The sequence below is a fragment of the Prunus persica genome, chromosome G4 (genome assembly GCF_000346465.2).
Source record: "Prunus persica cultivar Lovell chromosome G4, Prunus_persica_NCBIv2, whole genome shotgun sequence".
Lineage (NCBI taxonomy): Eukaryota > Viridiplantae > Streptophyta > Magnoliopsida > Rosales > Rosaceae > Prunus > Prunus persica.
In genome coordinates this window covers 15,811,785-15,883,162 of record NC_034012.1, presented here as the reverse complement: position 1 = coordinate 15,883,162, position 71,378 = coordinate 15,811,785, and the positions used below count along the sequence as shown (strand labels likewise).

General features: G+C 38.6%; 5 protein-coding genes and 2 pseudogenes across 7 annotated transcripts; 4 read left to right on the top strand and 3 right to left on the bottom strand.

Annotated features, from left to right (window-relative positions):
• LOC109948646 lies at positions 4,298 to 5,254 on the bottom strand. The gene is made up of 2 exons (XM_020562331.1): positions 4,798 to 5,254; positions 4,298 to 4,677 (listed from the first exon to the last, which is right to left on the bottom strand). The coding sequence occupies exons 1-2, from the start codon at positions 5,252 to 5,254 to the stop codon at positions 4,298 to 4,300; spliced, it is 837 nt and encodes a 278-aa protein (XP_020417920.1).
• On the top strand, positions 24,177 to 25,695 carry LOC18778377 (annotated as a pseudogene).
• On the top strand, positions 28,001 to 30,523 carry LOC18780077 (zinc transporter 11). The gene is made up of 3 exons (XM_020561380.1): positions 28,001 to 28,817; positions 29,363 to 29,403; positions 29,530 to 30,523. Exons 1-3 carry the CDS (start codon positions 28,331 to 28,333, stop codon positions 30,043 to 30,045), a joined length of 1,044 nt encoding a protein of 347 aa, XP_020416969.1. The 5' UTR covers positions 28,001 to 28,330; the 3' UTR covers positions 30,046 to 30,523.
• On the top strand, positions 35,704 to 41,683 carry LOC18779716 ((+)-neomenthol dehydrogenase). 2 transcript variants are annotated; one of them, XM_007214000.2, is made up of 10 exons: positions 35,704 to 35,782; positions 35,912 to 36,158; positions 36,256 to 36,333; positions 36,473 to 36,649; positions 36,850 to 37,212; positions 39,250 to 39,271; positions 39,770 to 40,110; positions 40,294 to 40,362; positions 40,683 to 40,862; positions 41,005 to 41,382. In XM_007214000.2, the coding sequence occupies exons 1-10, from the start codon at positions 35,763 to 35,765 to the stop codon at positions 41,380 to 41,382; spliced, it is 1,875 nt and encodes a 624-aa protein (XP_007214062.2). In that variant the 5' UTR covers positions 35,704 to 35,762. The 2 variants fall into 2 exon arrangements, with proteins under 2 accessions (XP_007214062.2, XP_007212966.2); XM_007212904.2 differs by lacking the exons at positions 35,704 to 35,782; positions 35,912 to 36,158; positions 36,256 to 36,333; ... (1 more) ...; positions 36,850 to 37,212; positions 39,250 to 39,271 and adding an exon at positions 39,736 to 39,769 and having other exon boundaries at positions 39,864 to 40,110; positions 41,005 to 41,683.
• On the bottom strand, positions 45,925 to 47,297 carry LOC18781453 (zinc transporter 11). Its single transcript, XM_020562793.1, has 3 exons — positions 46,956 to 47,297; positions 46,726 to 46,742; positions 45,925 to 46,474 (listed from the first exon to the last, which is right to left on the bottom strand). Exons 1-3 carry the CDS (start codon positions 47,206 to 47,208, stop codon positions 45,959 to 45,961), a joined length of 786 nt encoding a protein of 261 aa, XP_020418382.1. The 5' UTR covers positions 47,209 to 47,297; the 3' UTR covers positions 45,925 to 45,958.
• LOC18780542 lies at positions 58,292 to 60,140 on the bottom strand (annotated as a pseudogene).
• On the top strand, positions 63,402 to 65,947 carry LOC18778373 (sorbitol dehydrogenase). Of its 2 annotated transcripts, none has more exons than XM_020561204.1 (6): positions 63,402 to 63,604; positions 63,730 to 63,797; positions 64,004 to 64,243; positions 64,784 to 65,074; positions 65,160 to 65,344; positions 65,488 to 65,947. In XM_020561204.1, the coding sequence occupies exons 1-6, from the start codon at positions 63,466 to 63,468 to the stop codon at positions 65,678 to 65,680; spliced, it is 1,116 nt and encodes a 371-aa protein (XP_020416793.1). In that variant the 5' UTR covers positions 63,402 to 63,465; the 3' UTR covers positions 65,681 to 65,947. The 2 variants fall into 2 exon arrangements, with proteins under 2 accessions (XP_020416793.1, XP_007213803.1); XM_007213741.2 differs by having other exon boundaries at positions 65,157 to 65,344.

The following is a 71,378-nucleotide window of genomic DNA, read 5'->3' as shown; positions in this document are numbered from 1 at the left end:
CCAGCGTGTTTTCTTTTTCAAATGACGGTTTTTATTTCTTTATAGTCTTTTGCATAGTCATTCCATGTCAGGAATGACACCACCTCTTGAGGATCAAAGTGAGATTCTAGATAATGTTTGAGGTGATGATCATTCACTTTGAATTGGGTCCCAGTTGACATGTTTTGAATCTCTACATCACCATGAGGAGAAATTTCAGTGACGAGGAAGGGGCTTATCCATTTTGAACGCAATTTGCCCAGAAAGAGTCAAAGTTCGGAATTATAAAGCAACATTTTTTCTCTCCTGTCACAAATGTTTTCCTAGAAATAGCTTGATCATGCAACGTTTTGGTCTTTTCTTTATATATCCTTGCATTCTCATAAGCCTTATATCTGAGCTCCTCCAGTTCATAAAGCTATAGCTTCCTTTTAACACCAGCAGCCTGTAGGTCAAAATTGAGCTTTTTGATAGCTCAATATGCTTTATGTTCCAACTCCATAGGCAAATGACATGCTTTCCCATACACCAATCAAAATGGTGACATGCCTATAGATGTTTTGTAAGCTGTCCGATAAGCCCACAATGCATCGTTTAGCTATAAAGACCAATCCTTCCTTGAAGCACTGACTCTTTTCTCTAAGATTCTCTTGATCTCTCTATTAGAAACCTCAACTTGGCCACTGGTCTGAGGATGGTAAGGTGTAGCAACTCTATGATGGACATGATATTTAGCCACAAGCTTGTCAAATGCTTTGTTGATGAAGTGCATCCCTCCATCACTGATGATCACTCTTAGAATGCCAAACTGTGATAAGATGGATCCTTTTAGAAAACGCATTACAACAGCAACATCAGCAGTGGGACACGCCAACCCATTTTGACACATAATCGACAACCACTAATATATATTTGTTGCTTCAAGATGACGAAAAAGGACCCATAAAGTCAATACCCCAGACATCAAAGAGTTCAACCACAAGAATACTTTGAAGTGGGATCTCATTCTTTTTGGAAATATTACCAACTCTTTGACATCGATCGCAAGCTGCAATACTTATAGGTATCCTTAAACAAAGATGGCCAAAAGAAGCCACTTTGCAAAATTTTATTAGCTTTGCATTTGGGACCAAAATGTCCACTACATGCATAACAATGAGAGAAATTTAGAATGCTTTGTTGCTCATTCTCCGGTAAACATCATTGGATAATTTGATCAGGGCAATGCTTGTACAAGTATGGGAGTTAGAATCAGCTGAAATAATTCCACTAACTAGACAATTCACAATGTCCGCATACCATGGGACTCCATGTTGTACAGAAAATAGTTGTTCATCTGGAAATGACTCATTCAGGGGAAACACACTTACTTCCTCTTCGTGGCTAGGTGTGAGTTTTTTCGGAGCCTTTCTTGTCTCGAATCTCTAACTTAAACTCTTGTAGCATCAAAATCCATATAATGAGTCTAGATTTGGCATCCTTCTTTGTCATTAGGTATTTTAGAGCAGCACGGTCAGAATACACTATGACTTTAGATCCAACGAGAAAAAAATCTAAACTTCTCCAAAGCAAAGATTATGGTAAGCAATTCCTTCTTAGTGGTTGAGTAATTGAGTTGTGCATCATTCAATGTTCTGCTTGCATAATGAATCACATGTAAAAGCTTTTCCTTTCGTTGACCAAGAACGGCACCTTTGCATAGTCAGAAGCATCACACATCAATTCAAACTCCAATCTAGAGCTTTGATAATAGGAGCAGAAGTAAGAAGCTTTTTTAAATTGTTAAAAGCAATTAAACATGAATCATCAAACACAAAAATGGCATCTTTGGCTAGCAGGTTGCACAAGGGATGACTGATTTTGGAGAAGTCTTTCATGAAACGCCTGTAGAACCCGCATGGCCTAGAAAAGATCTCACATCCTTCACTGAGGTTGGTGGCGGCAATTTAGCAATAATGTCTACGTTTGCTTTATCAACAACAATGCTTTTACCAGAGACTGTGAAACATCCCGACCCAATTTTAATTATTCGTTAATTTATTTAATTATGAAATAACAATTTTTCCTTTTGGTCACTTTTTAATCAGGTAGGATTTTGGAAAATTGAAGGGCACCATGATGTAGATCGCATCGATACAAGTTCGTAGACATATAGTGGGCTTAAATTATAGTTGTAACAAAGAAGTTACGATCTACGGAAGTCCAGCGGCACAACCATAAGTATTTCGAAGTCCAGTTTTTAAAACTCAAATTTTTTCCCCTCTCTCTCTCTCTCTCTCTCTCTCTCTCTCTCTCTCTCTCTCTCTCTCCTGCATAGCCTCTCTTCCTTTCGCGACAGCAACCTCAGTTGGCCATATTTTGGCCAACAGTTCTCTCATCCAACCACAAAATCTGGCAGTGCCAATACCAAAACTACAAACTTAGCCCCTTCTTCCCACCCCACCTCTCTGCCGCACCGCCAGCCCAGTTGTCGGAAAAAGCATAAAACAGGCCGAATTTTATGCAAGCATTTCATCGTTCTTTTCAACAATTTCGGCCACCATTTTTGTCGATTCAAGTGTGCTTTCTCATGCTCTCAACATGTTCTAGCTGATGGTTTGGTTGATTAGGACCGATTTTTGAGTTTTGGAACTCGATTTAAACCTTAAAGTTTGGCCGATTTTCAGCTCGAGTTTCTGGAAAGTTCCGTTCACTTTTTGGCCATGGTCCAAGAACAAAAGTTACTCCACTTGTTGTCCTGCTCAAATAGGTATAGGTATTGATGGGTGTTTTTGAGAATTTTTCAGTCACCAGAATTTCTCAAGACATCCACGTGCTGCTAGAGTGTGTGGCGGGGCATGGGCCATGTCTAGGTGGCCAATTTAGCCCTAAAATGATCCCCATGTTGTCCCAAGCATGACGATATGATAGATTTGAATTTGGTTATCGTTTGGCGGTCGATTGAATTTAAGCATATTAAGCGTTATCTAGGTTCGATATGTTCGGACTGTTGGATCAACTTCATTTTCAAATATGGTGATCTAAGTACCTCTAAGATTGTGTAGGAATTCACAAATCATGAATCGGAGCCTCGGATGCTCCGAATTCAATGACTTAAAGTTTGCGTAAAATGGTAACCGTCCGATCGTGCGATTCGACTGCTCGATCTGGACCAAACTTGCAGGACGTATTTAGTAAACTTTGTTGAACCAGTAGGAACGTTCGGATCGAAAATCTAAAGTTGTGGGACCCATAGGCCCCGTTGACCAAAAATGGAAAGTTTGACCAAACCATTTACCACGGGTCTTTTGAGACCGTCCCCTTTTTTTGGTATAGATTTCAAGTTCGAATCCCCAAATCTCCATTGCTAAACTAGAAAGAAAGAATTTAAAGTCCCTTGATGCAAGATGTATTTGTGCCTTTGATCTGCTAGGAAAAGTTGAGTATATATCGACAAACAATGCGTTTAAGCAAAATGTGAATAAAATGGAACGGAAAGTAGGTGGCAAGAGGCTCACTAAAATTCTATGATAAACTAGAAAGAAAGAGATTTCTATGCATTAGCTTGAACGCATCAAGGATTTAGTAGTAGTTGTTGTTGTTGTTAAAGGCATCCTCCTATAAGCAAACGTCCCAAAGGGGGCAGTAAACGTCGTCTTCTCTTGATCCTCAGAGGCTATGGGAATCTGATTATAACATGATGAATAGCCATCAAGAAAACAGTAATGTGAGTGACCAGCTAAATCTTTCTAACATTTGATCAATAAAAGGCAAGGGAAAATGATCATTTCTAGTAGATGAATTCAACTTCCTGTAGTCTCTACAGACTCTCCATCCAGTGGTCATTCTTGTAGGCATGAGTTCATTATTTTCATTCTGAACCACTGTGATTCCAGACTTCTTGGGGATGACTTAGGCTAATCCACTTGCTATCAAAGATGGGATAGATCCCACCTACATCAAGAAGTTTTGAAAATTCAACTCGGACTACCTCCTACATTTTAGGATTCAATCTTCTTTGCGCCTCAATGGCAGGCATAGAACCATCTTCCAGTAAAATTCAATGCATGTACATGGATGGACTAATGTTGTTAATGTCAGCTATGGTCCATCCTAAAGCTGTTTTGTACTCTCTCAAAACACACAAAAGCTTTTCTTCCTCGATGACAGTCAAATCAGAAGCAATGATCATAGGAAGTGTACCTGATTCTCTTATAAAGGCATATTTCAAGTGTTTAGGCAATGGCTTGAGCTCTAGCTTTGGAGGTTTCTCAACAAAAGGCAAAATAGGGGCGCTAGGTGTCCCTAGTGACTAATATGGGTGACGCCACCTTAGGAACTAAATAGGTGCCGAATCCAAAGTTGCTACAAGGTGTTGGGCCTCATTGGAATATGATCTTAGCTTCGGGTTGGCTAGGCATGTGAGAAGTTCATCCTCATTTACATTAGCTAGGAAAGTGGTGTGGGCAATAGTATCAATGACATCTACATAGAAACACACGTCCATGTCCATGGGCTTCTTAATGGCCTCAAACACCTTGAACTCAATAGTTTGGCTTTGCACAGTCATGGACAATAAACCTTTCTTCACATCAATGATGGTGACAGCAGTAGCCAAAAAAGGACGTCCCATAATGATGGGAATTTCTCTATCTTCCTCCACGTCAAGGATGATAAAATTCGCTGGAAGCACAAATTGATCCACTTTGATTAGTATATCTTCAACGATTCCAAGTGGATATTTGATAGACCTAACAGTTAGTTGCAAGCTCACAGAAGTTAGTTTGATCTCTCCAATGCCAAGTTGCTAAAATACAGAATAAGGCCCTAAGTTAATACGTGCACCCAAATCAATTAAAGCCTTTTCAATATGTAAATTTTCAATACTGCAAGAAATTGTAAAACTCCCTGGATCCTTAGGTTTTGATGGCAATTTCTTATGGAGAACTGCACTGCATTCCTTAGACAACATCACTTTCTCATGTGTAGCAAACTTTCGCTTGTTTGTGCAAACATCCTTGAGGAACATAGCATAAGTTGGGATTTGCTTCACTTCATCAAACAATGGAATGTTTATTTGAATATTTCTAAACAATTCCAGAATATCCATTGTTTGTTGATCTCTCTTGTGCTTTTGTAGTCTTTGCGGAAAAGGAATTTGAGGCACATATATTCGCTCCTTGGAAGGGGCAGCTGTTGTAGGTTCTTTGGTAAGCTCAATAGCTAATGTAGGGACTTCTCTAACATTCGTTGTGGCACGGATACGGTGTGGCTGAAGTGTGGCGATGTCCTCCATGTCTAAATCAATTTCAGTAGCTTGTTTTCCCTATGTTTCAACTTAGAAATATCTTCAGGTCTAGCCTCATAAGTTCTGCCACTCCTCAATGTTTTTATGCCCTTAATGTGCTCCTGGCCTCTTGGATTTACTTCAGGCTGGCTAGGTAACTTGCCTTTCTCCCTCCCATTGACTATATTTGCAATTTGGCTTGGACTTCCAATTTTTGAATTGCAGCATGATAATTTTGATAACCAGCTTGAAGGTTATTATTTGTTTGTTGTTGAGTCTAAATAAATTGAGTCATAATCTCCTTCAAAGTTGGTTCTTTTAGTTCATTCGGATTGGTAGGTTTCTGCTAAGGATATATAAGTTGCTTAGATGGATTTTTGTTGCTTCATGAGAAATTGGGGTGGTTCTTCCATCTTGAGTTATATGTGTTGGAGTAGGGATCATGTCGTGGCCTTTGAAATGAATTTATTTGATTAGCCTACTCCTACATAAGGTCACTCAAAACGCAACAATTAGTTGGATGAAAATTATTAGAGCAAATAGCACAAACAGAGGAAGGAGAAACTAATCTGGTCATTGACTGCATGAAATTTTCAAGCTTCTTTTCCAAATTAGATACTTGAGATGCTGAAGCAACTCCAGGATTTGTATTGACTCTATACACACTTGTCTTCCTTGTGAATCTATCATCTCCCCACTGCGTAGAGTTGGCAGCAACTCTATCAAAAGTTTTGAAACACTCCCCAGGATCTTTCTCACATAGAGCCCCTCCACACGCAGCATCGACACTATTTCTACTAGTTGAGGTTAGTCCTTGGTGAAAGATATGCATTTGCATCCCACTTTCCACTCCATGATGAGGACATTGTTGTAGTAGATCAGAAAGTCGCTCCCAGCACTCATGAAAAAATTCTTGAGGCTTTTGTTTGAAGTTTATGACTTCCTTCCTAAGTAGCAATGTTTTTTAGGCAGGGAAAAATTTCAACATGAATTTTTGAGCAAGTTCTTCCCATGATGTGATGGCTCCAGCAGGAAGAGAGGAGAACCATGACTTGGCCTTGTCTTTGAGAGAGAAGGGGAACAATTTCAGGTGCACTATTTTTTGTGAAACTCCCTTGATCTGAACTGTACCACAAGCTACGTAAAAATCCTTAATATGAATGTTGGGATCTTCATTTGATTTACCGTAGAATGAAGGAAGAAGACCAATGGTGCCTGATTTCAGCTCAAACGAAACATCATCGATTTCAGGAAATGTGATACATGAAGGCTCTTCTAAGATTGTGGGCGGTGAATACTCCTTCAAGGGCTTAGTGCTGTCTGCCATTGATTTTGTGTCAGCCTCTAGATCAGTAGCAAACACTCGCTGGTCGATGCAATAGAGCTCTTGGAACGTTTTTTCTATCTCAGGTTTAAAGGGTACTGATTCTTGACCATGGGATCTTGTGCTAACCATCAACGAACACACACACAACACACAAATATTAGAGAGCAACCTACAGACAACAAACCAAAAGAGATAGTTAATAATAGTTGGTGCTGGAAAACAAAGAAACAAATAATAAAAGAGAATAGATCAAACAAATACAATAAGGTAAAACAATAACACAAATATTAAAGGGAAGACAAGCAACTGAAATAAAGATCAAAGTAAAGCTAAAATCACACAACACAAAGAATTAAACTCAGTCTCAAGCAACGGCGCCAAAAACTTGATGTATAATTTTACTATCTGAAAATTAGATAGTTAAATTCAAGAAATAAATTTGCAAGCGCACAAGGTTAATGCAACCAAGGCAAATACAAGGTCGTTCCCACAGAGACTATAGAAATTCTCAAGTTGTTGTGAATTATAAACTAATTTAAATTCTAAATCACTCTAGACACCCAAACTAATAAACTTAAAACTAATGACTCAACAAAAACTTAATAAAGGAGTTTTGAAAGTTGGCTTTGAAAGATTTTCTTTAAAAGAACGTTGAAAATAAGAAAATTAAAAGACAAGATAACGAAGAAAAACGTGAACTTAAATAAGTCTGTGAAAGAGTTTAAAGAACCTTACCAAGACAACAATTTCATCACAATTCCTCTTATCCAAACCTTAGCATGCATACTATCAAAATTCCCAAGTTATGATGATAAATATAAACATATAAATAACCACTTCTTCTTACATGCAATTTATCCTTGACGTGAGGCAGAAATATAAACTGAAATTACTTGTAGGATGACAAAAAAAGCCTAGAGGAGAGTGAATAGACCAATTTAAGATTATAATCAAATGAATAAAAATAAACTTCGGTAGCAGGATTGATATGGCTTATCAATCCTAAAACGTGCCGAACATAAAATAAAGAAACACGCAGAGAATTATTTTACGTGGTAAAACCCCACCTTTGGGAAAAATCCACCGGGCTCCTCAGTCCAACACAAATCCACTATAGAACGATGATTACAAGAAGTACTCACACTTCTTATGTTGAACGCAATACTGGCCACGATGGTCTCAAACTCGCTGGAGGAAAACCGCCACCACGGTCTTGGTGTCCTCAACTGTATGAGTCACCGACATGCATATGAATGCAATATGAATGATGAAAGTATATGATAAATCACCAAGTAAACAAGGAACACTCGATGACTTATCTCAAAGATATGCACAACAGGCTTTTCTTAAGAATTCTAAAATGCTCAACCAAAATATATGAAAGCTGTAAAAAAAAAAAAAAAAGAATGGCACATAGTCTTTTATACAAGACTTGCTCTCTCTAGTTAGAGAGAAGCACAGTAGGCCACGAATGCTTATGTAGCACCACAACACATGAAACACTTGTTCTATCCTATCATGAATATGAGATTTGATTCACTTTGGGTACAAAGAGATGACGCCAACTTCCACTCTTTTTGGGAGAACAATATCTCCTAAAACAAATTAACCAGGAGATGAGCAACGCGCAAGTCACAATAGGAAAAGATAATATTTTAACTTAAATTAAAATAGAGTCCAATTAGGAAAGTAATTTTAAGAGATAAAATCTAATTCTATTAAAAATATTACTAATATAAATGTATTTGATTGAAAATAACTCCAACTAGGAATCCTATAATGAATGCATGATTATGTCATGATTTACCTGAAATCAAGTTCCTTATATCGATCAAGTCATACTTCAAAAATCCGGGATTGAATGTGTTGTGCCAAAACTTCCAATAAAACCTATGCTAAAGTCTAGGAAATGACAACACAATTTTCATACTAACATAAACATATAAAAGGACTTGAGGTTCAATGAGAACTTCACACAATCACACAAACCCCTAAGAGTATGGTGTTTACCTTAGGCACATTCATGAATTTAATCACAAGAAGCAAAACTCATATTAGGCATGGTGTATAGCCTAACATGCATCAAATTACTTAACCAAAAACCTAGATGGTAGCTAAGCATCAAGATCATTAGTTGAAAAAAACAGTGATTAAATTTCAACAACATGGAAATTCTAATAGCATGACATAACTAAGCTTTTGAATAATTATAAAATGGTTACATTGTGTCTTAGTAAAAGAAAATTAGTTACTCATAATCATGGTAACAAAGCAAAAATAAAACATGGAGAAAGAGAAGAAAAACCCTTAGAGTTTCGAGGCACGGTCACTCTTCCTTGCTCTCCAGTTGAATTCTGAAATTTCTGGTATATACCCTTTGAGGCCCCCGACCTCCACTCTAAACAGAACCTAAAACCTAGTTAGAATGGGCCTAAAAAAGTGGGCTTACATGAAGATTTGATTTCCAAAATAGTTCCTAACTAGAAAAGGTAATTAAAACTAAGTTTCCTAAAACTTCAAGGAAACTGCACATGATCCTTTTTACGAATGCCATTTGAACACCTTCTTGACCTCCGAAAATTGCGTACGACCACTCTTGGACAGCTTTGGATGTCTTCTTTTCAGCCATATGTGATGTGCCTCAATTCGATGTCGTATGAGTTGGGTTATGGCCAAAATACCCCTGCTGACTTAGTATTCTCCGGGAATTAGTTTAGGCTGAGTTGTCTAATTAAAATGGGCACCTTAGCAGTCTTCAAAAATTATGAAAATATTTACGGACAAACTTCAAAATGCTATCTTCCATCTCTAATTGGAATCATGTTAAACTTTATTATGAGGAATATTTGGCGAATTTATAAATTTTGGGACTCATAAGCTGAAAAACCAGAAAATAACTAAAATCACCATCTTTAGTCCAAATTAATTCACAAATCTAAGTAAAAAGGATATAAAATCATGTGAAATTATGAACATATTAGTAACATTTAGTTATCTCAATTGTTTGTTAATAGTTCTGTAAATGTTTGTGTTTTCAGACCTGTAACAACTTTTAATACCTTGTATATATTGAATGCTGAGATGCATTGAGAGTGGTTCAAATATGATGCATTGAGGAAAGAAATACAAAACATTAGTCACATAAATTTTTCAAGCATGATTCTCCTATTAGTGTAGTGGCTTCAATGTTGAAAAATACTTAAAGTTTGAATATCTGTTAAGCATGTTGTTTTCCCACAGGTTCACATACATATAAAGAAATATATAAAAAAATAATTATTTATTATCATTGTAAGAACTACGAAAAAATGAAGTATGGGATAAAATATAATTTTATTAATATGGTGGTTGTATAACTATCTATATCTTCATATTTACAGAAAAAAAAGAAAAAAGAACTATGAAGTTATGAACAAAGAAAGAAATGGAGACATAAACATATAGATAAATGTAAATAGAGAACTATGAAAAAATTTGAAAATATAAAAACACACTAAAACATAGAACAAAAAATAAAGAATTGACAAAAATAAAGTAGGCCTATTTCTGCCTGTCCCGACCAGATTGACTTTTCAAGCCCAGCCCATGGGATGAGGCCTAGCTGGGAGGTGGGCTTTTCCTTTTGTAGTGAAAGGTGAGGCAAGTTGCCTTACCTCCATGCTAGGTGTGGGAACCATTCTAAATGGGGAGCACGTGCAACTAGCTAAGAGAAGGCATGGGCTTGCCCTCTTGGTACTTGTGGCTAGGGGTGGGCACTCAAACCGGCGAACTGGAAATCCAAACCAAACCGCACCGAACCAAACCGGAAAAAAACCGAGTTGACCAAAAAGTCAAAAACCGGTCAAAAACCGAACCGGACCGGTTTGGACCGGATCCGGATCCGGTTCCATGTCTTCAAAAACCGAACCGGGCCGAACCGAACCGGTGAAACTAACAATATATATAATTTCAATATATATTTATATTTAATGCTATATTTTTAATTTCACTAAAAAAAAACTTAATATTTATCCAAGTTCAATGTCAAAATATCTCTCTTTTCTCACTTTAATATTTATTTATATGAAATTGAATAATTTGTTAATTTTCAAGTAAAAAAATAATATTTCAGTTGAGAATTGTATTAAAAAATAATTTAAAAAAATAATTTTTATAATCCGGTTCAAAACCGAACCGAAACCGGAACCGGACCGAAACCGGTTCAAACCGAACCGGACAGTTTTTGAAATTTTTTTTATTAAAACCGAACCGAACCAAACCGGATGAATAGTATCGGATCGGTTCTAATTTGAGGCAAAAACCGGTCCAAACCGAACCGTGCCCACCCCTACTTGTGGCTTGTGGGGGATCAACATGAGTGGTCCACTTGTTTGGGCATGCGAGGCCAGATGGTGCTGACCAGTTATGGTATTATTGTTCAAATTTTTAGTACAATTAATAATCAACAGAGTTTTCTGTACATGTGTTCCATAATCTCGTTAAGTTTATGCTTTATCCATATATTATGTGTTGGGATGTTAAAAGTAGGGGTCATCATTAGGCTCGCGAGCCCATGGGCCGATAATGGCCCGCTTGGCCCATGGAGAAAAAGCCCACCCCATTCCGTTATGGGCCATGGGCCGGCCCAGCCCTTCATTGAGTGGGTCACCCTTGGACTTGAGTGTCTAAAGCTCGGCCCTGCCCATTTAAGCCCAAGAAAACCCGGCTCGGCCCTGCCCATTTAAGCCCAAGAAAACCCGGCTCGGCCTGCCCATAAAAGCCCGACCCGCGAGCTCACATACATATAAATAAATATATAAAAAAACCAAGTTAAATGAAAGATGGAGAAAATCATTATCTATTATCATTGTAAGAACTAAAAAAAAAAATGAAGGGATAAAATAATATTTTATTAATATGGCGATTGTATAACTATATCTTCATATTTATGAAAAATAAAAATAAAAAGAATTATGAAGTTATAAACAAAGAAAAAAATGGAGACATAAACATATAGACAATTGTAAATATAGAACTAAGAAAAAACAAAGAAACATAGAAGAAAAAAAATAAAGAATTGACCAAAAAAATAAGACAAAATAAAGTAGGCCCATTTCAGCTCAGCCCGACTCGATGGGCTTTCTCAAGCCTAGCCCATGGACTGGGCTTGAGCTTCGAATTTTCTAAAAAAGTTTGGCCCAATTTGGCCCGTTATTTTTTCTCTCCTCTTTAAAGCCCGACCAGACCCGGCCCATTGACATGGCCTAGTTAAAAGTAAGCAAAAAGTCATAGCAAAATGCAAGATATTAAACTCCCCACTTTTCTATGTTTTAATTAAAAATTAATTTCAGTATTATGCATTTAATTTGGATGAATTAAATTCTAATTTTTCTTATTTTTCAAACATTTTTCTTCTTAACTGAAGCTCACACAAGTTGAAAGGAGAAGGGTAGGAAACAATGAAGCTCCAATAAATATAGAAAATCCCTATATTTTATTGGTAGCTTCCATTAGATAGATGTTGGACACATCTGTCTCGAAAGAAGGACATTGCATCTATAGAGTTCTTGTCTATCTACCATGCAAAAGCAAAGATGTCTACATGCCTTTAGTAATATCTATAGGCCCACTCCATCATGGCAACAGAGACTTAGAACCAATGGAAGAACTCAAAAGAAGCTACTTGAAAAAGTTCATGCATCAACCTATGCTTGGAGGTCTACATGAGGAAGATAAAAGATCAAGAAAAAAAGTTGCATGCTTGCTATGCTAATGTCATTGAGTTCAGTAGCAAGGACTTCATACAAATCATGATGGTTGATGCCGCCTTCATGATAGAGATTTTGTTGAAGTTATGTGGTAACCGTTTCAACACATTTGGAGTGCAAGAGCACAATAGCATCTCCAGCAAGTCCTAGAAAATAAATTATATTATGCCAGACATGCTCAAGCTAGAAAATCAAGTACGATTTGGCATCCTTGAGGATCTTCTTGAACTACATAGAACTACAGCCGCTGCCAACAATAACAGTACTTTTGTCATTCCATTGATGATGGACCTTACCTTTGAGTTCATCAATATGACTTTTGGTTTGACGAGATTCATACATAATATGGGGATGCTAGGTTCTTCAAGTTTGAAAGTAGAGGACTTTATTGCGTTTCTAAGACTTTTTTATCACCCCAAGGACTCACATATTACTAATATAGGAGGGGAAGTGAAAGTTGTAAGTGCATCGAGCATCACCGAACTATAGATGGTTGGAGTGAAAATTGTGTGGGGATCAAGCATAAGCTTATCTGCCATACGATTCGTGGACGAAGTTCTAGAAATTCCAAAATTACTGATTCACAACGGCAGTGAGCTTTTGTTTAGAAATATTGTTGCCTTTGAGCAATGTCATGGCTTCTCTTCTTAAGTAAAAAGTTATCTTTCCATCTTGGATGATTTTGTGAATGTACCGATGGGTGTGGAGTTGCTTGCTAGGAAAGGAATTTTTATAAATAAGCGACCACAATGAGGTGTCTATTCTGATTAACGACCTTGGCAAAGGGGTTATCATCTCAGACTTCTATTTTGGAAGTGTTCGTGAGGAGTTGGACCACTACTTGAAAAGCCCGTGGATCAAATGGAAATCCACTTTGAGGACACATTTTTCCAATTCACTTAGGGCAACAAAGGAGATGATAACATTCACTATCGTTTTGATGTTGACTATCATCCAAACGGTCTACTCAATCATTAAATAGTAAGTGTAACTAATAATATCCATAAATATTCTTTAATGATTGTTGATGCTCAAAATGGCCCGGCCAATATTGAGTCCAACTTAGTGATTAGATGTGCTAAGTCTTCAGCAGAGAAGAGGGCTGAGGCCCTTGGTGAAATGGGTTGGTGAGAGACCTGTAGAAGGTAAAAAGAGGAAAAGCAATCGTTAAGCTTCGGACACCGGTGTGGTGCCGGCCGAAGGCTCTCCGATGCCTAAGTCAGTTACAAGTAGTAATTCTGGCAGAGTAACAGTAAAAGTGGGAGAGTAGTTCCTCTTTTTACCTGGGTACTGTTCCCTATTTATAGGGAAGTGAAAGTGGGAGCTTTGCACAAAGTTCCAATGTGGGACTTTGTGCAAGCCGTTGTGGTGACGACACGTGTCCTGGAGATTAGGTTTGGTAGCTGAGAGCTTCGGCAGGTGTCTGGCACCTCGGAAGTGTGTCTTCCTTCGGCATGGGAGAAGGCGTGGCTGCCTTGGTGCTAGTCGCTTTGATGCTGGGTCTGCTCGGTTCATTATGGTGTAAACAATGATTTTAGTAATATAATATTATTAACTTAATATTTCCAATTGAATTTGCATGCACAAAAGATTATGGAATTGGAGCTAACCTTTCATCCATCCAATGGAAATGGGTCACTAGGCAAGCCAATAAAGCAGCTCATGATCAATTTGAAAGGAGGTCTTCATGTAGGGTCATCATTTGGCCAGCCAGTTTATGGCAAAGGTTCTTCCTCTTGGCAACCTCAAGGGGAACCCTTCTCCTTCCACGAAAAACCTAACTCCTTTCAGCTTTCAGTATTCCCCAGAACCCTCTATTTCTTCTACTCAGCCTTCAATTTTTCTCTAACTTAGCTCTGAAATTGGGAATTTCTTCTCCTAAGATTCATGCCAAAGGTTCTTCCTCTTCGCAGCCTCAAGCTTCGATCAACATGCGATCAAGATTCGTAGTAAGCTTCATCCGTATACTCAAAGGAACCTGGATGAGAATGTTCTCCACATGTTTGAGAACACTCTTGTTCTGGGTCCCCACTGGTTTGGCAACGTCCCTGAAGAAATGGCTAAGCTGTTTAAGGAAGACGCTAGCATTTATGATGTCATACTTCTGTCCAAGCAGTCTGTGAATAGGGACGAGAATCTGCTGGCTGATGTTCTCTGTTTCTGGAATTCTACCAATAATACTTTTGACTTCAATGTGGGCCCCATGATTCCAACTATGACGGATATGACTCAAATCTTCGGGTTCAGGCCTCATGAAAGCCTTGCTGATGCAGTTGGTGCTTACCATAGAGGGAAGAATTATGACCGGCTGGCTAAGAAGTTCACTGTATCTCCTGCCACCCTCAACCAGAACTGCTCATTCTCCAACTACTTGAAGACGTTTAGTGTTGAGAGGGATATGGATCAACAACACATGTTGTTCCTTCTTGTTGAGGCCCAAAAAATCCATGGTTGGGCCCGAATAAATTCTTGGCCCAAAGCGGCACATGGTTGAGAAAAATCCCAATTTGGAGCACGCGAAGATCCGCCATGCATGAGTCACACTCCGCGTGCCATGCCAAATAAATAATCTGTCATGCTAGGAATCGAGATTAAGATTATAAAATGCGTTAGCCCTACAAATCCATGCTAATTATCCAATCAAACATCATAATTTAAAAAAAAACATGCCAAGCAACATGCCATGCCAAGCGAGAAATCATTATTTCACACCTAACCACGCTACAGGCCTAAGTGGGCCCAAGCCACTCAAATGCCCAGGGCTTGCTTGAGTGGGTTATGGTATGGATGGTAATAAGTTGTCCTGAGGCCCATTGATGGGCCGAGAAATGGAGGTTCTAGGTTACTTGGGAGCCTCGAAAATCAAGCCAATTTCTTAAGCCCAAACATGTAGGTGAACACAAAGGAGGAAATAGCTCATTAGCTTAACCAAATTAGCCAAACACCTCAACAAAAATAGGCCAACACTTGTTGGAAATGGATAGCTTCTAGCAGCTATAAAAGAGGCCTCTTCTACCCAACAAGCAACAACCACATCCGGAGAGCAAGCTTCCTCTCTTACCTCCAAAACCCAGCAATTTTGTGCTTAGTTCATCCTTTGCCTCCTTGTTTTTCCTCTTTGCAGATCGTTCTGATATTTGATAGAACCTCTGTCAAGCTGCCATAAAGATACTTAAGACACCCATTGCCTAGCCTCTCTCCTCTTCTCAGCCAAAACATCTGATAATCCTTTTCTTAGAACCCCTGTTTTCATTATAAAAAAACCACAGCTCTTTTCCTTGAAAGCTAAACTCATGACAACTTTGCTTCCATGCCATAAGCCTTTCATGGCAAGCTAAGATTCTGCTTGTAAGCACTAAGAATTCATCTGTAAGCAGCCATTATTTTCGTTGGTGAAGGTAACCAAGGTGTTTCTTAAAGCCCTACTGTCCTTTCGAAGCATTCTTGGGGCTTGATTTCTGAACTCAGGCACAGGGGATAATTCTATCAATTTGCTCCTTACGGTAGCCAACCTAATTGTAGCTGCCAGAGGAAAAAGGTCCCTACACTTTTACACTGGCTAAACAGGTTTGTCTTCCTAAACCATTCTTCAGCAGTTCTGCTTGATTACAGGCACCTGGCTGAAGCTATCCATAACTATACTGATGTGGGGCTTGGTCCTACAATTCTGGCACATCTCTACAAGAATCTCCACAGCGCCACTCTGGACAATCCTTTGAAAATTTCTGCTCCTGGTGCGTTTTGGATGATCCAGATCTGGCTGCAAGTGTACTTTCAAGAATTGAGGTTTCCAGACATAGTTCTGCTTGAAGATCAAGTCATGGCGCTTCCTTTGATGTCTACAGAAGTGCCCAAGAGGTCTATTGAGGAATATCTGACGTTCTTCAGGCACTGCACCAAGAGGTCTACTGCCCAGTGACAGGTGGTGCTCAGAAGAAGCTAAAGCTATCCCTGGTTCCAGCTTGGCTATAGGTTGTTTGAGAAGGAGCCTGAAGATGAAATGGCCAGAGTTGATTACAAGAAGAAGTTCCTGAGTGTGGTGTTATTCGGGACCTACCCTTTGGTGGAGGTAAGCCTCCCAATTATCACATGGGTGGAGAAGTCTATCATCCTAACTTCTGTCCCAGGCAACTTCGTTGCCCTCAGCTCATTTCGCTAAAATCCTGCAGAAGCTGCAATCGGGGAAACTTCTGGAGAAATGCAGATGATCTAGATGTGCATAAAGACTGAAGATGTACAGTGAACAAGATCAACAATAGGGCAGATGCTCTCTATCTATCCTGTGAGCTAAATTCCTGCAGTTCTGGCGAGTTTGACTCCTGTTGGAAGGCTAGATTTGCTGGCCTGGCTGATGCAAGTTCTGTCGTGAAGGTGTTCTTTGCCAACTGGGAAGCCGTAATTGTTCATGCAGAATCGGATGCTAAGAAGTTCATTGTGCAAATGTCAAAGGTATAAATGCCCAAGTGATCGAAGGTAAATTGTCAGTTCTACCTTTTTTGTTGGGTTCTTACATTTCGGGAGTTGACTTTATTCTATTATGTTTGTTTTGTTTGAGATCCCTCCACGATCAACCTTGGTGGTCAAGATGTCCAGGCTAGTCAAGTGATTGGTGAGCTCGAAATTCTCTCTCTATGCTTGTTCCTGGCTAGATTCAACTATCTAACTTATGTTTCTTGTGCAGTCAACTCTATTATTGCTGCTGGAGATTTAAAGGTATTCTTTGGAGATGAGGAAGATAAACACAAATCAGAAAAAGGAAGAGAAAAAAGACCTCCTAGGCTCAGGATAGTGTTGTCCAACCTGAACCACCAGGCAACTCCTTTGGCACAGACTTTTGTTGTTATCTTTTCTGAGTTGAATTTTGACCCTGTCACTTGTGCATTTTGCAGCTCAGAGGCCTTCCTCTCCTCTTACTAAGTCGAAAAGGCTCATAAGAGGGGCTGCAAATGAGCCCAAAGTAATGGAAGAGTCTGTAGCTGCTCGCACCACAACTACAGAAACTGATGATGAGTTGCAAGAGGCTTTTGAATCTGTGGAGAAGAAGAAGAAAGTGTCGAAGGAAGACAAGGAGAAGTCAAAAGGAGCAGAAGAAAAAGTGAGATTATCCTCAACCATTTATGACAGAATTAGTATGTTTTCATGTTGCATTTCTTCTGACCGGAATTCTGTTTCTTTGTACGAAGAGAAGAGATACCTACTGAAGTGATAGCAGAAAGTATCAAACTGGCCAAGAAACCCAAGGGAAGAGCTCACGGTCTCAAAATTAGCCCTTTTTGAAGACGTGGAGGCAGAGAATTCTGCTACCGTTCCTCCAGTTGAAGTAGTTCTCCTTCCTTCTCTCAATTCAGTTTGGTCTTGTGTGGTATTTTAACCAATGTCCCTGGTTTTCAAATTGAGACGGAAAGAATTGCAGAAGAACTTGCCGTGACCAGTCCTCTCAAACCTATGATTGTGGCTGTAAGTATTTCTATGCCTCAGAATTTTTCCTATTTAGTCTATCACAGAACTAATTGAGACTGGTTTCTGCAGAAGCCTCTACATTCTGTCCTAGGCTTATCAACCACGGCTTTCTTTGCTGATCCATAATTGGCAGAGTTTGAAGCTATGGACCTGGAGCCCCAACTTCATAAACTTGAGAAACTTGGAGCCACTCCAAGCAAAGTCAAATCCAAACCAGTGGATGAGGCGGTCGACAAAATAAGAATCTAGCAGTCGAATGAGCTTCATTTGGATGAGAACAAAGAAGTTGTTGACCAGCTGATGAAGGATTTAGACCTGTGGTATAGGAAAAATATGGCTCTACAACCTATCCATGAGATCAGCCTCGGCCTGGCCAGAGATGTGCTTAATCTCCAGAATCGCAATAGAGATCTCAAACCTTCCTTCAGTGCTTCTGAATTTTGCAAAATTATGCATGAAGCCAACTTGGTGGATAACGAAAAACAGAAGGTAGAACTAGATGCACTAGTTGCAGACTACAAAGAAACAAAACTGCTACTGATAAGCTGGAGAAACACATTAAGGACCTCCAGAGGTAACTGGATGCACTGAGGGAGAGGCAAAAAGATCTTGGAGCTAGATTGAGTGCGAATACCAAATCTACTTTCCTTGTGCAGGGCATGGTCTCAGCCTCAAGGCCTGCACTGGATATTGCAGAGGCCTCCATTCATCAAGGAGTGCCTTATCCAAAGGGAGATTTCTATCAAGAAGGCGGGATTGCAAGAGACTCTCAAGAAACTAGGCCTTTAGTCTTTGCTTATTTTTGTAATAAGAACTCAGTCATTTATTAATAACATTTATGAAATGAAAAGAGGTTCTACTTATTTACTTCTGCCAATCTTACATTTTCACTTTTCTCCTCATTTAAACATCAAAGCGGGGCAGAATAGATAAAAAGGGACCAATGTATTTACATTAACTAACTCAAAAGTCAAGTAGTGGTTCTACCCATTTCTTCCTTGATCCCAAGATCGGTTTATACTGCCTGTGAATCCCACATAGTTGGATAGAACTTTTTTAACCATTTGCCATTAATTGGCACAGCATGGGTTTCTCTGTCTAGATCTTGTAATATGTATGCTCCTAGTCCTAGGATTTGTTTAATTAAAAAAGGACCTTCCCATGTGGGTGACCATTTTCCATAACCAGCCATGTGGGTTCCAAGGGGTAGACCTGCTCTCCAGACAATCTTTCCTTCTTCTAAGCTCTTGTTCTTTACTATCTTATTATAAGCCCTTGCCACAGGACTTTGTTGAAGGTGTCAATTCTGCTTGCATCCAATCCATCCAATTCTAGCAGCATTACTTGTGAATAGTCTACTCTAACCAAGTTATGTTGCTGGGCAATTCTGCTGGACTGGACTGTGATTTCCATGGGTAGAATTGTGTCATGTCCATAGGTTAGAGCATAGGGGTCATACCAGTTGCCTCTTTTTTTGAAGTTCTATAGGCCCATAAGGTTTCTGACAATTTCTCATGCCATTGCTTTGGCTTTTCTTCAAGCATTTTTGGATGATATTAATGATCACCTTATTGCTTGATTCTGCCTGAGCATAGTAAGGAGTGGACTGGAGTAACTTGAACTTGAGCCTACTTGCCATATCTTGCATTTCCCTAGATATGAAATAAGTCCCTCTATCAGTCGTGATCGATTTTGGTATGCCAAACCTATGCACAATCTGCTCGTCAATAAAATTGATGATCTCTTGAGATGTGGTGGATTTGATTGGCTTAGCCTCTACCCATTTAGTGAAGTAATATGTAGCCACAATGATAAAACAGTGTTGCTTGCTATTGGCTGGGTAGATCTTTCCAATGAGGTCCATTGCTCATCCTCTAAATAGCCACGGCTTGACGATTGGATTCATAGGGATTGTGGGAGCTTGCAGGATTGGTCCATGTCTCTGGCAAGCCTCACATCCTTTGAAATATTTTATGCATTCCTTCATCATGGTAGGCCAGAAATAACCGTACCTTTTGATCAGCCAACACATTTTTCTTCCACCTTGGTATGCTCCATAGATTCTTTCGTGGACTTCCCTCATAACTTTCATGTATTCTTCCATTTCTAGGCATCTGATGAGTACCTCATCTTTGCTTTTTCGGACCAAATCTCCATTCCACATAAGGTAGTTTAAAGCCATGATTCTTATGGCAGAATTGAGATCTGTCTCCATTCCCCTGGTCAGAACAGAAGGTAGACTCCTCTTGCCAACTTTAATGATCATCTGGACGCAATCTTTAGGAATCTGCACCCCTATTGCTAACTGAGCCATTTCATAGGCTGCCAAATTTTCTTCTCCTAGAATATGTTCCCAAGCAGCTTCCCTGAATTCTGCCAGGAGATTTCTGGCTGCCACTAAATAAACAGCTAAGGAAGGATTAAAACACTTATATTCTCCAGCAATCTGTTTCAGAACAAGCATGTAGTCTTCCAGGATTTCTACAGACTGGATTCCTAGTTCTACCAGCATCCCCAGACCGATAATCAAGGCTTCGTACTCTGCTCTGTTGTTAGTGCATTGGAAATCTAGTTGGAATGAGTAATAGTGTCTGATCCCAAATGGATCTTCTAAAACAATTCCTGCTCTATAGGCAAGGTCAGTTTTAGATCCATCAAAATACAACTTCCAGAGGGTGAGATGGACTGAGTATATGGGATTATTGAGACAGATGTGAGCTCTGTTTAGTAGATATGCATTAGCTGTATCCATGGAATCCATGTTCTTAATTTCTTCTCTTGATGATCTGCCAAGAAATCTACAACAGCTTGCCCTTTGATAGCCTTTCGAAGGACATATCTGAAGGCAAATTCTAATAAGGCCAGAGTCCATTTACCTATTATGCCTCTCAACATTGGTCTTGTTAGCGTGTACTTAATCAAAGGGTAGCATGTAATGTCTGAGTTTTATGGCAGTGAAGTACAAAGCCAAGCATAACCTTTCAATTCCAGAGTACTTTCTTTCCACTTCTGTCAGAGTTCTACTAAGGTAGTAGACTGGCTGCTCTGTCCCTTCCTTGTTGTCTTGAACCAAAAGGCTCCCAATATATACTTTCGATGTAGAGACATAATTTGAGTGTTCTGCCCCTCTTGGGGTGGAAACAAAACTGGCGGACTAGATAGGTAATGTTTGATTTCCTCAAAAGCTTGCTGGTGTTGTTCTTCCCATCTAAATACATGTTCTTGTTTCAACCTTAACAAGGAGGAGAAAGGCTGGATTTTCCATGTAGAATTGGATATGAACCTTCTGAGAAAGTTGATCTTCTCCAAGAGACTTATAGTTCTTTCTTGTTCCAAGGTGGCAATGCTTCTATGATATATTTTGCTTTGTTCATGTCAATCTCTATACCCCTTTGATGAACCAAGAATCCCAAGAAATTGCTAGCTTGAACCCCAAAGACGCACTTCTTGGGGTTCATCTTCAACTTGTGTTATCTCATTCTTAGGAAAGCTGCCTTCAAATTAGACACATGATTTTCCTTTTCTGAAGACTTAATCACCATATCATCTATGTATACTTCTAGGGAATGACCTATCATGTCATGGAACACATAATTCATCCCTCTTTAATAGGTAGCCCCGGAATTTCTCAAGCCAAAAGGCATTACAACGTATTCAAAAGCGCCTACATGTCTCAGACACATGAAAGCAATTTTGTGGATGTCCTCTTCTGCCACCATTATTTGATTGTAGCCAGCATTGCCATCAATGAATGATAGCATTTGGTTATGAGTGGCTCCATCTACTAGCATATCTGCCATTGGCATGAGGTATTCATCGTTGGGAAATGCCTCGTTCAGGTTCCTATAGTCCACGCAGACCTTGACGGCTCCTGTCTTTCTTTTAAGAACTAGTACAACATTGGATAGCCAATCAGTATAAATGGCTGGTCTGATAAAGCCTGCTTTAACCGGCCTTTATATTTCTTCTTTAACCTTCAATTCTGTCTCCATGGACATCTTTCTTCTGGCATGCTTGACTGGTAGGTATCCTTCCTTTATCGGCAATTTGTGCTCCACCAGCATTTCATGGTAGTGCCATGCGAAACAGTCTCTGAAATCGTGCAGAAGTGTAATGATTTCACCCTTCAACGATTCTGCTAGCAATGCACTGATGAACGTAGGTCTGGGATCATCTTCTGTTCCTAGGTTTATTTCCTATAAAGGGTCCTCCACTTCTGGCAAGGAGTCATCCAATGTTGCTGGTGCAAATTCCAATTCTTCCTCGTGTAAATTTTCCTCATGTTCTTCTGCACTTTCATGCATGAATTCTGCCATATTAAAGGCTGAACTCTGCATAGAGATCTTTTTTCTTCCAAATATACCAACAATCTATTTGTAATTGATCAGATTGTCACAGCTCGATCCTTCCCTTGTTGGTTTGAGCTAAACATCAGAACTTTGGAGGTTTAGAACAAAAGGTCTATTCCAGTCAGCTAGAGAACTAGCCAGACCTTCTTTAATGAGCCTCTAGGCTGTGATACCGTGGGGGAGGCCGTTCTGGTTTACTCCAAAGAATGTAAAAGGACCAAGATCATCATGATAGTGCCTGGCCTCGAAACATAAGGCAAATGGTAGAAATGGTCGTGGATCGGCTACTCCATAAAACCCTATTCAGGCCAGAGGGCCAATTGTTGGTGTAGAGTGAAAGGAACACATAAGCTTTGATGGATCAAATCCCTGCCAAGCAATGCATTGTAAGTGGTAGAAGTGGTGTCTACCACAAAGAAGGCAATCTTCAGCTTATTGATTCCTACTATGACATTTACATCTAGTATCCCATGGATCTTGGTGATGCCCTCAGAGAAATTGGTGACTGTTAAACGTGTTGGGATCAGGTTTTTTGCTATTCTGCCCATTTTAGTGAAGAGTATGTGAGGTAGCAAATTGATGGCTGCGCCTCCATCTACCATTACTTTAGGGATAGGAGTCATCCCAAAGTTTGTGGTGATAAACAGATGCCCGAGATAATTAGCCACCTCCTTGGTAAGTTTGGAAAAGCACAGCTGCTATGCAGCCAATTTCATGCTAGTTCTATCTGTTTTGACAGCAACATTTTGCTATTCTGGTACCTCTTCCACTTCGGTCAATCTGCATTCTAAACTTTCTTAGGAGAGTATATCTCCTTCCATGGTGCTTTCTTGTCCTTCTGTTGCTCTGAACTTTTCTGATAGGAGAAACACCATGTTGATGCCTAAATCATCTTCCAATAAGCCTTCCAGTTTTGCATTGAAAGCCTGGGTTTCTTCATCTACTTCTCCATCGTATTCCACTTGTTCTTCTCCATATTCCTCAATCGAGTCATCTTGACCTTCTGTTTCGAGGAGTCCAGTCTGGTCGTTTGCAAATGGTTCATAGTCCACCTGTTCTTCTTCGTATTCTTCAGTCCAGTTCTCTTGATCCTCCGTTAGAAGGGCTCCGGACTAATCATGTAGTTGTGAGAGTTCTAACTGATTATTTGAAGATGAACCTTGGTGGAAATAGGATCTAGTTAGTCCCTCCGGCTGGTACACTGCTTGTTCTGTTTGAAGATCCTCTTCTGGATCGTTCTCACTTCTGGTCGAATTGACATCTATAAATACCTGTGTGTTATCCCTGTTCTTGAGGAAAGTGCAATATTGCCTCTGGATCCTCCTTCTCTGTGTTCTACTCAGCTCTAGGGTTGGTCTGTCATTGTTCCCGACAGAATACCATCTGCCCTCTATGATAGTTGCTAGAGGCATAGCATCTCCGGGTATTTTAATTGGTATTTCCTTTCTTGGTTGCTCAGTCATTTTTCTGATGTGTTGGTCAGGTCTCCAATAGGATTTCTATCTGGCCGTGTCCTTGGGGAGAGCTGGAATTGATGTCTATCGGTGGGGTGCTCCAATTCTGTCAAAAATGCTTGCGGTAGGCTACTTCTGCTCATCCAGCGTTATCTCTAGCTCACTTTCACATTTGCACCTACTGCAAGGAACCACCCCAACTAAAATGGTTGTCTTCGACCCATGTTGGGGCTTACTTCTACTATCAGTTTTCCTTTCTCCTGTTCTGGCCAGTTTAAATTGACCATGTTGACTTGAGGTTGGGGAAAAGGGTCTGTTGTCACTGTAGGAGGTTTCTCAGCTAGCTTTATCCTTCCTGCTGTTATCCCTTCTTGTATGACATCTCTGAAAACAACACAACTATTGGTGGAATGATTCCAAGAGTTATGCCATCTGCAATACTGTCATCCCTTGAGTTCTTCTGGCTTGGGCAACTTGTGAGGTGTTTATATTGCTTTCTGCAGGAGCATCTCGTCAAACAAAGCTTCAACCTTGGTCAAATCAAAGGAATAAACCATGTTCTGTGCTGTTTGTTTGGGCCAAATCCTCCCGTAAATGGTGGTGGCTTATGATCCTTTGGTGATTTGATCAAAGCCTTCCTGTTGATAGGGTGCTTTAGTTTGTCATTTCTGCCACTGCAATCTCCATTCCATCTGAACTCTCTTGGCCTTCTTCTGATTCCACTTTAACTAGATGGACTGAGGAAGATGGTGTTTTGTAGTACATACCTTCGGAAGAATTTCTCTTCTGATGTTTTTCCTTTAGCAGTTCCTCATACTTGGAGGCCTTGTCTACCAGTTCTACCAAGTCTCCAAACATCATTCCATCAAATCTCTTTCTCAGAGAAATCATGAGGGTGGTCTAGGCCATCTGGATGACATGCCTTTCTTCCATGGGTATTCTGCACTTCATTTTGAGCTTCCTAAACCTAGTGATGAAATCCTGGGCAAGTTCATCTTCACTTTGTTGGGTATTGATAGGGTAAGTTTTTCTTCAAGATCTTAATTGTTCCAAATTATATGTGGATTTGATTCAAACTTCTCATATATAAAATTTCAAATACAAATATTTAATTTGAAAAATGCACTAGCTAGATGCAATATTTCTTTTCTTTGATGCATGATGGTGTAGGAGTCAATTGGAGTGAAATAATGACTCAAACGTATGAGTTAGCCGAAGTATGTGTGAAAACAAACTAAGTATGTGTGAAAACAAACTACTATGGTGCCAAGAAAATGACCAAAGCACTCCTTCCTCTCCTTCAGCTATCTGATTCACCAAGAGTTGTCAGTCTTTCTTCCGGCATGGGATCGTTAAAGGTACGAAGAGTTTTCATATTTTCGGCATCTCATCAGGTTGTTGTTTCAATTTTCACCTCTTGAGCCCTTTGTTTCTTGTTCTATTAAAGTCCTGCTGTAGTCAAGAGGTTTCCCATTTCAAATGAAAATGTTTTTCCTACGCATTTCTCATAATGAGAAAACTTTAAAAAATTCTGCTGTTATGCATGTTTGTTTCAGCACATACCAAATGAATGGGCCAAAGGGGTGTTAAGTGATGCCGAGAAACTTACAGAAGAGAGAATAGATGATGTTTTGAATGAGTTTCTCAAAGACTTCAAAGAAGATATTCTAGAAACCAAAGGTTGGCCTACGTCCCTCTCTACCTATATACTCTCGAAAGCAGCCGTGAACGCGTTCACTAGAATGATGGCCAGGAAGTACCCAAACATCTGCATCAATAGTGTTGTCAAAACAAATATGAACTTCATCAATACTGGCATGTTAACCATTGATGAAGGTGCTGAGAGTGTTGTGAGGTTAGCTATGGTTTCCAAATGGCAGCCATTTTGGCCTCTACTTCTTTTTACAAGAAGTCTCACCCTTTTGGGCGTAACAAACCCTTTTCAATTTCATGAAATAATGATCCTCTTTTCTTTATTTTTTTTATTTTTTATTTAACCTGGCTCCAACCTGGCTCGTCATTTGCTTGCCGTAGTTAACAAGATTTAGGAGCTAAACACCCAAAATTTTACTCTTCAGAGAATGCTTCAGAATTCTTAGCAAGAGGTTGAAAACCTTAAATAGAAGAATAAGGCCTTGTCAAAACTAGTGGGATCATACTCTTAGGATATGCAGACAAAGCTTGACATACTGCAGAGTTCCAATGAAAAGACTCTGGAAGACCAATAGAGGGTCATGGTTAGGTTAAGAGGCATCGTTCTCCTTCTCCCAAAACTTCTAAACCATACTGGGACTTGATAGATTTTACAGAGCCTACTTATTTCTTGCTGGTGAAAATAACCTATCTGTTGTATGCTCTTTTTCTGTTATAACAATTGGGCAAATTCTTAAACTGCATTTATGGTTTTTATGTCCTTTCAAAATGACGATTTGTAACCTTTTGCCTTATAGGTTCAACTAATTAAATCTCTTGAATTATATATTTCAAAGCATGTGCGTCCGAAACTTCTAGCCCGAGTTAAACACAACCTCATAATTTTAATTGTCATTTTCAAAATGAACATGAAATATAAATTGAGGAAGAACTATAATAATACTGCTATATAGTAGTGAAGAACATTAATTAATATATACTAAAAACTTCAAGTTCATGATTTATGATATATTGAGATCCATGGGCTTCCAGCTCAGATCATATTATATAACAAAATATGAGGAGCCTAAATTCATCCTTTAAGGATTGTCCACTTAATGTTTGAACTTCAAGTTCTCAATACTATTTAGATTTTTATCTCCAAGCCAAAATTATATGTTCTTATGATTCATGTTCATATTTGGGACTTCAGGGCCTAACATAATTGTCCATGTTCTGAGGGACTTCTGACCTCTCATTTTATTGTTCATCCATGAGTTTAGGGAACTGCAAGTCCCTTGAGGCACATAGCAACGGTGCACCAAAATGTTATTATTCATGTATACAACAGTATTCACGTGTACAGTATAGTTCAAGTATACAAGTACTATTCATTAATTCATGAATATGGTGCTATTCATCTATGGAGTACATTTGCCGGTACAGTTACTATTCATGTGTACAATACTATTCATCTAGACAATATTGTTATAAGGAACTTCAGGTCTAATCATTTTTTCACAAATTAGTATCGTAAGCGTCTACCAGCTCTCATGTTATTTTCATCATCAGGGATCTCCAGGCCCTGATGTAATTGTATAATGAGGTTTAAGGAACTTTAGGTCCTGATCTCTTGCATGATAAAAAATTCATCATAATAAAGTTGTATGACTAGAGATTTTTTTTTCCTACTGAATTATGAATGCAATTCCAAAATTTCTCAACCCATCTTCTATACGTGCCTATAAAAAAGTAATTATTTTTATTAATTTATTTTGGTTTGCAATTAATTGGTTTGTCATTTTCTCAAAACTTGCTACTGAATGTTATATTAATATAACTGGATACAATTCAATAATGCCAATTTCAGATTTATTAAACCCTAACCAACATCACAATACCCTCCCTCTTCCCCTTTTCCCCTTATCCTCTAGCCACATGACAAAACATCCAAGTTGATAGATAGTGGACGAAGTTGGGTTGTAAACAATATATGATTTAGGTAGAGTTAGTTGCGGTGGGGTTTGGTCTTAAAAAATTCCCAAAGGGAAGGGAATTAGCTTTGCCGTCAAGGATGAAGCTGCCCAGCAGGAGAGGGGGAGACTGGATTTGGATGGTTAATTCGACCAGAAAAAAGACAACTTATTGAGACCCACCTCACACTTGTGCCGTTGAGCCAACCACCAATTGCCACCATCCATGGTTTTCAGCCTCATAACAAAAGGTCTTGTTGTTTGTATAAAAACGAAAAGTCTTTTCACAATACAAGACATTCACAACTTGGCAAGTTACCCACCCGTTTCCTTTGTTTCATGTTTGACCTCTTCAAAGGACATAAATAATAAACAATTTCAACAAATTTACCATTACGTTTTCCAAAAGTTCATATATTGCTTAAATACTAAGCGAGTTCAAAAGTTCTTGGATACTATAACGTTAGCGTTAATTTTATGAAAATGAAGAACCTTCGAAGATTATCAAAGATTCTTTGTAATTTTCTAAATACAAATTCTCAAATACAATATTAACTAACTACTCTTAATTTCTTGAACAACAACTCTTTGCAATGACACTTTTAACTTGTAAAGAGGCAATAGAAAAATTTTGTCATGAAAGTGAGGGTAAATTTCTAACATTAAATCTATTAATTAATCATAAAAGATATTTGATAATTTCATTAGGAATTTGGATCTTTTGCTTTGATTTTCTTCGTTAGAATTTACATGACCTTTGTCTTAAACGGAGAATGTGGAATTTTCCTCCCAAATATACAGCCAAAGAGACAGCTACTACGTTTATCCAGCTCCCAAGTCTTGTCTTCCCAAGTCAATTATTCGACAAAAAAAAAGAAAAAAAGAAAAAAAGAAAACTCAAAACCACCACCCATTTCTCAAAATCAAAGTCTTTGTCACAACAAAATTGTAGTACAAAACTTTCTTCCCAAAAATTCCTATTTCGTCTTCTTCGTACTACTCTGTTTCTCTTTCACCCAAGCTCTGTACTACACAAACAACCAAACCCCACCCTCCCAATTTATAACCACACTCTCAAACAAACCCATTAAATCCAATGCCTCTCTCTCCCTTCCTCTCAAACCCACGACAAAAACAACAATAATGGCTCCTCCTCCTCTGCCTCGCCCACTTCTCCTCTGTTTTCTCATCCTCCTCTGCCTCACCATCCCCGCCTTAGCCCACAGCGGCCACCCCGACGACGAAAACAACAACGAACCCGCCACAGACGACATCGAACCAGGTCCAGACCTTCGTTCAAAGCCTCTGATACTGGCCAAGATTTGGTGCCTGATTATAATCTTTGTTGCGACCTTCATACCTGGAGTTTCGCCTTACTTTTTCAAGTGGTCTGAATGGTTCTTGGTTTTGGGTACGCAGTTTGCTGGGGGTGTGTTTCTGGGTACGGCTCTGATGCACTTTCTGAGTGATGCCGACGAGACTTTCAAGGACTTGACTGAAAAAGAGTACCCTTTTGCGTTTATGTTGGCTTGTGGGGGGTTCTTGCTCACCATGCTTGCTGATTGTGTGATTTCGTATGTTTTTGAGAAGAACAAAGGTGTTGGGTCTGCTCCCGATCTTGAGCTGCGAGGTAAGTGTTTGGTTATCAGATTTTTTTTTCTGTGGAATTTAATTCTATTTGGTTGTTCATTGAGTGGATTTTGTTGAATATACAACTGTTTGATGTTTGGAAAAAATAAAACCAACAACTGTCGTGCTACAACTTAGCATTAACTGTCGATGAGATTTGAACTCGCGACCTAGTACAACTTAACATTAACATAGTGGAAAGTGGAGACCGGGTGCTGTTAGACTTTAGACCAAATGCTCATTGGCTTGGATGTGGGATTTCTTATTTCTGTTCTTTTACTTTTCTTTTGACAGCTTGGGTACATGCTAAAAGTATAAATTGGCTTTGTCTGGTGTGCGTTTTCTTTCTGAGAATTGTTATTGGGGTTGTCTACCATGGCTAAGTTGTGACATTACATTAAGAAGCAAAACTAGGCGTAATGTTTAAGTTCTGTGACATTAAAAAAATAAAAATAAAAATTCATGTTTATCTGATTTTTTTGTCTCTGCTACCAAAAAGATGTAAATGTTTTTATGGCAATCAATTTACACATTTCTATGTTACAGGGAGTGCTGAGCAGGGGAAGGGTGGTCAAAATGGCAATGAGGTGAGACATATATAGTTCTTGAATTCTCATATCTACTGGTGGTATCAGGATCTCCATATGTGTAGGGCATGTACTTGGTGGTGGTTCTGAGACTAACTGGATACTTGTTTTTGTTTTCCCTGACAGAGCCATAACCACTTCGCGAACGTGGCTGTTGCAAATGTTAGCTCACTTGGGGATAGCATCTTGTTGATTGTAGCATTGTGTTTCCACTCTGTCTTTGAGGGCATTGCAATTGGAGTCGCTGACACTAAACGCGATGCTTGGAAAGCCTTATGGACAATTACTCTGCACAAGGTATTTGCAGCCATTGCCATGGGCATTGCTCTCCTTCGAATGATGCCAAACCGCCCCTTCTTATCGTGCGCTGCCTATGCTTTTGCATTCGCTATATCAAGTCCTATTGGAGTGGCCATCGGAATCCTAATAGATGCGACAACCCAAGGAGCTGTGGCAGATTGGATATTCGCGATTTCAATGGGTATAGCATGTGGAGTGTTCATTTATGTAGCAGTAAACCATCTATTGGCGAAAGGTTATAAACCCGAGAAAGCAGTTTCCATCGACAAACCCCATTACAAGTTTTTGGCAGTTTTGTTGGGTGTCGGGGTAATAGCCGTCGTGATGATTTGGGACACTTGAAGCCATGCCAAAGATTGTTCCTGCACGATTTGTTAGTCGAATACTGCATTTTGAAGCATAGATAGTAGCAAAGCAAGTGTGATAGATTATAGATACCTGATTTATTTTCTTTGGCATAATGTTTTGCTATCATAAGTTATTAGTTAAAGTTGTAGGGCTCTTTAAAGATCTCCAAGAATGCTTATTTGTAACATAGTCAATTTCTTACACTGTTTACGCATCTCATCTTTTCCTTGTATTACTTGTGAGGGTAATTCCTTTTTCTTTTTCTTTTCTTTTTTTTTTTTTGTTACCAAAAGAGGGAAGATTTTGTTGGTGTGAGCCTTGATTTCCTACTGCAATTCACTTTACCTAATTAGAGTAGTTACCTAGTTAGGATTCCTTGTAGTTAGCTAATTATTTTTCCTTGTAGGAAAAGTCAACTTGTATATATATCATCCTTATGGAGAAATATGAAATATAATTCACAATCATTCAATCGATGAACTAGTGCTGCAGTCACCATTGCAGTTAGGCACACTACTGTCCACATATTATATCAAGTAGATAAAACGTGCAACATCTACCGTCGACATCAATCAAACAAAAACAAAAAAAAAAAACCATATGCTGCAAAATAGTGGTCGAACCTTTGTCGTCACAAACCTAGTGCGGCAAAAGACTTCTAAAATAGCAAATCCATCCAAACTCGTTCTTTGTCCTCCATGGTTTTCGAACATATCCTAGACACCCCAAGCACTGTTGCCAAATCTAGTGCTTTAGAGACCCGCAAAACTCTTGACATGCCACAACCAATAATTCTACTACCCCGTTCACCATACGGTTGAATGGAAAGAACTATAGCTCTTGGTCGAAAATGATGTTACTTCATGTGTCAGGCCAAGGAAAAAGAGGTTATTTGATAGGGAAGGTGGCTGAGGAGGAGGAGGACGCTCCGAGCTTTGATTTGTGGTGTGTTGAGGACTCCGTTGTTAAAGGATGGTTGATAAAAACCATAGAAACATATTTGATAGAATTATTCTTGAATCTACCAACCGCTAAAGATGTCTGGGAGAGTGCAGCCCATATGTATTATGATGCGTCTGATGAGTCGTAGATTTATGAATTAAGTTGTAAAGCAACCCGTATTACTCAAGGGGATGGCGATATTACTTCATACTTTGCTGAGCTCAAGAGCGTTTGGTTGGAACTTAACTGTCATCATCCAATCAATACGAAGTGCCATTATGATGTGAAGATTCGACATGATGAGATATAAAAAGACTATTTATGATTTTCTTGCACGTCTAGATGATTAGTTTGATAAAATTCGAGGAGATTTGTTGAGGTTGAGTCCATTACCCAAATTGGAGGAGTTATTTGCTTTTGTTTGTAAAGAGGCCCAATGCCGAGAGACGATGCTCAGTGTTGAGGCCCAAAAATCCAAGGGGCTAGGCCCAGATCAATTTCTGGCCCAACACAGAGAGATTGAACGCAAAGGGAGCTTGATCGGGAAAAAAGAGAATTTGTATGACGCACCAATGCAAGCCACAGGCCACGTGTCATGCCAAGCAAGCATGCGCAAAAGGGGTCAAGAGCATACCGGCTCCACAAAATCATGCTCGTCTACCCATCCGATGTTACTTGGTCCAATTATAGCCTATCATGGCATGATAAAAACTCAAACGCAAGCATGTTAAATAAACGCCGTGCAAAGGACCACTATTCCAATACCAAGCTGTGCCATAAGCTTAAGTGGGCCCAAGCCACAAAATTACTCGGGGCTTGCTGAGAAGGTTGTGGTATGGAAGGAAACAAGCAATCAAAGGGCCCATGGAGGGCTCGGGGAATGAAAGTTTTAAGCTACTTGGGAGTATTAAAACTCAAGCCCATTCCCCGAGCCCAAATACATGGGTTAGCATGAGAGAAGGAGAAAAGAATGGTCCAATGCCTTAGGAGGACATATAGTAACCTATTATGACACTTAGATAACCTAACCTACATCAGTAAAAATGCCTAAGATAAGTAAGCTATTTCCGGCAGCTTAACGAAAACCCATTAGATGCTGGAGATAATACGTTAGTAACCCAACACTGTACACACAAGCCCAGCCCAACGCCTTATAAAAAATCTGACATCATGCTCCATCTTTGTCAAAGCTTCAAGACAGTCAACGGGAAGCCATGGCAGGAACCAAAGGAAATCCATGTATGTAAGGAGAGTACCAACCGGGCAAAAGACTATACCCGTTTTCTTTTCCTCTGTTAGCTCCATTTTGAAAAACAAGAAGGAAAGCAAGTGGCGCCACACCCTCATGGGGAGGTCTAGCTGCTTCAAACCCTTGGAACCACAAAGGGCTCATTACCCATGCGCCTTGGATAGGAAAATTTCACCAAGTAGGATTGAATGAGGAGAAGCAAAGGAAAAGGGAAGAAGAAAGCTAGATAAAATTAGAGTTCTTCGTGCCTATAAAAGGGAGCCTCTTCTACCCAGCAAAATCATCATCCAGAGCCTGACCAAGCTTTGTCAAGCAACTGGGAATTTACTCAAGCCACCCAATCTTCTTCTCTTGCTGTTTCCTTCTTTCCCTAAGATAGGAATCCTCCTAATTTTCTTCTGCCCCATTTTGATCTTTGTATTCTTTCTGCAAGAAACTAATGCTGTCTCTCTCTCAAATTGTTAAACTTGTGAAAGCTTAGCTCCCATGCCACAAGCTCCTCAAGCCAAGCCATTTATTAATTTGGTTGTGTTTATGTGGTTATTAGTGAAAAGGACCCAAAAGTAGTTTTCTAAAGTTTTAGCAAACTTTTCAAAACTCTTTTAGGAGCCTGGTTCTTGAACTCAGGCTTTGGGGAAATCCTACTCATTCTCTTCTCGCAGTAGCCCAAGCCCATTCGTCAGGCTGTTGGAACAAAAAAAGCCCCCTACACTCAGGAAGGATGGAAAGACTGAATCCTCTGCTGTTATAGTTTCTAAAGCCCCTGTTGCTAGTTTTTCTTTTCCCCGTCCAACCTTTGAGGAAAAAAGAAAATATGCATTGCACTTACTGTAATAGGAACCGTTATATAGAGGCCAATTGTTTTCACAAGAATGGGCTTCGAAATGATTCCTTGAAAGCCAAAAGCAACGAAAGGCTACGCATGTGAAGAAAAAGAAATGGCGAGAGTGGTGTAGCTACTATAGCCACAACTGGCCAGCCTTCCGTCGACCTAATCGCTGACGCTACCTCGGGTTTGCTTACCTCGTCCACATCTGCTTCTTCCCTTGATGATTATTTTACTATTCTCTCTCAGTTATCCCTTCTAGAAACTAGTGACTGTGAAGGTAATTAGGGTAAAGCATTTGTGCTTTTCGACCAGCGAGTTACAAGTTGGGTCATCGATTCAGGTGTTACTGATCATATGACCTATGATAAATTTTTTTTCCATTTTATGACTGCTCCTACCAAAACAAGTGTGGTTACTGTCGACGGAGAATCTAACTCAATCACTGGGGCTGGTTCTATTACTCTTACTTCTACACTCTCTTTACATAAAACTTCGCTTGTTCCTACTTTGTCCATAATTTATTATATGTTGGGCAAGTTACTGAACAGTTAGATTGCTGCGTGCTCATGTTCTCCTTCTTTTGTTTGCTTCAAGATGTTCAGACTAGGGAGATCATTGACCATGGTACTAAGAGAGGGGGCTTTACTATGTGAATGACATTGCACCAAGTCGTGTTCATATGGTTTGGGGTGTCGTCAGTGAGAAGCATAAAAAGGTTTAGTTATGGCATCTGTGGTTGTGCCATGTTTACTTTGTTATTTGCAATTTTTGATTCCATCTTTATTTAATGGAGTATGAATTTCTGATTTTAAGTGTGAGACTTGTATTCAAGCTCTACAAAGCACTATATGACCTCAAACAAGCACCTCGTGCTTGGTTCCATCATATCAGTACCTTCCTTCTCTCTATGGGTTTTTCACAAAGCCAAGCTAAGACTTCATTATTTATTTTTCAACAAGCCTCCCATTATCTTTCTTCTTCTATATGTCGACGACATTGTGGTAACTGGCAGTGATTTCACCCATACCCAACAATTCATTTCTCTTTTAGGTGGCCACTTTGACATAAAAGACCTTGGTTCGCTAAGCTATTTCTTGGGTTCACAAGTTCTTCATAAGGACGGTACTTTCCACATCAATCAACTCAAATATGCACATGATCTTTTACAGAAAGTCAATCTTCTCAACTTCAAACTCGCATCTACCCCATTAGCTACCAAGGTTGTCCTCTCTGTCTTTGATGGTGCTCTCATCTCCAACCCAACCGAGTATTGTGAGCTTGTTGGTAGTTTACAGTGTCTCACTCTTACTCGCTAACATATCTTTGGTTGTAAACACCATTGCTCAGTTCATGAGTGCTCCTCGTATCTCTCACCCTGTTGCTGCCAAATGGATACTTTGGTACATCAAGGGCACTATTGATCTTAGCCTCACCTTCACTCCCCAAACTGCCGCAGCTCGTCTCTCCGCCTACTCCGATGCAGATTGGGCTGGGTGCCCTGATTCTCATCAATCAACCATTGGCTATGTGATTACTCTTGGAACCAACCTCATTTCCTAGTGTTCCAAGAAACAACCCATTGTCTCTCGCGCTTTAGTACAAAATTGGAATATCATGCCCTCTCTCATGCTTGTGCCGAAATCACTTGGCTCTGCTCTATTCTTCATGAATTGGGTGTGCGTCTTTAGTTCCCGGTCCTACTCTATTGTGACAATCTCAGCACTACTTACATGGCCGCCAACCCAGTTTTCCATGCCCACACACGTCACATTGAGTTGGACTACCACTTTGTCCGTGAAAGTTTGCTTTGTTCCTTCCGTTGATCAACCTGCGGACTTGTTTACAAAGGCCGTTCACAAGCCATGTCATCAGCATATGTCTTCCAAACTTGTGCATACTGCGACGTCCAATTTGCGCGGCCGGGGGAGGGGCGAGGAAGGAGAGGGGGACGAAGCGTTCTTTTCCTAGCACACACGGAAATCAACTTCGCAATCTCCTCCTAGCAATTAGCTTTCTTGTTGTAAATCGGATGGTATTCATGTCTATATTATTTCTGACCTTAAGTAAACTTTCTATATTTGTATAAATAGGGACTTCGTGTAATTTGTTTAATACAAGGAAATATATTCTCTAAAGTATTCCTAAGTGCTTATCTGCCAACGGCACATGCTTGTTCTTCAAAACATATGCATTACTCATGTGTAATGGGACCAAAGTAGGCCATCACCTTGATATAAATTATTGGCCTAATCGTAGCGGCTTAAGCTCTTCGATATTCTCCACTTCTTAATTTGTTGGTTAGCAGGGTGATGCTACTACACCTATATGTTTCTTTTGCTTGTGAGTGAGGCTATTTTTCAAAATACATATATCGTTTCCTATTTTTATTTTAGTACATATTGTCAGTGGATCCTTCACTAACATAATAATAAATTTGGCACTTTTTTCTAAAAGGAATTGATATTGGATTCCAATTGCATTATAAATTTGTTTCATTTGTTGGATCAACCTTGAGTTGTTTAGTCAAAAAAGAAGAGAGCATCTACAAAAGAATCTGTCAACAAACAATACAGAGCAATCAAAGACCAGAATTTGAATATTTTAAAAGAAATGATAAGAATAAATATTACTATAGAAACAAAGCCCATGGTCATGCAGAAATGAGAAACCAAATCTGGAATCCCATCAGCAATGGCAGAAGTAGCAAAGAAGTACTTCCTGCTGCTCCTGCTTCCATGATGTCTTTAAGCTTCACTTCTATCAGGCTCCTTGGCCACCACAACCCATATTTCATTAAATTTTAATACCATTTTTCCTTTTCTCTTTTCTTTTTATTTCAGGTATGCAGTTGTTACAGGTTCAAATCAGGGGATTGGATTTGGAACAGTCAGGAAGTTGGCTTCAAATGGGATCATGGTGGTGTTAACTGCTTTAGATAACAAAATGGGTCTTGAAGCTATTGAAAAATTGAAAGAGTGTGGCATCTCTGACCTGGTGGTTTTTCATCAACTTGATGTAACAAACACTGCTAGCATTGCTTCCCTTGCAGATTTTGTCAAAACCCAATTTGGGAAACTAGATATCTTGGTATGATAAGAAACCATATATGATCAACTTCTCTATCTCTCCGTTCATGCTCATGTTAAAAAAATTACTTACTGGTAAGCTTTAACTTAATCTATAGGTAAAAAATGCAGGGGTTAGTGGAACCATTGTGGACCCTGAAGCTATGAGAGCTGCTGCAGCTGCAGGTATTGGTAAGGTAAGTTTTCCTTTAGCATCTTCAAGATTCCAAATTATATGTGGATTTGATTAAAACTTCTCATATATAAAATTTAAAATACAAGTATTTAATTTGAAAACGCACTAGCTAAATGCAATCTTTCTTTTCTTTGATGCAGGATGGTGTGGGAGTCAATTGGAGTGAAATAATGACTCAAACGTATGAGTTAGCTGAGGTATGTGTGAAAACAAACTACTATGGTGCCAAGAAAATGACCAAAGCACTCCTTCCTCTCCTTCAGCTATCTGATTCACCAAGAGTTGTCAGTCTTTCTTCCAGCATGGGATCGTTAAAGGTACGAAGAATTTTCATATTTTTGGCATCTCATCAGGTTGTTGTTTCAATTTTCACCTCTTGAGCCCTTTGTTTCTTGTTGTATTTGAGTCCTGTTGTCGTCAAGAGGTTTCCCTTTTCAAATGAAAATGTTTTTCATATGCATTTTCTCATTATGAGAAAACTTAAAAAAAATTATCCTGCTATGCATGTTTGTTTCAGCACATACCAAATGAATGGGCCAAAGGGGTGTTAAGTGATGCTGAGAAACTTACAGAAGAGAGAATAGATGATATTTTGAATGAGTTTCTCAAAGACTTCAAAGAAGATATTCTAGAAACCAAAGGCTGGCCTACTTCCCTCTCTGCCTATATACTCTCGAAAGCAGCTGTGAACGCTTTCACTAGAATGATGGCCAGGAAGCACCCAAACATCTGCATCAATAGTGTAGATCCTGGATTTGTCAAAACAGATATGAACTTCAATACTGGCATGTTAACCATTGATGAAGGTGCTGAGAGTGTTGTGAGGTTAGCTGTGGTTCCAAATGGCAGCCCTTCTGGCCTCTACTTCCATTTACAAGAAGTCTCACCCTTTTGAGCATAACAAACCCTTTTCAATTTCATGAAATAATGATCCTCTTTTTATTTTAAATTGTCATACTCAGATATCTTGGTGTGGTGTAACAATAGTTTCTCAAACTCTTGGGTCTCTCTGCTTATATCCAGATATTGGAGAAAACTTTGCCCTTAATCTGTATTTCTTTAATTCCTTGATCAAGGGGCGTGACTGTATTTTTTTTCTGGAACTTCTACTAACCCTTAACCATTTTGTTTTCTTGGCTTAATAAGAATTTTCTAGTGATGACAGCCCAACTAACTTTTTGCACAAATACCACCTAGAAAAGAAAAAAAATTTGCCAATGTCACACCTAGACTTTGCATTGGGTAACAATGTGTCACCTCTAACGGATTCCATCTATTTTCCCGTTAAAATTGAACATGCACATGTGAGGGTATTTTGTGATACACAAAACACACAACATAAAGAAGTCATATGGGCTAGGCAAGCCTGTGACTTGGTTTTTGGCATGTAAAAGAGCAAAGCCTGTGACATTTGAGGCCTCTTGGAGGTTCTCTCATTGCTTGCAGTTTCACATTCCCCATATGACCCACCAACTCTCCTCCTTTTGATTCAGGGATGGAAAGCCCTGCCGAATTGGGTTGGTTCTCAAACCTAGCTTTTAGAAATTGGAACAAAATTAGTTGCATACACTGTTAACCACATTCCTCTTAGGAGAAAAACTTGTATGGAGCACATGTTTCTTTGATTTGAGATTAGATCAATACACGACTTACTTGCAAGTAAGTTTCACTGGGTAAATTTGAGAGATACGATCTTCTACTCGTATGGATTCCGCGATTTGCTCCATTGCTTTGTGTAAAAATATCAATTAGGCTAAAGAGCCAGTCCAAAGCGTGAAAAATTGGAATCTAAACCGGTCCAGATTGATTCAATTTTCTTTGACATTTTAATTAAAATTCGAACCAAATTAGATCAGATAAACAATACTGGTTCCAATTCTGATTTTTCTCAAGAATCGAGCCAAATTGGACCGTGCCCAGGCCTAGGCTTTCCTTGGCTGACATTACATCTACCGGGCCTTAGAACAAAGGAAACATTCTCATTTCTCAATTGTGGGACCCAGAAATTGTTTTGGGGTCTCAAAAACAGTAAGGGCCCAAACTTGTCTCTTCCGTCAGTCTCAAAGGAGGCCCATAAATTGCCTGGGATATTTCACAAGCCCAATAAAATTTTACAGGAAGAGGGAAAGAAACTTTGATTCAAGGAAGAAATTACCCTCTCATGAGTGAGGAGAAAGAACAAAACTTAACCAAAACGGATGGTTCAAACTTCAAAACTTCAAAAGAAAAAAAGAAAGAAAAACGTAAAAGTAACTAATATTTTTATTTCGGTCATGAAAGTAATAATAAGTTAATAACTAAGTAAACAATGCAGGAATTATTGGAACCATATTATGAATACAAAATTTTATTAGCTGCATTCAAAACAATTTCCTTGTTTGAGGTGAGCTTAGAGGCTTAGGCTTTCTGGGAACACAACCCTTGTACGATTTTTTTGTATCTTATAGTGTAGGAAAGTAATGATGCAAAACTTGCAAGAGGGTTTTACATGTCTTTTTCTAAATGCAGAAGGCTGAAGAAATCGACTGACGTGAAGTATCAACAACACCAAACTACGAATTAGCAGAAGAATGCCTGAAAACAAACCACAATACTGGCATCTTAACAGTCGGTGCTTCTCCCCGGATGGCGGTCCTACCGGCCTCTACTTTCTCCGTCAAGAAGTGACACCTTTTTGAATATTTAGAGTATATGTACAATGTAACATAGGAATGATGATCGTCCAGAGTTTATGTACAATGTGACATAAAAAAATTGAGGGAATTATAAAGGGGGAGGGGCATGTGAGTGATCACCTTCCCTAGAGATTTCATATGATGATTCTGCAGTATAAAATAAATTTTGGAAATCGCTGCAGTTTCTTAAATTCATCAAATAGAGAACACATTTTGCTTGAATTTTTATTTATTATTTGAAGTTGATATATGGAAAGATTGGAAGTTCTGTACTCTGAGAAATATATGCAAATACGTTAGGAAACTTTATGGGTATAAAATATACCATTTTCAACATTTGTTTATTTCAAACCAAGCAAACTATCTTTTGTCAAAAGCTATAAATAAAAAATAATAATAATTATAATAAATAAATAAATAAAAAGACGCTCAAAGGCCCAGAAACTAAACCAAAACGAATGGGTGAAACTTGAAACTTCAAATGTCAAAAGCCGAAGGAAACTCAAAGACTAACTGAGATATGACCTCATTGCATTGACCAATATGACTTTGAGTGTGAGCCCCAAGTAAAAATTTCAAGTATAAATAATGGTTGACAAAAGCGAAAAGAAACTCAAAGACTAAATGAGATATGACCTCATTGCATTGAACAAAATATGACTTTGAGCGTGAGCCCCAAGTAAAATATCAAATATAAATAATGGTTCTCTGTCTGAGGCCTAGAAATAAGCCACAAATAACAATGGCAGAAACAACAAAGAGGTAGTGCCTGGTTCTTCTATATACATATATTTTTTTTTTTTGGAAAGATTTCTTATTATCTTTCAAAATTGGGTTTCTTTTTTTCTTTTTTCAGGTATGCAGTTGTCACAGGGGCTAATAAAGGGGTTGGATTTGGCACGGTTAAGCAGTTGGCTTCAAATGGGGTCACTGTGGTGTTAACTGCTAGAGATGAGAAGAGGGGTCTTGAAGCTGTTGATAAATTGAAAGAGTTTGGCCTCTCTGACCTTGTGGTTTTCCATCAGCTTGATGTTACAGATCCTTCTAGCATTACTTCCTTGGCAGATTTTGTCAAAACCCAATTTGGGAAACTTGATATCTTGGTATATCTTGAACTTTAAGTTGATTTGTTATTGCTTATAGAAATAAAGCATAATATTTATTGCTATTATATATATATATATATATAATATCTAATTATCTACTGATGATACTTGCTTTGATTTATATTTTAAGTTGAGATAAACATAAAAAGATGAAATATTTGGAACTGTTGTACTGTGTAGGTAAACAATGCAGCAATTGCTGGAAGCCAAGTAAATCCTGAAGATTTTAGATCAGCTGTGAGTGGTAAGGTAAGGTTCTGTGTTATATATATCTTCATCATTAAGTCAAATTGGATGCTGCTTCTTGTTGTTCATGTTTTGCAATTCAATGCTGTGCAATAGGAAAACCATGCCTGTTCTTAATAATCCAATTATTAATCAGTGAAAACTATGCCAAATTCTATTAGATGTAAAACGATTACCCTGTTTGAAGTGAGGTTAGGGGCTTAGGCAATGAAATTTTCTAGGAATACAATCCTTGTACAAATTTCATTCTCTTATGACTTATAAGTTAGGAAAGTAATGATGCAAAACATTCATGAGGATTAACTTTCTTCTACTGGATGCAGAAGCCTGAAGAAATCCGGTGGAGGGAAATACCGACGATACCGAACTACAAGTTAGCAGAAGAAAGCCTGAAAACAAACTACTATGGTACCAAAGGAGTGACTGAAGCACTTTTACCCCTCCTCCAGCTATCTGATTCACCAAGAATCGTTAATGTTTCTTCTGGTGTTTCTAAGCTTATGGTATGAGAAACTTCAAATTTATGTTTCTGTTTTTACATTCTCCTAACAAGATCATGTTTCCACTTATTAGTTGTTAATGAAGTTTTATGTTCCTGTTTTGAAATCAACTCAAAAGACTCTCCTGTTTTTTATGTTGCTTCAGAATTTTCCAAATGGATGGGCTAAAGAGGTACTAAGTGATGCCGAGAGCCTTACGGAAGAGAGAATAGATGCAGTGTTGGCTGAGCATTTAGAAGACCTTAAACAAGGTTTGGTAGAAAACAAAAGCTGGCCAACTATCTTCCCGCCATATACAGTCTCAAAAGCAGCTGTGAATGCGTACACTAGAATTCTGGCCAAGAAGTACACAAACTTCTACATCAATTGTGTGAACCCTGGATTTGTCAACACAGATATAACCTTCAATACTGGAACCTTAACCATCGAAGAAGGTGCTGAAAGTCTTGTCTGGTTGGCGCTGCTCCCCAATGGCGGTCCTACTGGCCACTTCTTTTCTCGCAAAGAAGCGACACCTTTTTGAATATTTATGATAATCACAGAGGGTTTTCATATTTCATGAATAATGATCATCGAGAGTTCATGTACAATAATGTAACAGATGAAGTTGAGAGACTTATGTTTTATAGGTATGCGTGAGCGATCACCTTCCCATTATAATGTATAAGTCAATGTCATTGCTACAATTTGAGGTTTCGGTGATAGACTCTGTTGCAATTTTCTGCAGATGAAATCCTTGTACAATTTTCGTTCTTGTATAAGTTAGGAAAGTAATGTTGATTTTATGGATCAATATGGAATCACTAGATCAGTTATACTTGTTATATCTTGATCATCACATTCAAATATACTACATCCTAATTATTTAGCCTCAACAATTGAGAACCACCTTCACAATAATCAGAAGGGTTTTAAGTTTACTGTGAACTTAACTTTGTGCATAATGCTCTTGTAGCACTCTTGCCTCCCGGTTAATTATAAATTTGGTTTGACTTTCTTGGTGCTCCACTTGAATTCATATGTTTCTACCTTTATTCCCACTTGGGCATTTTCTTGTTAGTTTGTTCTGCTTTCGGGTTTACTAGCAAGGGTGCCTGCGCAATGCCGCAGGTTTTAAAACTGTATAAAATATATAGATAGTTCTAAAAAGACATAGGAAAGACAATACTATTTACATACATGTGGAAATCTAAATTATGGTATGTTGGCAAGTTTAAGTTACAAAAAATAGATTGATAACATGTTCTACATGCCAAGCAATGTGCAAAAAACTATTACAACCTACAAAAGATAGATAAATAACATGTTTTATATGCCAAGCAGTGTGTGAAAAACTATTAAAGCTCTTTCCAATAACAGACATATACACTAATTCGCAGTAGAACTTCTCTCTTCACTGCTCATTGGTTTATCATCAGTTTTAATGTCTTCTGAATGGGGATTTTTTTTCTTGCCTTGGTTGCAGAGGTGGCTTCTCTTCTTTTTTCTCATGTGTATGTGTTTTCACTTCTTTGTTACAAATTAGAAAAATGACAATTGTCAGTGTAGATAAATGCAAAGTTTTAGCAAAAATAACACAACAAAACATATATGTGGTTTTTACTATGGATTATAATAATGAAAATAAGTTGAGGCGTATCACCTTATCTAAACAAAAAAAGGAAGCAAAACCGGGTACCCACCAAAAGAGTATAGCATGCACGATAACTAAACAACATCAGAACAAACCAATAATACCATTTTTTTCAATGCTTGTAGACCATATGGATATCAATCAACCTAGAATTTTATATGTGCCAAATGTGGATTATTATATCAGTTGAGGAAATAAGTAGCATTCATAAACCTCTCGTGGGTCACCACTCCCCATCCTACACATGATTCAGGTATACCTCTTTGATATAACTTAGCTTCTGCTAGCAGGGGCGGCAAGGCGTTCCGTTGGAAGCCTAAGAAGAGGTATGCCCAGCATGGAGGATCCGTTGAGAGTTTATGTTGTCTTGCTAGGGAACTGTATGATCCTAAGGTAGTTTACTTGCTTACTTGTTAGGGTAAGGTGAAACTATTGTCTTTGTTCTTTTCTTTCCTTTAATCTATGAGAATCAATTTTCAATCATTCCATCTAACTATACATACTTTTTAGTGAAAAATGATGGGAGAGAAATAGGAGAGATCCCAGTCAGTAGCATGATAAGAGGAAATCATCTTATACGCATGCATGTACATTCTGCAAACATAGAATTATACACCTTGATACTCTCTGAACAGTACACTTTTTTGGCCTTTACTTGGATCAAGTAAATTTTTGTGTTGGCTTTAGAATCGGAAGTTTGATACTCCCTTGTTGACAGCGAAGAGTAAAAAGAGGCTCATTGTTTTTAGATTTTTGCTTAATAGATTCTTTGAACCAAAAAAGTGCACCATAGTAAATGCACTTATAATTCTCATCTCCCAAATCCACATATTCTTCAATAATTCCTATAAAGAAAAGAAATGTGGAATGGAGAGAATAGAAGACACATGTAACATCCCACATCGATCAATGGAGAAGGGGTGATGTGCCTTATATGTACATGCCCGCCTCCATCTAGAGCAAGGTTTTTTGGGAGCTCATTGGCTTCTGAGTCATGGGAACTCCGAAGTTAAGCGAGTTTGGGCTAGAGCAATTTCAGAATTGGTGACCGACTGGGAAGTTGCTCGTGAGTTCCCAGAAACAAAACTGTGAGGGCAGAGAGGGGGGCCTAAAGCGGATAATATCGTGCTACGACAGAGCCAATCCCGGGATGTGACAATTTGGTATTAGAGCCATTCTGCTGTGTGGTGCGAGTGTGCCAACATGGGCTACTAAAGGGGGTGGATTGTAACATCCAACATCGACCAACAGAGAGGGGGTGATGTACGTTATATGTATATGCCCACCTCCATCTAGCACGAGGCTTTTTGAGAGCTCACAGCTTTGGAGTCATGGGAACTCCGAAGTTAAGTGAGTTTGGGCTAGAGCAATTCCAGGATGGGTGACCCACTGGGAAGTTGCTCGTGAGTTCCCAGAAACAAAACTGTGAGGGCGATAGGGGACCTAAAGCGGACAATATCGTGCTACGGCTGAGCCGATTCGAGATGTGCAACGCGTGGGCCACTTTTTGGTTGGTCTTAGAGTCCTAAAATAATCCTCATGTCGTCCCGAGCACGACGGTATGCTCAGATTTTAATTTGGTATCAGAGCCACTCTGCCGTATGGTGCGAGTATGCCGACGAGGACGTCGGGTCCCTAAGAGGGGTGGATTGTAACATCCCACATCGACCAATGGAAAGGGGGTGATGTGTCTTATATGTACATGCCCGCCTCCATCTAGCACGAGGCCTTTTGAGAGTTGAGAAGTTGCTCGTGAGTTCCCAGAAACAAAACTGTGAGGGCAGAGAGGGGGGCCCAAAGCGGACAATATCGTGCTACGGCGGAGCCGATCCCAGAATGTGACAACACAAATGTAGGCTATTAGTAATAGAACAATACAGTTCACGTTTGAACTGTATTCATTTTGCTACAGGATACATTGTCAACAAATTTTTATCTTTTGTTCTCGGCTTGAGAAATTTTTTATGACTGGTCATAGAATTTTTTTGGCCTTGATGTTTATTTTCATTGTTAGCATGACAAACATTTTCAGTAAGAAATTCTATACCAGCTGAAGTGCCAGAACCACACTCTTGCTGCATCACCAAACTTTCTTTGGCAAATCTAGGGCTTTTAGGCAACATATGAGTTTGACAATTGTTTTCATAACTGGCCCTACAGTGTTTTTTTTTTTTTTTTTTTTTTTGGTCTTGATGGTTATGCTCATCACCAGCACTACAAACATTTTCATCATAAATTTCTATACCATTTGAAATGGCATAACTATGGGCTTCTTGTATCATCTGATTTCTTTTGCTATCAAAAACAGTAAAACGGTGGCAATTTCATCATTTCGTGCTTCAGAATAATAGCTGGTTGGATTGAGTTTTAGTATATATAATTTAACTTTTGGGGTTTTGTACCTCTTTGGATCCATAATTGGATTATTAAGCAAGTTTATCATTACTTAATCCCATCCAACAAAATTTTTTAATTCAAAATCATTATCAATTAACATGAAAATCACAATCAAATTTATAAACGTTTCAATGGCCACAACCCACCAAGGGAGTGGATTTGATGTCCCCAATTTGGTGTCCCCTCTATATCCCCTTTCTAGTTATTTGACACTTGTCCACCTAGTAACTCTAAAACTAATACCGTTAACTTTCAACAAAATTAAATCGGAAAAAAAACCTAAAACTAAAGGGAAAAACAAATGCCGACCCCTTCAACCTTCTTCCTTCCCTTCCCTGACCTCTTCCCTCAGCCGTCAGTCCCCGCCACACAAGGCCTCTCCTATACCCACTCTTCACGTTCTTCAAATTCCCTCACGACCCAAACTCCCTCAAACACGACCCAGCTATCTCAACTTTAACTCTATGCTTAAACAGGAAACCAATCTTGATATTATTTCTAACAATCCAAAATACAAGCCGTAACAACATTCAATTCTTCCCCGAAATGACACAGAAAATAAATGATAAAGCATCAGCCAAATGGATAAGCATTAGAGTGTTCAATTCAATAATTAGAGGGGAAAAAAAAAGAGATATTTAGTCATATACCCATTCTTAGCACTAAAACTATAAATAAACCATACATCATTTAATTTCTATAAACAAATCCAAAAAAACCCCAAAAAATGACAGTTGGCCCTATTGAATTTAATTTTGATTATTAAATTACTTTGATACCCTATTGAGTATTTTGGGTTTTTTATGAGGTTTTGGGGTTGTGTTTGTTTTAAGAAATCAATGACAGTTTTGTAATTCAAAAGAAGTTAAAAGTCTTTTTGTTATGTTGTAAATGGGCTTTGAGTGCGTTTCTAAAGTCCATTTCATATAGGATTTTTTTTAATAATATGAGCTCCTATATTGGGTATAATAGTGAATCTCCCAAAAATAAATGCTTTTTTGGATGTTATGAGACTTTTAATTTCATGACATAAAATTATACGAAGGAACCGTAAGATGAATTTGATTGTTCAAGAGTCCCAGAACATGGCAACAGAGATAACTCCAATGCCAAACAACACAGCCAAAAACTTGTAATGGGGTTTGTCAACAGAGACTGCCTTCTGAGCTGTGTAACCCTTTGACAGCAGATGGTTTATGGATACATATATGAACACCCCACATGCCAAACCTATGGAAATGGCGAAGAGCCAATCTGCTGTGGCACCTTGGGTTGTGGAATCTATTGTGATGCCAACTCCCACACCAACTGGACTCGAAATGCCGAACACGAAAGCATACGCCATGCATGATAAGAAGGGGCGGTTCGGAAGCATGCGGAGGAGAGCAATGCCCATGGCAATGGCTGCAATGATCTTGTGCACACTGACTGTCCACAAAGCCTTCCAAGCTTCTGCTTTTGTCTTGGCAACTCCGATTGCAATGCCCTCAAAGAAAGAATGGAAACATAAGGCTACGATCAACAAAATGCTGTCCCCAACTGAACCAACTGTTGCAGGGTGGTGACCATGACCACTCTCGTGGCCCTGTCGAAGCGTACAAGCAAAACGCTCAGTTAGTTGCAATTACTAACCGGCACATATGTTATGTTAGGCAATCTGACATGTTATGTTGTGAGATTGAATTTGGACAATTAATAAAGTGGCAATATGTTTGAATGTGGAGTACTCTTTCACAATCTCGCCACGTAACGTGTTAGAGGTCTGGCAAGTTCGTTTACCCTACTAAGAACTTATATACATCCCACATATATAATATCAAAGCTCATGTATCTCACCTTGTGACCGTCCTTTCCTGTAATCGGAAAATAAAAATTGTGAGTCAGTATCTTTTTTTAGGGTATAAGCAGAAGAGATCCTAGTAATTGGATTTGATCAAGTAAATAATCTTTTTCTTGTAAAACCAATATCTTAAGACTGCCTACTCAGTTCTTAGCACAAACTTATCAAAACGAAGAACTGAATGGTGCCTAATTCCTAAATGAAGAACTCATGAAAAACCACCTACCGTGAACTTCAAGGTCACTGCACTCTTGCTTAGCATACACATAGGAAACAACACAATCCGCAAGCATAGTGATCAAGAACCCCACACTGGCCAGCATAAATGCAAAAGGGTACTCCTTCTCAGTCAAGCTTTGGAAAGTCTTGTTTGAATCACTCAGAAAGTGCATGAGAGCTGTTCCCAAAAACACTCCGCCAGCGAACTGTGTGCCTAGAACCAAGAACCCCTCATTCCACTTTAGGAAGTAGGGTGACATTCCAGCTGCAAATGTCCCAACAAAGACCAAAACCAAGCACCAGATCTTGACCAGAATTAGAGGCTTAGACTGAAGGCTGTCAGCCTCGTCGCTCCTGTGGCTTTCCTTGTCATTGTGGCTGCTGAACGCCAAGGCAGAGAGGGTGAGGCAGAGGAAGAGAGAGAGCTTGAGAGTATTGTAGCAAGCCATATTGCAGTGGTGCATGGAAGAAGTTGAAAGGTTCATTGTGTTAATATACAACTGGTGTTTTGGACTTCACCTCAACTACAAATAAAAGAAAACAATCATCAATTACTGATAATATATCATTTTACAAGGTAGCGACTGATTTTCTCTTTAATTTGGTCATATAAAGTATTATTTTTTCTCTGACAAAGTAGGAGCACGCTTAAGTAATATAATTATTTAGGAAAAATTGTTATGGCATATTCTTTCTCCTTGCAATTAAAAGAAGCAAATGCAGTTATCACCATGAGAAAAAATTTCATAAATGAAAACTACGTTGGCACCTAATCGGTTTCTGATTGGTACAATTACATTAGATGTATGTACACCAGTGAACATCTGGAGAGAGTTGACATTACTGTATGTAAACATCAAACAGACATTGCCACACATTGACATGTCTTGGATATTATGTAAATATGAAACAGATGTTTTGTGTATTTTTTGATGAAACAGATGTTTTGTGTATTTTTTGATGAAACAGATGTTTTAGTATACTTAGAAATTAATCTATACAGAGTCAAATAATAAAGGGTAGAATATATTTTTTGATATATTTTTATTCTCCAAAATGAGATATTTATAATACAAGTGTGTAAACCCTAGTATGGTTATACAAGGAAACAAATAAACTCCTAATTACACAAGATTTGTACAAAAGAGAAAGAAATAAAATCCTAATAAAATAAGAAATAAATCTCCTAATAGAATTAGGATCTCGCCAACACTCCCACTCAAGTTGAAGCAAAGATGTCACGCATGCCTAACTTATTAAGCTAGTTGAGAAAGACAGTAGTAGACACAACTTTCGTAAGAACATCTGCTAGCTGATACTCAGATGATATGAATGGAAAAGAAATAATCTCAGTATCCAACTTCTCTTTAATAAAATTTTGATCAACTTCCACATGCTTTGTAGGATCATGTTGCGCAAGGTTATGAGCAATCGCAATTGCAACTTTATTATCACAATACAAATTTCATGGGTTTCTGGGGCTCAAACCCAAGATCTCCCAACAATCTCCTTAACCATATAGTAACTCAAACACACCTTGAGCCATCCCACGATAATCAGCTTCGGCACTAGACTGAGACACCACTTTTTATTTTTTACTCCTCCAAGTAACAAGATTACTACCAACAAATGTGAAATACCCTAATGTAGAACGTCTATCAATAACTAAACCATCTCAATCGGCATCCGTATACCCTTCCACTTTTGTATGGCCATACTTGGAAAACATTAACCTATTGCCATGAGTTACTTTCAGATACCTCAGAATACCCATCGCAGCACCCATATGATCTTCACTAGGAGAATGCATAAACTGACTCACTGCACTCACTGTATGTATAATATCAGGACGTGTATGAGCTAAATAAATCAGTTTCCCCACAAGTCGTTGATAACGCTTTTTATCAGTGAGGACTTGATCATGATATAACTCCAACTTATGATTTTGTTCACTAGGGGTATCAATTGGTTTATAATCTAACATTCTAGTCTCTGCAAGTAAATCCAAAATATATTTCATTTGGGACAGAAAGATACCATGCTTAGATCTGACAACTCAATCCCAAGAAAGTACTTCAAGTCACCCAATGACTTCATCTCAAGCATGGAAGTAAGATACTTATGAAGATTTTGCATTTCTGCCTAATCATCTCCAGTCACAATCATATCATCAACATAAATAATTAAAGCTATCAATTTATCTTTATGACTCTTTAGAAACAAAGTATAGTCCAAGTTACTCTGTACGTACCCAAATTTCTTCATAGACTCAGCAAACCTCTCAAACCATGCTCTTGGAGTCTGCTTTAATCCACATAAGGATTTTTGCAGCTTATACACAGCACCCTCCTTGGAGGTCAGAGGAATACTAGGAGGAAGATCCATGTATATTTTTTCCTTGAGGTCACCATGTAGGAATACATTTTTTATATATCAAACTGCAATAAGGGCCATTCACCATTAGCAACCAAGGACAGGAGTATACGCACAGTATTGAGCTTTGCTATTGGAGCAAAGGTCAGAGTAATCCATTCTATAAGTCTGAGTATAACTTTTTGCTACCAATGTAGCCTTGTAACGGTACATTAGATAATTGACACAAATATGATGCATATGACTTAGATAAACGATGAGTTGACACATAGTGGCTAATGGGGTATTTAGACTTAGCATGTATATCAAGTGAGTATTGTATTTTAGGTTTTCTACGAGTGATACATGGGGACAACTCATAGCTTAGCATAGATAGATCATCAGAGATTGCCTCACTTGTTTCACTATCACAACTTGATTGGAGCGATGGCAGAGCAGGGGGGGTCTTGCATCGAACTCAGCTACATACGGGTCACAAGGGTCATTGTCACAATTTTCAGGCACAGTCGACTGATGACATCCTAGCTGTCGACCAGCCATTTCTTCACAGAGAGCGATTTCGTCATAGTCAGACTCAGTCAACTGGTCGAGTTCCAAATGTCGACCGGTCTTTTCTTCACACAGAGCACCATCTTCAGCTCCAGGCTGTGGCGACCGATCGCTTTCTCCAGTGCGATCGGTCGTTTTCTTCTCGAGAGTAACATCTTCAAATATATCATTCTGCAATTCAAGTCCAAGATTCTCTAATTCAAGACTCTCCAATTCACTCCCCATCTGTCCCTGAATTAGAGAGGAGGGAGAGACATAATAGGGCACTTCTTCATGGAAACTCACATCCAAAGTAACATGCACCTTCTGGATAGGTGGATGATAGCACTTATAACCCTTTTGAGTGAAGGAGTAACAAATAAAGACATAGCGCGGAGTACAAGGATCAGGTTTACTTCATTGAGGAAAGTAAACATAAACAAAGGCAATACACCCAAAAACTTTAGGGGGCAACTTAGAGATGGAGACAGGAGAAACATGGTCAGCAAACACAACATACGGAGCCTTGAAATCAAGAACCCAGCTAAGAGTACGATTAATTAAATTGGTAGTAGACAGAACAACGTGCCCCTAAAGATGATGGGGAACAGATATATCCAATATAAGTGAGCGGGCTGTAACACCCCGACCCCAAATTTCCTCAAATTTAACCCTTATTTAATTATTTAATTATTTAAGGGTATTTTAGTCATATTTTTAATCGGAGAGAGTTTGGGACCGTGACTTGTATTTTTGGATAGGTCGTACTGAGACGAGTTCATAGACACGTAGTGGGCTCGAATCGGAGTTGTAACGAGAGAGATATGGTCAAAAGAAACCCAGTGGCACAATCGTAAATATTTCAAAATGGGATTTTTATAAAAATCTGGTTTTCTCTCTTTCTCTCTCTCTCTCTCTCTCTCTCTCTCTCTCTCTCTCTCTCTCCCGCGACCTCTCTCTCTCTCCCGTTGGCTCTCTCTCTCTCTCTCCTCGTATCTTCGGCCACCGACCGCGGCTGCGGACGGGGCCGGTGCCAAAAGGACCGACTCGGCCTCGGCGTCACGACCCAGCCCTCCCCCGACATCGGCCACCGCTCCAGTCGCCGAAAAATGGCGATTTTCGCCCGGATGTCGTCCGATCTTCACGGCCGCCGATCTCCCTTCTCCGGCCGCCATTTCTGGCGATCAAGGTATGGAAATTCATCCCTTCTGCATGTTCTAGCTGATGGTTGGGTAGGATTAGATCGATTCTTAGCGTAACCAATTCGATTTTCGAATTGAAAATCGACCGAACTTCGGCCGCCGTGATCAGCCATTTTCGGCCACTTTTTGGGGTAGGTCCAAGAACAAAAGTGGCTCCAAATAGGGTGTTATACCTAGGATAGGAATTTGGAGCCTTGGTTTTGAGATTTTCCGGCGAAGCGTTATCGCTTTGGGCACCCACGCTCTGCCGGCGCGTGCGGCGGAGCGTGGGCACCGTATAAAAAGTGACACTGTGTCTCGATGAGATCCTTAGGTTGTCACGAGTGCGTAGGATTTCGCGGATCTCAATTCGGACGTCGTTTGACTATCGAACGGACGATCGCATATTGTGCGTTATCCGGGTTCGATAGGTTGGGACCGTCGGATGGTCCCGAATTTAATATATGTTAATCTAGGTAATTCTAGGATCGTGTAGGAATTCACGGATTGTGAATCGGAGCCCCGGATGTTCCGAATAATAATTTTAAAGTTTATATTTTATATTAATTGTCAGATCGTGCGATCGTGAGCAATCCGACCGTCCGATCTGAACCAAACTCACAGGACAAGTGTCCTATACCTGGTAGAACCCATAGGGACTTCCGGATCGGAAATTGGAGGTCGTGGGTTCCGCAGGTCCGTTTGACCAGGGTTAGAGTAGTTTGACCCTTGGTTGACCGTGAGCCACCCGGAGTAATCTCACCTCTCCAGGGGAGATTATCGGGTGCTAGACTATTGTGGAGGGTTACACAATATTAGAATTAATATTTATCATTATAATTATAATAAGTTTGTACAAGAGTACAAAAGAGTCTAGAATATCAGTTTGGAGTGCTATACGCACTACCTTAGGTACCTTCCCGGATTTTGGATTCATTACAAGCACCACCAAGTGAAAGTTAGGTCCCACGTGGCGTAGGTTATCCGGCGTGTGGACAGACCCCATACGTGGCGTTGGTTGTACCGGTGTATAGGGAGATTGGTAATAAGATGTTCAGGTCTCACGTGGCGTAGGTTATCCGGCGTTGAGACAGGCCCCATACGTGGCGTTGGTTGTACCGGCGTATGGGGAGATATTGTGATATTGTGTTGAGGTCGCACGTGGCGTAGGTTATCCGGCGTGTCGACAGACCCCATACATGGCGTTGGTTGTACCGGCGTATGGGGAGATTTGTGATATGATGTTGAGGTCCCACGTGGCGTAGGTAATCCGGCGTTGGGACAGGCCCCATACGTGGCGTTGGTTGTACCGGCGTATGGGGAGATATGTGATATGATGTGCAGGTCTCGCGTGGCGTAGGTTATCCGGCGTTGAGACAGACTCCATACGTGGCGTTGGTTGTACCGACGTATGGGGAGATATTATGATAGTATGGCATGGTCGCACATGGCGTAGGTTATCCAGCGTGTTGACAGGCCCCATACGTGGCGTTGGTTGTACCGGCGTATGGGGAGATTATATGAAATACAGAGAAATGAAATAAGGTATCGCCCAAATGTGGAATTGGGTATGAGGGAAGAACTACGTGTGGCTTGATCCCTCAAGGAGGGTACGTAGGTAGCCTAAGGTTATTAGGTGCAGCCGCAGACTAAATATTAGTCATAATTGGTATCTGAATTGTTTGGTAGTTGGTTAAGAATTATTGGAAGGCCGAAGGCCATTTGTGTGAATTGCATGAAATTATATTGTGCATGCTGCCAGTTGGGAATATTAAATGCGTTTTCATGCAGGTATAAATTTTGAAAAATGTCCAATTTATAGGGGAGACTCTGCCGAATTTTCGGCAGGAAGTCTCGGTTTTTAGTATTTGGGCCTGGCATCGAGAGGATGTCGGGAATTCCAAAGGGTTCGCCTCGGGTTTTGGGAAAATTCGGGGCGGGTCCTTTCAGGGCAACTTCAAGCAATTGTGGGTTCTTCTGTAACACCCCGACTACAAATTAAATTCCCTATCTAAATTATTTAATTTAATTAAATATGAAATTTTGAATTTACCCTTGGGGTAGGGGTATTTTGGTCATTTCCTTATCCGGAGAGATTTTGGGGCAACAAGCAGTATTTTTAGGTAGATAGTACTGAGTTGAGTCCGTAGACACATAGTGGGCTCGATTCGGAGTTGTAACGAAGAAGTTTCGAGTAAAACATCACTAGTGGCATAACCGTAATTTCCTCGAAGATGGTTTTTAATAAAATCTGATCTCTCTCTCTCTCTCTCTCTCTCTCTCTCTCTCTCTCTCTCTCTCTCTCTCTCTCTCTCTCTCTCTCCCTACATTGTCGTTCCCTTCTCCCCCCCTCGCGATTGCAAAAATGCAGCCACCATTTCCGGCCACCGCAGCCCCCGGCGCTGGTGTCAAAACGACCAGCCAAGTCACGCTGTCATGACCTGGTCCATTCCTCGCCACAAGCTGTCGTCCAGCCACCGGAATCTGTAAAAAATGAGCCGGATTTTCCTGAATTTTCAAACCTCTCGTTCTCTCTCCTCTCGCCACCAAATAGACGTGTAAGGTATGGATTTCCATCAATTTTTCATGATCCAGCTGATGGTTGGATAGGATTTCATCACTTTTGAGCCTAGGTAGTTCGATTTTCGAATTGGATTTCGGTCTATTTTGGGATCACGATTCCGGCCACTTCCAGTCACTTTTTGGGGTAGGCCCAAGAACAAAAGTGACTCCAAATAGGATGTTATACCTAAGGTAGGAATCTTGAGCTGTAATTTTGAGATTTTTCAGTGAAGTGTTATCGTTTTGAACACACACACGCTGCCGACGCGTGGGCATTGTAGAAAAAGGGGCATTGTGTCCCAATGTGATCTCCTGATCCTCATGAACGCATAGGTACTTTCGGCTTTCAATTCGGTTGACATTTGAACCCCAAACGGATTTCACATTTTGTGCGTTATCCAGGTTCGATAGGTTCAGATCGTTGGATCGAGTCCAAATTAATATATGTTAATCTAGACATTCCTAGGATCGTATAGGAATTCTCGGATCGTGAATCGGAGCCCCGAATGTTCCTATTCAATAACTTAAAGTTTGCGTTTTACGATAACTGTCCGATCGTGAGCGATTTGATTGTCCGTTTCAGACTAAACTTACAAGACGTGTATCCTAAACCTTGTGGAACCTGTAGGAACTTTTAGATTGTCTCATTCCTCGTACACTCACTAGAAACCCGGGAAATTAGGATATTTAATTCAAAGTTCTCGTTCGGAACGCTTTGTATTAATCTCATTTTCGTATTCTAAAATAGGTACTCCGACCACGCATATGCAGCAGGCAGGACCCTCTCAGGGTCAAGCAACGTGGGACTAGCTGTGACTGGCTTTGTTTTCAATTCTTAAGCATGATTTTATTGACGGAAAAATTATACATAATGTTTTAAATGGTATATTGGATATATTATATATTTGATTGTCAAATTAGATGTTCTTATAAAGCTTTGGCAATATATTTTGGGTTTGACATATTTGAGTATCTTGAGTATGTATATATAGATTTTGAGAAATTCTATCTATATTTGTCTATGTGTGGGGTACTTGGGTTGTTGAGATGAGATTGTGGAAAGAAAAGAGTATAGAATGTTAGTTTGGAGTGTTATAAGCACTACATTATGTACCTCCTCGGATTTGGAACTTGGATACGGAAACTTGAGATACATGGAAATGTCGGAACTCAGGCCATCCTTGACGAGGTGTTGCGACCCTTGATTGAGTAGTCTACGCGCGTACAAGTGGTCTCAGGCGTACGAGTGGTCTCAGGCGTATGAGTTTTGAGAGTCTCGACTGTACGTGCTAACTGAGAGTTAGTCCTCCAGTTGGACGGCTCGTTCCCTAGCCACATGGTCAATTGAGGAATTCTTTTATGTGGGCTCTTCCATGTGGACTAGTCAAACATCCCCAGGTTGGATTGTTTCCCCGGTATAACTAGGTGATTGTCATATTTATATTATATATATATATATACAATTATTCATTCATTCTTGTTTCTCGGTGAAGATACTTTCTTGTCGGTCGTGCCAATGGGTACGCTTTCGAGAGTTTAGTTTTGGGACTTATAATATTGGAATGGTGAGTTTGTAAAGTGTTCTTTATGGATTTTGGACTTGGCATCTGGTATTGATTTAACTTGATATGTATATACTTGATTTTGATGGTTTTGGGATGCATTTGGATTTTCTTGCATGGTTTTCTAAACAGTAGGGTTATATTATATTAGTTTACACTGAACTGAACTTTATTTTGGTCTACTCACACTTTCTGTTTTGCGCCCCTCATCCAGTAGTTGACTGAGCTTCGCAACCGAGCCTGATCGTGTGCTTCCAAATCTTGAGCCTTCGTAGAACTCTTTCATCATTTTATTCCCGTTGAACTTTGTTTTTGTTGTAATCGAATTTCTTAGATATGCTCTGTTATCGCCCGTGCTAGGGTTTGATTTATGAGGCTGGAGGCCTTTGTTGTAAACTGTTTATTCGCTTTAAAGCATGCTGCTGGTTGGGATTTTAAATTGTGAATTTTTGAACATGTTGAAAATTTGGGAAATGTTCAATTTACAGAGGGTGACTCTGCCAAAATTTTGGTAAAAAGTCTCGGTTTTTAGTAAGTGGGCCGGGCGTCGGGGTGATGTCGGTAACAAGAAGGGATTCGTCTCAATTTCCGAGGAAATCCGGGGCTGGTCCTGTCATCTTCCTTTCAAACACACCATTTCGTTGAGTGGTAAAATGAGTTGTTGTTTGGTGAATAACACCTTGAGCGCAGAAGAAATATGCCAAAGTATTAGTCACATATTCTCCTTATCAATCCAGAATACTTTGACCCGAGCTTGAAACTGAGTAGACATCATAGTACAAAACTCTAGAAGGATGGAAGCAAATCATGTTTATTTTTCATCAAGAAAACCCAAGTGAGTCGGGTACAATAATCAATAAATGTAATGAACCAACGAAATCTGTTCAAAGTAACACGAGTCGGACCCCGTACATCAGAATGCAATAAATCAAAAGGCTTTGCAACTTTACTATCATTCTAAGGAGATACAGTGCGATGCCTCTTGGCCAAAATACATGTCTCACAATTAAAACTGGACTCATCACAAGAGCAGAGTAAAGATGGAAACAAACGCTTAAGGTATCCAAACGACGGGTGTCCTAAGCGACGATGCCATAACCAAACTTGTTGTTTGTCTTTGATGCTGCAACGTTGAACAGTATTAACGACACAATCACGAACTGGTGCAGAAGGCAATGTCAAATAATATAACACCCCCAATGCATTTACCATGCCCAATCGTCTCGTGAGTCTTGAGATCCTGAAAAAAGCAATGTGTAAGATAGAAAGTAGCAGAAGTATTAAGTGTATCAAGTAATCGACCAACAGATAACAAGTTATAATGGATATTGGGAACTATTAACGCACAAAACAAGGAGATAGTACAAGTGAGAGAGATTGTGCCCTCGCCAGTAATTGGAGAGGGCAAGCCATTAGCACTAGCTATTTATAGGTCACAGGTGTTACTAGACAACTCATCAAAAAATTTAGCATAATAAATCATATGATCAGAAGCACAAGTGTCAATTATCCAAGTATTGGAGCCAGTACCTAGAATAGAGTAAAAAACACACAAGTTTGCAGAAACAGCAACAATAGCACCAATAATGGAGTTATCACCCATGCTTATAGCAAAAACTCAACAGATCATGGCAGAATACACAACGAAACATAGTAGAGGCACAAATATGGCAGATGCACGAAGATAGGCACGAACAAGGCATAGTACACAGCAAAACATAGCAGAGTCATAAATACGGCAGATGTAGAAAGACAGGAATGACACGAGCACAGTAGAGACACGAATACTATAACACAATACACAAACCCAGGAGGGCATACACTGCACATATAAAGAAAAATATGGGGCTAGAACACGGGTGGGTACAATACACAGGTCACCATAAAGTCGGCTCTGATGCCAAGTCAAACAATATGGGGTAGAATATTTTATGATATATTTTCATTCCCCAAAAGAAGGTATTTATAATAAAAGTGTGTAAACTCTAGTTATATAAAAAAACAAATACACCTAATTACACAAGATTTGTACAAAATAGAAAGAAATAAAATCCTAACAGAATAGGAAATAAATCTCCTAATAGAATTAGGATCTTGCCAACATACAGTTTAGCTTGATATGTTCAAAGTATCGCGACATTTAGCTGCTTATGCAAAGAAATCGAAAAAAAAAATTATTGAGTATGGCTACATTTCAATAATTTAGTGATTAATCACATCCTGTTGCTTGTACTTAAAGGGATCCATATTTAAATGGATTCATTTTTATCACTTTATATATAAGATAAGATAAGGATCAACGCCCATATGGTTTGCCAAGCCATCTGAGCAGTAAATTCTGAATGACCCTCAAAACTACTACAAGCAAACGAACCAAAAGGGAAGGGATAGGTAATCTATGTAAGAATTTGACTAAAATGGAAATAAACATTACTGGGGATCATTAACAGTGCTGTAAACCTAAATTAATAACTTATTATAGAAAAAAATTCAAACCCAAAATAAATAAATAAATAAAAAAGAAACTCGTGTTTATCACTGCTATTATTCAATTAGCCACATTCCATACAGGCTTCAAATGTAGCCTTCGACAAACAAATCCTGCGGGAACAATCTCTGGCATATGGCTGCAAATGTCCCAAATCATCACAACAGCGCTACTACCCCAAATCCCAACTAAAGATTGCGAAAAACTTGTTGTAGGGTTTGTCCATAGAACTGCTTTGTTGGGTGCATAACCCTTCTCCAACAAATGGTTTATTGTTACTGTCACATCCCGGGATCGGCTCCGCCGTAGCACGATATTGTCCGCTTTGGGCCCTCCTCTCTACCTTCATGATTTTGTTTATGGGAATTCACGAGCAACTTCCCAGTGGGTCACCTATCCTGGAATTGCTCTAGCCTCAACTCGCTTAACTTTGGAGTTTTCATAACTCTAAAGCCAGTGAGCTCCCAAAAGGCCTCGTTTTAGATGGAGGTGGGCATGTACATATAAGGCCCATCACTCCATCTCCGTTGGTCGATGTGGGATATTACAGTTACATAGATGAACAAACCGCATGCTAGACACACTGAATGATGGAAAGATCAAATCAGGTCTTTTGCTGAGGATACAAAATGTATGATCATGAAATTCCGTTCAACATTTAGGCAATGGTACGTCGGCTGAAGGACTTAAATTATTGTCTTGAGGCATGAGATGATCATATCCGTGCATGTCATATGGAAGTACTGGCAATGGTGCTTCAAGCTGAAGAACCTTCATCATTTGGCCTGCTTTTGGTCTTTCTTTGCTGTTAGGGTGAATGCACCATAATCCAACAATTAACAAACACTTCATTTCTTTTTTATCAAAATTCTCACCCATTCTCTCATCAGCTACATTAAGAATATTTCTTGCAAGGTACAGCTACCAAACCCACCTAAACAGCAACATGTGGTATTCTCCTACTTGGTAAGTCCTACTTCTACATGCTAGTTCTAAAGCCACAACTCCGAAACTAAACATGTCAAATTCTTTACTAGCCCTCCCCCCATTTGCATATTATGTGCCATGTATCCGAAAGTCCCTACCACCCCTGTTGTCTGAGTCCAGAACTGCAGATCCACCAGCTTAGCAATCCCAAAATCACCAAGCTTAGTGCTAAAATCGTTGTCTAATAATATGTTAGCTGATTTGATATCCCTGTGAACCACACACTGCTCCACATCTTCGTGTAAATAATGACGGGCTGAGGCCAAGCCTTAGGCTATTTTACACCTAAAATCCCATTGCAGGGTTGCTCTAGGGCCAAATAGATATGTGTCAAGGCTGCTGTTAGGCATGTATGCATAAGCAAGTAAGCATTCGCCCTCCTCATGACACCATCGAATGAACTGCACAAGGTTCCTATTTATTATGCGGCTTATTATTTTGACTTCATTGATGAAGATTTTCTCGTAGTGCTCAGACTACACAAAAATTCTCTTGACAGCAATGGTGCAGCCTAGATCTTGTATGAGTCCTTTATAAACTTTTCCTGACCCCCTTTGGCCTAACCTTATGTCGTTTGCAAAGCCATAGGTGGCTGCAACTAAGTCTTTGTAAGCGAATCGTTTTGGCAAGGCTAGTCTCTCAAGATCTGTGTTTATAGATAGAATAACATGGAAGTTATAACTATTTTTGTACTTCCTTAACACCACAGGTAGCAACCAATATGTGGCCACTGCAAGCATCAAAATGAAGGAAGAAAGCGCAACGACCATCAATCAAGAATTTCTTCTTTCTGCTGTTTTCCTTGCTTTTGTTTCTTCTCCCATTATAATCTAAGTTTGTCATGAATTCCTTTGAATGTATAACATGCCGCTCCGTGTATAATCTAGTAGCAACTGAGAAACCAATTGTAACCCATTCTGGGAGAACCTTTCGCAAGTCAATATGGTGATCAAGAGAAAAACCCTTGATAATAAAAGGGTTCCGATTTTGATCATTTGTGCAATACACATTGAGGTTGTTGGTGGCAGCATTATAAGTTACCCATGTATTAACCACCAACCTCCTTCAAAGGACCACCCAATCTTCGCCATCTGAAATCTTCAATCAGCCCAAAGATCAAGGGTCAATCCTCCTTGTCAGTTTTAATATCACCCAATGATCAGTGTTTAATTGTATATCATTTCGTACCCTTCTAGATTATGATTTGATTATGTTTTAGAGTTAAACTTGTGCTTTTAATCTCCTTTCTATTCATGATTCAGTTATTGGGCTCTAGGTAGCAATGGTGGCTTTTGATAGGAATAGGTGCAAAATGGTGCAAAAATGTGTAGACAGAGTTACCAATTTGTTTGGGCCTTAAAATCTTCCTCCGACCCTGGATTGGCCCAAGTGATATGTGGTTGGAAAGATGACATTCTAAACTTCAAGATGGAGGGCTCAAAGTCGTCATTTGCTTTAGGGAAGCCTAATTTGTAAGCCCATGAAATTGCTGCTCCTGCTGAGCTAGGCATGTGTTTTCGCTAGTGGGATTGTTGGTGGGCAAAAAAGATGAAGTGCTTTTGCTGGTGAGACTATTGGTGGGCAGACAAGATGAAGTGCATCAGCTAAAAGAAATAAAGGAAGATGAAGTGGGAGCTGCAACAGTAAAGCTAAAGAGAATAGATAATGTTTTCACATGCTCACATGTTGGTGGGGAAGATTGGTGATGTTGTGTTATTGGTAGTGGCAATATTCAATTTAGAATTTCTCTTCCCTTCGTCGTATAAATACCACTGCCATTCCACACCAAAATCATCAACCAGAACCTCATACACTTCTCCCACAAATCACTCTATCCTCCACACTCCCATCATTTCCCAAACATATTCAGAAATCACCCTCTAACACTCCCAAAACCCCAAACCCTCCCTTCTCCGCCGAGTTCACTAGATCACAATCCTGTGTTAGCAATTGAAAATTTGTGAGAACTATTTCCATTAGTATTGCTTGCTGGCTTGCTGCTGGTGACCTGCCAATTATGCCTGTAGCAAGTGTACTTTTCCTGTCTAGTATTACTTCCCAAAAGTCTCATCTTAATGGTTTTGATATCCATACAATTGAACGAGATTACGAAAGTTATGATCCTCATTGTTCTTGTTGGTTGCAGTTGACAGTCCTGCAAGACCTTGAAGGGCATTTACATATGCATCACGGAGACCTTGAAGGAAACTAATTTTAAAAATCCAGGAATAAAATTTTATTTTAAAACGTATAGCCGCACGGCTATACTATTTATAAACATAAATAAGGATCAGCCCAGCGCGTAGGCACCACGTGTCAAAAGAGTAGAGCCGCCCGGCTGTAGTATTTTTTAAAAACAATTTAGCCGCCTGGCTATACTATTTGTTTTTTTAAAAAAAAATTAAACATAAAAAATTAAAAAAAAATCTAGTGTAGCCGGGCCCAGCGCCTGTGCACCACGTGTCAAAAGAGTAGAGCTGCACGGCTGTACTATTTTTTAAAAAAAATTAGGAAAAGCGGGTATAGCCGCCCGGCTATACTATTTGTTGTTGTTTTTTTTTAAAAAAATTTAAAAAGAATCCAGTGTAGCCGGCCCCAACGCCTGTGCGCCACTTGTCAAACAAGTAGAGCCGCATGGCTGTACTATTTTTTAATAAAAAATTAAGGGAAAACTGAGTATAGCCGTGCGGCGAAACTTTAAAAAAAAATACATTTATATTATTTTTATTCAATAATATGTGAGAGTATGAATATAATAAGTGAATTTTGTGTGCCTTATTGAAATTGTTGTAAAAGAATACTTGTATTAAACATGAGAAATACGTGCGGACGTGTATAATACATTATTAAATGCAAAAGTACCAAGATCTTTATGTGGATAATAATTTTGGAAAAGTAAAAAAATAAAAAAGGGACAATAGTTACTCGAGTAATGGCCTAATAGTAACGGATATGGCTCTTGGGCCATGGATAAATTTAATTAAGACACCAAAACGATTTCACAAAACACTAAATAAATAGAATTTAATTATTTTGTGCACTTTTTCTTTAATTTTTTTTTTGGGTATGAAATAGTAGTTAAAACATATTTAGTAATTAAAGTAATTCAAGGAGGGTAAGATATTACTTAATTACATATAGTAAATTAAAGAAGTTGGGCAATGGAACAAAAAGTAAAGGAAACTAATTTTAAATTTTGGAAATTTTAAAAATTTTAAAAATCCAGGAATAAAATTTTATTTTTAACCGTATAGCCGCGCGGCTATACTATTTATAACATAAAAAGGATCAGCCCAGCGCATAGGCACCATGTGTCAAAAGCGTAGAGCCGCGCGGCTGTAGTATTTTTTTAAAAAAAATTTGGAAAAGCGAGTATAGCCGCCCGGCTATACTATTTGTTGTTTTTTTTTTTTAATTATATATAAAAAATTTAAAAAGAATCTAGTGTAGCCGGCCCCAGCGCCTGTGCACCACGTGTCAAAAGAGTAGAGCCGCGCGGTTGTAGTGTTTTTAAAAAAAAATAAGGAAATGCGGGTATAGCCGCCCGGCTATACTATTTGTTGTTGTTATTTTTAAAAAAAAAAATTAAAAAGAATCCAGTGTAGCCGGCCCCAGCGCCTGTGCACCATGTGTCAAAAGAGTAGAGCCGCGCGGCTGTAGTATTTTTTTTAAAAAACATTAAGGAAATGCGGGTATAGCCGCCCGGCTATACTATTTGTTGTTGTTTTTTATTATTTTTTAAATTTAAAAAGAATCCAGTGTAGCCGGCTCCAGCGCCTGTGCGCCACGTGTCAAACAAGTAGAGCCGCACGGCTGTACTATTTTTAATAAAAAAATTAAGGGAAAACTGAGTATAGCCGTGCGGCTATACGTTAAATACATATATATTATTTTTAATCAATAATATGTGAGAGTATGAATATAATAAGTGAATTTTGTGTGCCTTATTGAAATTTTTGTAAAAGAATACTTGTATTAAACATGAGAAATACGTGCAGACCTGTATAATACATTAAACACGTGGCACTTCTCTCTCACTCAAATTGGTTTTCAATTTTAAAAAAAATTAAATTGTATTTCCATATATACCCTTGATAGAAAACTAAAAAGTCAAAAATCCGTTGAGTTTTCACAGCCCGATCCCAAGATGTAGCCCAACCTCTCTCTCTCTCTCTCTCTCTCTCTCTCTCTCTCTCTCTCTCTCTCTCTCTCTCATATTTGTGCAATGAGAAAAAAAAATCCCAGCAATGACCCATAACCAGCACCCAAATAAGCATATGAAAGAAACCCACTTCCTCTCCCCCCTCATTACGACCAAACATCTCCCTCATCCCTACCCAACAGCCCCCCACCTTCCCACCTCCTTCGCTTTCTCTTTGTTTTGAGTGAGAGAGAAGTGCCACATGTCATTAGAAAAAAGGAGAAGGTCTAAAAGAGAAGGTTAGAGAGAAGGTTGCTAGCATGTGTTTGATTAATCTAAATGTGCTTGGAACAATCTAGCCAAAAGTGATGTAACGGATAATGGTTGAATGTGGCAAAGAAAACCTTGCATGAGATGAGTACTTACGTAGGCAATTACCGTTACATGCTGGATTATTCTGGTAGATAAAATAAGGTGTGCTTAGTCCAAATTTTTTTTCTAAAAAAAGGTGTTTAGTCTAAAAATTTTTGTCTAAAAAAATAAGGCGTGCAATCAAAAGATGTGACCCCCCACGTCATCATATAGATTTAAGAAGGTAGCAGGCCATCACATTTCTCCATCTACATATCTCAACACAGGCTTCATAAAGACTGGCATAAATCCAAAGCACCAAAAAAAATAAACTCAGATAACGAATGGGTAAGGGAGGAAAGCCTGATGGAGGTGATGGTTTTGAGGAAGCCAGCAGAGATGGTTGTGAACAAGAGAACATGGCTGTTTGGCTTCTTGGTGTTAACACCCTCAAAATCCAACCCTTCAAGCTCCCTAATCTCGGTTCTGTTTCTGGATCACTGTTTCTTTAAAGTCAACTTCTTACACTTTTCAGGTCAAATTATTATTTGTGATCCTTTTTCCCTAATTGACTTCCTGTGTTCCTTGTTTCCTTGGTATTTCTTTAGGACCTCGTGATGTTTTAATTCGACTCAAGGCTGTTGGCATATGTGGCAGTGATGTTCACCACTTCAAGGTCACCCCCTCTTTTCCTTCTTGGTTCTTTATTATATTCATGATAGAGCAAAGGCCGGGCACACTGTTTTAATCAACTAACCTAACTCATGTCTTCACGGGGAATTTGATATTTGATGTTTATTGATTGTTAAACAATATAAACTTTAAATTAATTGGTAAATGGCCTGTTTTGATTGTTGTTGTTTAATTTGTTATTATTTTCAGAACATGAGATGTGCAGATTTTGTGGTGAAAGAGCCAATGGTAATCGGGCATGAGTGTGCTGGGTTCGTAGAGGAAGTTGGGAGTGAGGTGAAGCATCTGGTGCCTGGTGACCGTGTGGCACTAGAGCCCGGCATCAATTGCAAGCGATGTGAGCTATGCAAACAAGGCCGATATAACCTATGCCCCGAGATGAAGTTTTTCGGGTTCCCTCCTCCAACTCATGGTTGCCTGGCAAATCAGGTATCTACGTATTTGCAACATATTATATGCCAGTTGTAACTAGCACAAGATGACACGTGGAGCGTTGTAAGCTTGGCACAAGTGGAACATTTAGTATTGGATAAGGCTGACTAGAGCATGACTAGACTTTGAGTTTTTGTTTTGTTTTTGGGTTACAAGACTTTGAGTTTATTTTAATTGTGACTTCTTTGAATATGGGTTATGTTGAGGAGGTGTGTTGATAGGTTGAATTTTCTCTGCTATTCTGGATTTTTGTGCAAGATTTGTGTCTTAGTCTAAAATGTATTTAAATGTGGGAGACATAAAAAAGATGCAGGGTCGTTTGTCTGCTTGGTTAGTCAAACATGGGTTAGTTCATAGATCTTTGCCTACCAAACATCGATTATAACTATTGTCCAAATGAATTGGACTGGTCATGTGAGTTGAAATAGTACAAATAACTACCACACACTTTGAGATACTACAGTTTTTTCAGTGGGCAATTCAAATTTGAGGCAGGTGTTTGAGATACATGATGTTTTCTTATATTTTATTTTAAAGGTTGTCCATCCTGGAGACCTGTGTTTTAAACTACCAGACAATGTGAGCTTGGAGGAAGGGGCAATGTGTGAGCCCTTAAGTGTTGGTGTTCATGCTTGTCGTCGGGCTAGTGTTGGTCCAGAAACAAATGTTTTGGTCATGGGAGCAGGACCTATAGGACTTGTTACATTGTTGGCTGCTCGTGCCTTCGAAGCACCTAGAATTGTCGTGGCAGATGTGAATGACCACTGTTTATCCGTTGCAAAGGCTCTTGGTGCGCATGAGATTGTCAAAGTTTCTACAAATATAGAGGTACATGATGCTGTTACATGTTCGGGATTTGTAGGGTGAAATCAACCCTTTTTTTAATGAGTTTATCTAAATTATTTGGAAGGAGGTTGCTGAAGAAGTTGCTAAAATAAAAGAAGCTATGGGAACTCGAGTGGATGTAAGCTTCGATTGTGCAGGGTTTAATAAAACCATGGCGACAGCTCTAAGTGCTACTGGTTCCGGTGGCAAAGTTTGCCTTGTGGGAATGGGCCAGAGGGAGCTGACTCTCCCACTCACTTCAGCTGCTGCCAGGTATAAATTGATTAATTCATTTGTTCAGTTGGTAAAACTATTTGTATTGTATTTGGTGTTACATCTCTAATAGAGGCATGAGACATTACTCACTTGTGACACGCATTATTTGTATTATTTAAGATTTCATGATTTTAATACAGAGAGGTCGATGTGATTGGAATTTTCCGATACAAGAACACATGGCCCCTGTGCCTCGAATTGTTGAGAAGTAGTAAGGTTGATGTGAAGCCCCTGATAACACATCGTTTTGGATTCTCTCAAAAGGAAGTGGAAAAAGCATTTGAAACCAGTGCTGGTGGAGGCAATGCCATTAAGGTCATGTTTAATCTGTAGAATTGGCTCAAGGAAATGGAGCCAATCTTTGGTGAAATTTTTGTTGTGCTTTGTTTGCCCAATAATCGGGGTTTGTGGCTGGGTGTTGTACTTTTAATTAGCCCATTTTAAACCCATCTTAGTCGGGTACAAGTTTAAGTTTATGTTGTAAAAATAATAATAATAATAAATAACTATTAAAAGGACCAAGGAGTATCATTTTGTGATAATAATTGTAATAAGGATATAGAAAATAAATTAAATACTAAAATTTCATACTTTTTTTAATATATACAAAGCAGTGGTTGAATTATTTACTTACTTAAGTACCAAGCAAAACCCTATTTGTTTAGAATAGTCCTCTAATTATTTAAGTTAATACCTAATATTTAATGTAATTTATTTAAGATAAGTATGGACAAAAATATTGAGGGTCCAAAACTATGAAAATATTGAGAAAAATAGCTAATTTTGAATAAAGACATGGAAATCTTGAATAATTTTTCAATACATATTTATATAATTAATTTTGTACTACTTCAACTCTACAAACTAGTAAAATCTAGTTGCATAATAAATTGTCTAGTAATAATTAAAAATTTTGGCAAGTTACAACTGAAAAGTTCGGTCACTATATAATATTTTAATATAATATATTTTAATATTTTAATATATATTATTTTTATTCAATAATATGTGAAAATTATATGTATAATACGTGAATTTTGTGTGTATTAGTGAAAATTTTATAAAAAAATGCTTGTATTAAACATGAAAGTGGTAAATTATTTATACGGGTAATAATTCTAGAAAAGTAAAAAATGAAAAGGGGACCGTAGAGACTCAGGTAATGGCCTAATAGTAATGGATAATGCTCTAAACTACTTTTATCGATAAACGAAAATCGGGGAAAATTTTTTTAAAGAAAAAAAGGACCCCAGTATATATATATAAAGAGTATAGCGGATCGACTATACTATATTTTTAATTAAAAAATAGAAAAAAAATCAGAAAAACAGAGTACGCCCGGCTATACTTTTTATACCCAAAAAAAAAAACTAAGTACAGCCGCACGGCTATACTATTTAAAAAAATAAAAATCCGAGTACAGCCGACCAGCTAAAGTATTTATACACACCCTTATAATCGCAGCTAAAGTATTTTTACACTCCTTTTTTTTTTCAGTTATTCATCTCATGTACCTTTTCTTATCGCAAGGTCGTTCCTTAGTCGTGCTCAATCATGACAATATATATTCAGACACGGTGAGGCCCTTTCTTACTTTACAGATGGAGTATCTAGCAGACATTCTGATAAGAGCAGAACCGTGGGAAGGTATTTGCTGGAACACATTTTGTCACTTCACCAGATTGAATTTTCTGTAAAAAGCAAGAGTCTATTTCCTTTCATTTGAACAGTCCTATAGTGAGTTCACTGGTTCGCAAAGATAGATTGCTAGAAACTAGAAAGTATGTCTGTCAAATCATTCATGTATGGCCATTTGTGGTTACTTACTTTTTGAGTCTTGGTTGTTATGGAAATGAATAATCTGCTATTCAGTTTCGTTTTTTTAGGTGTTATGCTCATACATATGATAGTTGCTTTGTGTCATGGTCTTTTTTCTGGATTTTCTTCTTCTCTTCTCTTTTACCTGTCGTATCTTCTCCGCCGAGTTCACTATATCACAATCCTGTGTTAGCAATTGAAAAATTGTGAGAACTATTTCCATTAGTATTGCTTGCTGGCTTGCTGCTGGTGACCTGCCAATTTTGCCTGTAGCAAGTGTACTTTTCCTGTCTAGTATTACTTCCCAAAAGTCTGATCTTAATGGTTTTGATATCCATACAATTGAACGAGATTACGAAAGTTATGATCCTCATTGTTCTTGTTGGTTGCAGTTGACAGTCTTGCAAGACCTTGAAGGGCATTTACAAATGCATCACCGAGACCTTGAAGGTCTTTAAATATATTTTCACATTGCACCAACAATAAAAATATAGATTTCTCTGTAGGCCTACCTTTTCAGGTGCCTTTTGTAAAAGTCCCACATCGAAAATACAAACTCCTATATAGGTGTTTATAAACAAAGCACTATGCCAAATGGGAAAGTCCAGTTAAAAGAGGAGAGTTGGGTTAATGGGCTTGCCAATAGGCTAGGCCTTCATTAACAATACTTATATTAATCAAAGAGTTGGGCCTTGGGCCTGGGGCACTTGGGCAATGGAACAAAAAGTAAAGGAAACTAATTTCATATTCTGAAAATTTTAAAAATCCAGCAATAAAATTTTATTTTAAAAAGTATCGCCGCACGGCTATACTATTTATAATATAAAAAAGGATCAGCCCAGCGCATAGGCACCACGTGTCAAACAAGTAGAGCCGAGCGGCTGTACTATTTTTAAAAAAAATTAGGGGAAGCGAGTATAGCCGGGCGGCTGTACTATTTGTTTTTTTTTTTTTAAAGTTTAAAAAGAATCTAGTGCAGCCGGCCCCAGCGACTGTGCGCCACGTGTCAAACAAGTAGAGCCGCACGGCTGTACTATTTTTAATAAAAAATTAAGGGAAAACTGAGTATAGCCGTGCGGCTATACTGTTAAAAAATAAAATATATATATATATATATATACTATTTATATTCAATAATATGTGAGAATATGAACATAATAGGTGAATTTTGTGTGCCTTACTGAAATGTTTGTAAAAGAATACTTGTATTAAACATGAGAAATACGTGCGGACGTGTAGAATACATTATTAAACGCGAAAGTACCAAGATCTTTATACGGATAATAATTTTGGAAAAGTAAAAAAATCAAAAAGGGACAATAGTTACTCGAGTAATGGCCTAATAGTTACGGATAGGGCTCTTGGGCGTGGAGAAATTTAATTAAGACACCAAAACGATTTCACAAAACACTAAATAAATAGAATTTAATTATTTTGTGCACTTTTTCTTTAATTTTTTTTTTGTTGGGGTATGAAATAGTAGTTAAAACATAATTACTAATTAAAGTAACTCAAAGAGGGCAAGATATTACTTAATTACATATAATAAATTAAAGAAGTTGGGCAATGGAACAAAAAGTAAAGGAAACTAATTTCATATTCTGAAAATTTTAAAAATCCAGCAATAAAATTTTATTTTAAAACGTATAGCCGCACGGCTATACTATTTATAATATAAAAAAGGATCAGCCCAGCGCATAGGCACCACGTGTCAAACCAGTCGAGCCGCGCGGCTGTACTATTTTTTACAAAAATTAGGGCAAGCGAGTATAGCCGCGCGGCTGTACTATTTGTTTTTTTTTTTAAAGTTTAAAAAGAATCTAGTGCAGCCGGCCCCAGCGACTGTGCGCCACGTGTCAAACAAGTAGAGCCGCACGGCTGTACTATTTTTAATAAAAAATTAAGGGAAAACTGAGTATAGCCGTGCGGCTATACTGTTAAAAAATAAAATATATATATATATATACTATTTATATTCAATAATATGTGAGAATATGAACATAATAGGTGAATTTTGTGTGCCTTACTGAAATTTTTGTAAAAAAATACTTGTATTAAACATGAGAAATACGTGCGGACGTGTAGAATACATTATTAAACGCGAAAGTACCAAGATCTTTATACGGATAATAATTTTGGAAAAGTAAAAAAATCAAAAAGGGACAATAGTTACTCGAGTAATGGCCTAATAGTTACGGATAGGGCTCTTGGGCGTGGAGAAATTTAATTAAGACACCAAAACGATTTCACAAAACACTAAATAAATAGAATTTAATTATTTTGTGCACTTTTTCTTTAATTTTTTTTTTGTTGGGGTATGAAATAGTAGTTAAAACATAATTACTAATTAAAGTAACTCAAAGAGGGCAAGATATTACTTAATTACATATAATAAATTAAAGAAGTTGGGCAATGGAACAAAAGTAAAGGAAACTAATTTCATATTCTGAAAATTTTAAAAATCCAGCAATAAAATTTTATTTTAAAAAGTATAGCCGCACGGCGATACTATTTATAATATAAAAAAGGATCAGCCCAGCGCATAGGCACCACGTGTCAAACAAGTAGAGCCGAGCGGCTGTACTATTTTTTAAAAAAATTAGGGCAAGCGAGTATAGCCGCGCGGCTGTACTATTTGTTTTTTTTTTTTTTAAAGTTTAAAAAGAATCTAGTGCAGCCGGCCCCAGCGACTGTGCGCCACGTGTCAAACAAGTAGAGCCGCACGGCTGTACTATTTTTAATAAAAAATTAAGGGAAAACTGAGTACAGCCGTGCGGCTATACTGTTAAAAAATAAAAAATATATATATATACTATTTATATTCAATAATATGTGAGAATATGAACATAATAGGTGAATTTTGTGTGCCTTACTGAAATATTTGTAAAAGAATACTTGTATTAAACATGAGAAATACGTGCGGACGTGTAGAATACATTATAAACGCGAAAGTACCAAGATCTTTATACGGATAATAATTTTGGAAAAGTAAAAAAATCAAAAAGGGACAATAGTTACTCGAGTAATGGCTAATAGTTACGGATAGGGCTCTTGGGCGTGGAGAAATTTAATTAAGACACCAAAACGATTTCACAAAACACTAAATAAATAGAATTTAATTATTTTGTGCACTTTTTCTTTAATTTTTTTTTTGTTGGGGTATGAAATAGTAGTTAAAACATAATTACTAATTAAAGTAACTCAAAGAGGGCAAGATATTACTTAATTACATATAATAAATTGAAGAAGTTGGGCAATGGAACAAAAAGTAAAGGAAACTAATTTCATATTCTGAAAATTTTAAAAATCCAGCAATAAAATTTTATTTTAAAACGTATAGCCGCACGGCTATACTATTTATAATATAAAAAAGGATCAGCCCAGCGCATAGGCACCACGTGTCAAACCAGTCGAGCCGCGCGGCTGTACTATTTTTTAAAAACAATTAGGGCAAGCGAGTATAGCCGCGCGGCTGTACTATTTGTTTTTTTTTTTAAAGTTTAAAAAGAATCTAGTGCAGCCGGCCCCAGCGACTGTGCGCCACGTGTCAAACAAGTAGAGCCGCACGGCTGTACTATTTTTAATAAAAAATTAAGGGAAAACTGAGTATAGCCGTGCGGCTATACTGTTAAAAAATAAAATATATATATATGTACTATTTATATTCAATAATATGTGAGAATATGAACATAATAGGTGAATTTTGTGTGCCTTACTGAAATTTTTGTAAAAGAATACTTGTATTAAACATGAGAAATACGTGCGGACGTGTAGAATACATTATTAAACGCGAAAGTACCAAGATCTTTATACGGATAATAATTTTGGAAAAGTAAAAAAATCAAGAAGGGACAATAGTTACTCGAGTAATGGCCTAATAGTTACGGATAGGGCTCTTGGGCGTGGAGAAATTTAATTAAGACACCAAAACGATTTCACAAAACACTAAATAAATAGAATTTAATTATTTTGTGCACTTTTTCTTTAATTTTTTTTTTGTTGGGGTATGAAATAGTAGTTAAAACATAATTACTAATTAAAGTAACTCAAAGAGGGCAAGATATTACTTAATTACATATAATAAATTAAAGAAGTTGGGCAATGGAACAAAAAGTAAAGGAAACTAATTTCATATTCTGAAAATTTTAAAAATCCAGCAATAAAATTTTATTTTAAAAAGTATAGCCGCACGGCTATACTATTTATAATATAA

Excerpts from the sequence above, each read along its gene's own strand:
- LOC109948646 (XM_020562331.1), bottom strand. The coding sequence starts at position 5,254 with ATGGAGGACATCGCCACACTTCAGCCACACCGTATCCGTGCCACAACG. Across the intron at positions 4,678-4,797 it reads TTTAATTGATTTGGGTGCAC|ATATACTAATCAAAGTGGAT; the intron begins GTATTAACTTAG and ends GAATCGTTGAAG.
- LOC18780077 (XM_020561380.1), top strand. The coding sequence starts at position 28,331 with ATGGCTCCTCCTCCTCTGCCTCGCCCACTTCTCCTCTGTTTTCTCATC. Across the intron at positions 28,818-29,362 it reads TCCCGATCTTGAGCTGCGAG|GGAGTGCTGAGCAGGGGAAG; the intron begins GTAAGTGTTTGG and ends TCTATGTTACAG. Across the intron at positions 29,404-29,529 it reads GTGGTCAAAATGGCAATGAG|AGCCATAACCACTTCGCGAA; the intron begins GTGAGACATATA and ends TTTCCCTGACAG.
- LOC18779716 (XM_007214000.2), top strand. The coding sequence starts at position 35,763 with ATGGCAGAAGTAGCAAAGAA. Across the intron at positions 40,111-40,293 it reads TTGGGAAACTTGATATCTTG|GTAAACAATGCAGCAATTGC; the intron begins GTATATCTTGAA and ends TGTACTGTGTAG. Across the intron at positions 40,363-40,682 it reads GATCAGCTGTGAGTGGTAAG|AAGCCTGAAGAAATCCGGTG; the intron begins GTAAGGTTCTGT and ends TACTGGATGCAG.
- LOC18781453 (XM_020562793.1), bottom strand. The coding sequence starts at position 47,208 with ATGTCACCCTACTTCCTAAAGTGGAATGAGGGGTTCTTGGTTCTAGGC.
- LOC18778373 (XM_007213741.2), top strand. The coding sequence starts at position 63,466 with ATGGGTAAGGGAGGAAAGCCTGATGGAGGTGATGGTTTTGAGGAAGCC. Across the intron at positions 64,244-64,783 it reads ATGGTTGCCTGGCAAATCAG|GTTGTCCATCCTGGAGACCT; the intron begins GTATCTACGTAT and ends TTTATTTTAAAG. Across the intron at positions 65,345-65,487 it reads CTCACTTCAGCTGCTGCCAG|AGAGGTCGATGTGATTGGAA; the intron begins GTATAAATTGAT and ends ATTTTAATACAG.